Raw genomic sequence first — 52,166 nt, 5'->3', positions numbered from 1 at the left:
TTTTGCCATTTTTATGCTCTACTATAATATGTATTTTTTTGGCATTTTTATGCCTTACTATACTGTGACGTTTTGTGCCTGACTATACTATGACGTTTTTTGCAATTTTATGCCTTATTATACTATGACGTTTTTTGAAATTTTATGCCATACTATACTATGACGTTTTTTGCCATTTTTATGCTCTACTAGAATGTAACTTTTTTTGGCATTTTTATGCCTTACTATACTGTGACGTTTTGTGCCTGACTATACTATGACGTTTTATTTGTCATTTTTATGCCTTAGTATACTATGACATTTTTTGAAATTTTATGCCATACTATACTATGACATTTCTTGACATTTTATGCCTTATTATACTATGACGTTTTTTGAAATTTTATGCTATGACGTTTTTTGCCATCTTTATGCTCTACTATAATATGTATTTTTTTGGCATTTTTATGCCTTACTATACTGTGACGTTTTGTGCCTGACTATACTATGACGTTTTTTGCCATTTTTATGCCTTATTATACTATGACGTTTTTTGAAATTTTATGCCATACTATACTATGACGTTTTTTCACATTTCTACGTGCAGGTATGAGAGAGCTGGATGACTCAGAAAAAAGGTGCAATTTTGTAGAAAAAAGGTGGGTTTCTAAAGAAAATTCCAATGCATTTCTAATGCATTATTTATTCCCAGTTTTTTAGGAATTTTAACACCAAAAGTCATAGCACCCCTTTCGGGATCAAGACGCACGTTTTGATGTATATATTACCGGGGTTTTCTGCGGGACAAGTTACGCGCCGAAATTTGGCGGAAGAATAATAAACCCGAAACAGAAGGCACTCCTCTCAGCTATTCTAGCTGTAGAGGAGTGCCTCGGAGCTGAGCACCCGTGGCACTAATAATACGGGGTATGTCTGTGTGCTGAAAGCTCATAGGATCCTGGAAGTCAAATGGTCACAACAACACACACATTAGCCAGTGGAACATGAGAACCTGTGTTTACTGTAACTACACTGCATGTTATACGTGTTCACTGAGCATGGGTGCGCCTCAGCATGTGTGACTGAGTGTGTGACGGAGTGTGTGACGTCCGCCACATGTGACCCTTTTATTGTGTTAATGAATGCAGGATGCTGCTCTCGGAGGAGCCACCAGCCTCCGACCAGCAGCCTGAGCTTATGTAATGTTGAACCATGCAGACGCATTTCAAACACACAGACACACACACACAGACACACACACACACACACACACACACACACACACACACACATACACAAAATCATTTCCTCTAAACTGTAAATCTAATTCATACCATGTGATTTTGTAAAGTTGCTCGGTGGTGACATTTATGAGCATTTAGCTGATGCTCTCATTCTGAGAGAGCAGGGCAGCTTTTGACTCCACTCAGCTGTAATGGAGATTGAAGCTGTGTTACACAACAGCCACAGTGGTGAGGACTGGAATCTGCTAAAGATGTCCTTCATCACCTACAGTATGCTGTCATGACTTTCACAAGGAGACTGGTCATTTTGATGACCTCAGGATTACATCTGTGACTTCATCATTTTAGGTGGGTGTTACAAAACCCATCCATTTCTTCTGTGCGTTTTTAGATTAGGAGTGGGTGTTTCATCTGCAGGACAGACGATGCATCATCTGCGGTTTGGGTTGTGTCTGAAAGCTGATAAACCCAGAACATATATTGCAGCAGATAAGATATTGAAGGTATTGTGCATTTTATGACTAAAGCATGAAACTTTCTCCAGTGTTTCCATTAAGCATGAAGTTCATTTTCAGACATGGAGCCATTCCAGATGTGACCTCTGGGACAGGACAGAGCCCCCTGGAGTAATGAGTGTGGTCCAGACCAAACGAACATGCCAGCTTCTGATCAAAATGTCTGCAGTCCCCCTGTAAAATTGGTGCTTCAAGCAAAAAATGTATACCATACTATACTGCCATGTTTTTATGCCTTATATACGCTGTTGTTTTTATGCCTTACTATACTATGACATTTTTATAAGAGTACTAAATGGCTTCGGACCCCAGGACCTGGACCCTCCAGGAGGAGCTGGAGAATGTGGCCACCAAAATAACCACTGTGACTGCTCTGCTAAATCTGCTGCCACATGACCCATATCTGCAGCACTGTCTGAAAACTGATCAATGACGGCTGGTGCAGACTGTCTAACCATTAGACAGGGGCGTTTTTTAAAGCTGCTGTAATCAATATATTCATATTAACAACAAATCAGTTGACTATGTTAAATGTGAAAGGGGTCGCTCATGGTGACAAACCCACAGAGAATTATCACCCTCCTTCCCCTCAGCTTTTCAGTATTATTATGACTCAACGCAGGAGACATCATGTTTTTGGCTTGTTCCTCCTTCCCATTCTTGTGAACACAATATATCAGTAACTCCTTGAGGAGGCTTCTGTAAATTTGGCACAAACATTAATATAGGCTCAAGGATGAACTGATTAGATTATAGGTGTCAAGGGTCAAAGGCCAAGATCACAGTGACCTCACAATACACAGTTTTGGCCCCTTAAATGTGATTTCTCAAGACCACCTTGAGGGAATTTGTTTGATTTGGCACAAACGTTCACTTGGACTCAATGAACTTATTTCAATTTGGTGGTTAAAGGTCAAAGGTCAAGGTCACTGTGCCCTTTGGCCATAACTCACAAATTCATACACTAATTATGACACAATTTAACTTAAATGTCTATAAGGATGAGATTAAGTGATGCCATTTTTATATCCAAAATGTCAAAGGTCAACTTCACTGTGACATCATAATGTTCTACAAAAACACTCAGGGAGATTGTGACTATATCTCCTGTAACTTGGCTGGTTGGCAGAGGAATACAACCACAAGGTAGTTTTCTAGTTTCTAATTGTTTTGTTTCTATGGCTCTCAACTTTAATGTTTTGATTCACTCACAGCTCTCATGAATGAAAAGGCCCAGCAGCAAACTCCTGCCAAAATTAGCTACTAGCTAGACTCACAGATAGTTCTTTGCTGTATGGTTCTCTCATCGTCAACCCTTCTCATTCAGTAACGCAAATCAGGCTAATCCTAAAGAGTTTTTCAGCGAATACTGTCTGTGTGTCGTGTTTGACTGAAAATCTGTGTGGATTGGTGGTGCGGAGGATTTTTCCCACACAGATAGTAAGTTATTAACGGTGACCGTATTCCTGGAATTTACCACACTGTACAGAACAGTACAGTTAATCCTCATAAAAAGCAGATAGAAGGGGTGGGGGGAACACAGGGAGAGAAGGGGGCTGGGGGAAAAGAGCGGGTGGTGGTGGTGGTAGTGGTGGTGGTGGTGGTGGGGGGGGGGGTAGATGCAAAGAGGGGAAGAGGAGGGAGAAGGGAAGGAATTTAGTGAAGGGAGAAAGAAGAGAGATGAACGTCCAAGCGGAGAAGAAAATAGCAGAGAAGTGGGGAATCATGAAAAATTGAAAGAGAGGAGGAAGAAGAACAAGAGTGCAGGAGGAAAGGTGGGTTGTACAGAACAACATGTCTTCATTCAATTCAACAAAACTCACAAACAACATGTTGGTTGGTTTGGATCATTTTCATGGGAAGGTGATGAGCCTGGATTCAGTGTCTTGTGGATTTCCTAATTAATTAAATTACTAAGAACTAAGTTCTGCATCTGAATGTCTTCATGGCTTCGTATTAGACATCCAGAAACACTCATTTGGTGGCTTTACTGGCAGGTTACACTGTGTCGGAATGTCCATTATTCTTTTATTCTGATGATTGATTTCCAGCGGCAGCACTCATAATGCTTCAAACATGTGCTTTGTTTGTGTACAATGAGTCACACTTGGGTTGAACACATCCTGTATCCTGTGTTATGATTTGTTTTAGCATGTCTTTGTGGCAACACTACCTTCCTATCTGCCACTGCAAACAGGATAAATCAACGACGCATAGCAAAGGAGATCCCCGGGAAATAACAGTGAATTGTATTTCTCACTGGGGGTCTCATTTGTAAGGTTAATTAAATCATAAATTGTGTGCACAGTATTTGCAGAGTAATGGAAAATGCACACTGATAGGCAGCTGCAGGGTAACAGACAGAGGGCGAGTTGAATGGACCTGTGTTAAAGATGTCCTGACCGTGGAGGAGAGCGCTTCCAGCACGGCGAGGTGAAGGGAGGATACAGCAGGTTATCATCCAGAGGTTGAAGCTCAAGGTGTTGTGTAATCAAATTTACAACAAGACCATGTGGTGGAATGTGACCTGGATCCTGATCTGGTGATGCTGCGCTCTCTCTCTCTCTCTCTCTCTCTCGCTCTCTGCGTCTTTCTCCCTTGTGAACACACAGAAAATCAATAACACACTCACACCTGCAGCCTCAGCCATTCAAACATGTTCATCTAACCTCTGGTGCACCATGTATTTTTAATCTCTAATTTAATGAAAATCTAAAACATGTTCTGTATCGTATAAGTTAATTAACATCTTCTATTTGCTGCTGTTAAGTGGTCAGTGTCTCTGAGGATACACACTGTTTAAAATCATTCATCAAATACAACCCCACTGAGTCTTTGACGTAGACTCCCAAAACCAAAACCCTCTCTGCAGTTTCTTTATATGAAAGATGGGCAAACACAGATTTAAAGCTTTTCAACTGTTGTGATTGATTGAGTTGGATAAAAATCATATTCCAGTGAAAACTGACAGCTGCTGGTCAGTTTCTCTTGTACATGAGACCCAGAGGAAACATTCTGTCAATGGAAAACATTTGACCTTGACCTTAAAGTGTGCGCACTACTACTTTTTTACATTTATGTGCAGAAATAAAAGGTACATAAGATGTTATAGTCATGTTTTTAAATATTATTTATACATGGAGGGATTGTATGGACAGCCGGCAGTAGAGAGATGAAGGAAATTAGGGGACACACACACACATGCAACCAAGGCCACCAGGGCACACCTAAGTTTCATGTTTTTAACATAAAATCTTGTTCTGAAACTATCTAGTAACTAAGGTTATCAGATAAATGTAGTGTAGTAAAAAAAAAAAAGAATTTCTGACTAAATGACTAAATGAATTACAACCAAAAGGAGACAGTAGATATAGACCTGACCCACATAGCGAAACAAACACCTTCAAGAAAACACTACCTGCATCCTTAAATCTGGAAAACTATAAATTCTACTCACCCAATAGGACACAAAAGAATGTCAGGATGGCTGAATCTGGACCTCCTCTGGTCTTTCTGGACTTTGGATGGAGTTACTATTCATCTGTTTTTATTCAGGAAGCATTCGCCGAAGGATACATTAATATCATATTAACCCCTATTTTTGTGCAGTTACAATTACAGTTATAAATAGTTCTTTATAATATTTGCAGTGTTCTGTGTGGGAAGAGGTTGGACATTTTATTTTATAACTGAAATACTCATGCAGGTAGTATTTATAATATACAAAGCACCCAGTTCCACACAGTGAACTATCTCCCACAGGTTATCATGTCCAGCTTGATTTTTGACCCGAAGATATGTATTTGGACAGAAATGCAAAGGTTACCTAATTCTTTTCCCCCACCCCTCATCTTAACCGTCTGAGAACATGACAAGCTGGTGTTACATATCAGCAGTAGATGCTAGCTAGACAGGAACAGGAGGATCTATTTTATTTCTGGAGGCCTAATATCATCTGATCGTTAAGCCAGAAATATGGCTTTGGTCATTACATCCCGAGATGCCAGTCTGGACAAAAACATGTTATGTAAGCCCTGGCGTGACAAAAAGCCTTTTTCTTTTTTACACAGCGTTTGAATATATTAACATTTACACACATACAAAATTTGACTTATATAATAATACGCCAATACCATCAGTGTATCTCTATTTGTTAGCTTGGTTGGTCTTGAAAAGGTAGTTTGTGTTATATAATTAGGCATGGATTTCTTGTAAGTGCATCATCTTCAAAATAAAGGTAGCTGAAAAAACTTTTTTGTATTTCACATTTTTATTGGTCATCATAATGAAACAGCATCACTGATAAAAAACAAAACATAAACAAAAACAAAAAAAAACATCCCCTTTGTTTGGGTAAAATTACAAATGTGAATGTTCAGCCTGATCCACAGGAGGCAGGCGCACTGTGAACGGCAGAAACACTGAGCCAGTGCTTCTCCACGGCTGAGGGTCCATAGAAAAATAAGGCAGGTGGTTTGTACAACTCCTCTCTAAACACTGTCAACGTTATAGCTGGGGACTTGTCTGCATTTACAAATCCACAAGACGACTTCTCACCTAGGCCAGCACAATATACAACAGCATTGTACATCTTGGCTCAATCATGCAAAAGAGGTGATGAGATCTGAATTTGTCCAAAAGTAAGATGAAAAATTCATCCTGACCGAATACCTGAGATACTAAAGGGGGTAGAGGTGTTGTGTTGGGAGCTTTCTGTTAAAAACCTGCCGCCTCTTGTCTTTCTTTGTAAGAACAGCCTTTTAAAAAGATGAAATCCAACCTGAGGAAGAGATGAATCTCTTACACGGAGAATAAGCCACTGATGGCAGGAGGCTAATTAAACTGCAGCCAAGCATTCGTAAAATTGTTTTAGAAAGAGTACGCCAGATTTTCAAACTGAGAACAAGTCTTTATTGAACATTCATAGCGGGTACTGAATGGGCCGTGTGGACCCTTCGGTGCTGACGTTTATCAGACCGTGGAAAGCTTCAGTTCAAGTAACATCACGGAAATAAAACCTCAACAAAGCTGGGTTTTTTTTATGACAGCAGTGATATACATTGTAAGCCACAGTAAGGTAAGAACTACAACTGTGTACGATTGTCCTGGAACCAGCTTCAGAACTGGCAAACAGGGAAAGTTCCTGTGCATTTTGTTATGCTGTCCTAGAGGTATACAGCTACACGTTAGCATACACATGCTATTGCGTGCCGTTTGATAAAAAACAGAAAAACCATAAGCTCTTACAACAACATGTTAAAATGTTCTGTCCTGTAAGAACCTTCCTGTAGTGTGGGTACGAAATACTTCGGATAATCTCATCTTTCTGCCTTACAGCACTGTTTTCAAGAAACACATTCAACATCGATACTGCTTACTGGTGGCTTTACTTTCAACCCAGTGTTGCTCAACAGGAGTCATTCAGAAACAGAAACGTGGTTCCTTGTTTCTGAGACTTCTGGGAAAACCGTGTTATAAACTGTTATGAAGTAGGCCGTTGATTAATTCATCCTGATATGACAACATTAAAAAATGAAAATGGATATATAGAGACCCAATTTTCTACAAATATACAAGCTTCAAATAAAGAAAAAAAACTACTGTCATACAGCAAGGGAAAAAAATGTCTAATACAAGTTATATATATTTATATATATACTAAAACAAACACTGGATTGCAGAAGACTTGTAAGGCAGAATCCCCCAACAACCCACTCACAGACAATGAGTATCAGTGTACCATAAAATAAAGATTATTTACAGAGCATATACAATTGTCCAAAAAGACCATGTTTGTAATCCAAAAACATGCACATAATACACTATTTCATTTGAAATATCTATTTGTTTCATGTACATAGATCCGCAAAGGATCTATAAATGCTGTCCACTTTGGCTGGACGTGTTCGAGACACGCAACGGCATCGGAGAACAAGTGAAATGAATAAATCTGGGGTATGGAAGTTCTACCAAAGGCACCAGAACTAAAAGCCAATTATAATGAGAACAATCCAAAAGGTTTAAGTAAAAAGAATGATCCTGGTGCAATTTTTATCTGATTAAAATTTTTAGATAATAAAATGTTAGGAAATTTAAATATGTTTAATTTTTGGGTATGAGTGTACAACAACAGAGTTAATCAAAATTATATAAATACTAATCAATCCACGGAGCTTAATGACTTGTGAACAAGACAGACGACGTGACCAGTGTGCTCTGCTTCAAGTGCTCACAAACATACATCTGAAGATTAACCTTGACTATTTAAAGATACACCTTTGTACAGATAAACCGAAATTTAAAAAGAAGCGTAATTATTTTTAGCTTGGTTTACAGTCTTGCACACATGGGTCACATCCTCTGAATGTTAATGTAGGTATCAGTTCTGTAGCTAGCTCCTCTGTTACAAACAGCATGATGAAGTACTGTTTACCATCCAGCTTCTTCCAAGTCACTACTCTTTAAAGGATTCCTTTGACATTTTGGGGAAAAAAACCTTATTCAACTTGTTGCTGAGATGTAAATGAAAAAATTGGTACCACTCTTATGTCTGTATGTTAAATATGAAGCTAGCGCCTGGAGACAGTTAGCTAAAATGTGGCAAGACAGTCAGCCTGACTCAACCAAGTAGCAGCTCTAAAACTTAGTAACTTAAACTTTCAGTAACTGTAATATCTCATTAGTCTAATTGTATGAAAACCTAAATGTAAAAATGTCAGAGTTCGCTGTTAATGCTTCCAGTCTTTATGCCAAGCTAATTTCATATTTAGCATACAGACATGACAGCGCTAACAGTCTTCAAAAAGTCACTTCCCAAAATATCAAACTATCTTTTTAGCTGAATAGCTAAATGTTAAAAATGTTAAATGACTTTTTGGAGAGAGAGCATTTTTTCATTCCAAGATATAATATAGTTCAACACAAGTTGAAAATATTTTACTTAAAATCTTGGGATCTTGAATAGATTTGAAATAATTTCCAGTTTGGCTCTGTTGGTTGAATTTAATTCATTTTGGAATTGTCCAATTACATTCTCTAAACTGAATACGTTTTTATACATGTAGCCTATACTTAGATGTACAGCCTTATCAAGTGCCTTTTAAATTATTCCAGCAGGTGTATATACTGTGTGTTGAAATGGTCATTCAACTTCATACAACCTGAATGGCAAAGAGCCGTATGAGGTCAAGTAAGATATTATATACAACACTCATTTTTTTTCAGTAGATACACTTAATTATGTACATTCATACTTTGCATGTTCAGATCCCTCTGTGACAGTAATACTGAAAGCATTGCCTCGCTTCGTGTACACAGCCAGGATGAAAACAGCCAGCAAGGAAGGTCCTTGAGAGTGTGGAGCTGGGGAAGCTCTAGAACGAAACCGATCGTCTAAAACTGTACGTGCATGTAGACTTTGGCAAAGCTTCTGATTGTTAACATGAGGCACAGCAGCAAATTAAACCAAAATGTCCTGAATAAAACTTCTGCATGATTGAATTAAGTCACTGATTAACTGCTGCTTGATTAATTTCAGGTATTTTTCATGGGTAGTAGCTTAAAAGAATATATATATATATATATATATATATATATATATATATATATATATGTATGTTTGTGTGTGTGTGTGTGTGCTTGCATGTGCATGAGATGTAATGTTAGAGGTGCTCTTTGTTTCACGGAGGACGACACACTCCACCTCCAACTGTCTCCTTCAAGTGCACAGGGGACTGAGGGACTCGCATTGTCTTTCCAGCCCTGCAAATTGCAGTTCACAGATCTGCTTCAGGTGAGGGCTACACAGTATATGTTTGTTCTGTCTCTTCATAGCTGGAAAATACTCGCATTCATGATGGTCATCATAACGATGATGATGATGATTTCAGGATGTCTTGGTGGCACGTTAAACCAGAGTGGGTTTCCCCCTCTCTGGGTTTTGATTCTCTCATTTCTGTTGTGTCACATCAAGAACTTTACAGCAACAAAAAAATATGAACTGAGCTTAAAAAAAATTCCCACCAGTGATTTTCTGTGGGGGGAAAAACTGAAGATGTCTTAACCCAGTGCAGCACATCATGTCCTTAGGTTGAGGTTTTATAATTGATGTTTGATGAAGGGAAGGGAACCTCTGATGTGGGAAGAGGCAATTGGAGAACAGACTTGATGATGGTGGTGGTGGTGGTGTTGCTGCACTCTTTACTGTGAATCTGAGGAGGGAAGCTTTAGTGACCATCGTGGGAGCCTGGGGGGTTGTGAACCCAGTCGAGGACGATGAGTGACAAGCTGCCAATCATGAAGATGATTCCCACGACCAGGAAGATGGCCGCCTGAAGAGACAGAGTCGGAAGAATTGAGACAGAGGAGGGGATTAAATGTGGTTGGATGTGTGATGATGCACAGCAGGTGTCTGTTGAAATTACACAGGAATCACATTTTGAATGAGAAAAATGATACAGTGAGAAAGCTGTTGAGTGTGTGTGTGTGTGTGTGTGTGTGTGTGTGTTCCCGGACACTTACCCCGATCTTCTGCGGGGAGCGGAATGGCACTGATTTTACCAGGCGGAGGTAAAAGGCAGCAGGTAGAATAAAGATGAGCATGGTGGCCGCAGAAGAACCTGCAACAAAAACCAGAAGGAAGATGATTTGACTAATCAGAAAAAAAACAAAACATTTCAAACCTGCACTTCAAACATTTATGAAGTTTCCTACACTTTAAATCACTTCAAATATTTCAATTTCAAATATTAGACAGAGTTAAAACTATGAATACAGACAAAACCAACTTTGTTTCTGAGATTTTGATGTGTGCAGGCCAATAATTTGTGTAACAGCGTTATCTAGGTTGTATACACAAGTCATAAAAGTATGACGCCAACAAGTTATTTACATAATAGGCAAAGTAAATACCTACTAACTTGACTGCTTCACGTGGCAGTCACATCCTTTTGCAAACATAAACATATCTCACAAATATTGTATAGCGCACCATCAGCAATCCTAACACACAACGCATGAATGTATCTTAGTGGAAGTTGATGAATGGATGATCAAAGTTTGATTCATTACTATTGTATTTTACCTGTTGATCTCAGATTTTACAACCATGCTCTCTCTTTGACGTCCCAACAAATATAAATATTTATTGCCAAAATTATTTCTAACCTTATTTGGTAAAATGCTTCCACCCCCCCCGAAGTTTGGGCAAGTTAGGACTATTTTCCTGCTCAACTACAAGTGATACAGTGTAATACATTTTGATTTCTGAGGTGTGGTTTTTGCAGGAAGGCTGTTTCTGAAGGCGACTTCCCTAAATAAGAGTTCTCTCCGTGTTTGTGTGTGTTGGCATCACGATTGTGAGTGTTTATATCCAGTGGTCACAAACAGCTCACGCGACCGCACAGCTGACACAACCCGACACTTTAAGCTCCTGTACTTCCAACGTCTCTACTGAATGAAACGACCCCTGAACTTAAGGTGCTAATCAGTCCTTAACTGCCTCGCTCCCTCTTTTATTAACTTGTATTTCTCCACATGGTTTTCTCTGGGATTTTTCTCATGTTCTGCATTTTTATCCCCTTTAAACCAAAACTTCCTTTCCAAAGAGTAGCGTTTTGAGTCTTGCGTTAAAAAGCGGAAATGTTATCAACATGACGTTTGTAATGGTATTCAGTGCGTGGACTCACCAATGAAACCGAAGATGTCTCTGATGGTAGGGACGAAGATCACCAGCATGTTGTTGAAGGCCAGGATTGCGGCGGCGATCAGCATGTGGCGAGTCCAGCTGAACTCTCGCCCGCTGAACAACAACGTGGTGATGGAGGAGCGGATCTGGGAAAAACACAAAGTACTGACATTTAGATCTTTGGCTTGATCACACAGAACCAGACAAATCTGTTTATTAATATTATAACAAAGTTGTTAGCGTTTACGACTTGTGACCACAAAAGTACCAGTTTAGTTGAATTGAAATAAAAATAATGTTACGTTCAATTCCAGCACTTAATTCTACTGACTTCACACTGGATTGTAATGAAATATGTGGTCAATGCAACAACTCAACAACAAGAGTCTAGTTTGTGTGTCTGCTGGCCTGTGTCTGAGGCTGATTCCCACACTTGGCCACTGACTGATGTGTGTCAAGTGCTATGAGGCAAGTGTTTGTGTTTTTGTGAGACTGTGTGTGTGGTTGTGTGTGTGTGTGTGTGTGTGTGTGTGAGAGAGAGTGGGAAACATTGGAGATCCAAGCTAAGACGCCTGGTGCTGCTGAGCCACATACAGCCTGTTCAAGCCTCCAGTGGGTGAAAGGTTGTGGGTATCAGGTGAAACCTGAGGCACCGACTGCTCGCAGGCCACAGGGGGAAAGGTTACAAGGGGCGGTGCTTACGGCGCCCATTCAAAAAGGCAGGGGATTATCTCCTGCAGCGCAATGGCACCATGGGATTGCATCAGCCGGTAGTGAGAGGAGGGCGGACTCGCCTGCAGGGGGGGAGGTGTGTCTTTACGCGAAGCTGCTATTGTCACTTGTAGTGGACTTTCTTTTCTGCAAGCTTGTCTTCCCTCCTCTGTTGACTTACTAGTCCAACATTAAGCCAACACATTTAATTACAGCTGTGGCAGACAGTTTGTGGAGAATGAAATACAAGTTACCAGAAGAGTTTCAGAGAAGGTAACTTTTTTATTTAGTTTACCTGAGAAAGAAGAGACATGTGCAATCTTTTCCTATTTAAGAGCCGCTGCTGGCAGAACACCACATGCCTTCTTTGTATCCTTTCAAGTCTGACTTAAGTACAAGATTTATATCCAGTTTGCATGGCACAGTGGAGGAAAAAAAAAATCACATTAACTGGATTTTCTGCGCTGTCAGATTGAACCAAGTGACCTCCATCACGACTGTCAGGAGGCACCGGGATGACGCCTGACCTTTAATGTCCTCTGCCAAAAAAGTGTCACCACTTTAGCCAAAACTCATTTCATGTGGGAGATAATAATGACGATAATTTAAGCGCATCTCTCCTGAAATTCCACGAGCGAGCCCCCACCCTCCTGCCCTCTCCCTCCCACCAACTGTTGCATAATTAGGCTGAAAACTAGAGCCTGGATGAGGCATTTCTCCCCAAGGCTCCAAACTATTCAGCACCTGGCTGCTACCTGGCGCAAAGCCTTTGGAGTTCACCGTGTGATATTTGCACACTTTCTATACATACACACACACACACACACACACACACACACACACACACACACACAAGTATGCGGACAGACTAGTTGTAGGCAGTCGAATCTGGAACCAGCCAGTTAACAAAAAACAAGGGAGTAAGATCTTAGCGACAGCAGCTAGTCCGAGGTCAGATCACAACAAACCATGTGCATTTGAGCCTGTTTACTGAAAACTGAAAATTGTGTTTTACCCAAGTCAAGATGTGCACGTACAGTATGAAAGTGAAAGTGGCAGACATGTGTCAGAGCTGTTAAAAGTCAATGTTTTCCCCCTTGAACCTGTCATTTCTACATAAACCCATTTGCTTTTTTTCTCTTTTACAACCATGTTTGAATTTTCACAGATGCTGCGTGTGAACTGAGAGTGTATGCAGCAGGGTAAAAGTCCCTTTTCAAGTAAAAATATCAACAGGAAAGACGTATCGGAGTGTTTTCAACTACATGGGCACTGAACCATCACTTGAAACTAGAGAGCCAATCACGGCCTTTTTGACTGGAAAAAACAAACAGATGAACAGACTGTGCTTTACTACAACCCAAACAAATGCTCCGCAGCCTTTCAGTTCCACAGCCAACAGGCACATGGACATATCAAACCTGATCCTCCTGCAAGCTAACAGATAACAGCTAACTAGCTAATGCTAACTTATATTGCTGTGTTTGAAATTGTGTTGTAGTTTCAGTGCTTTAATGTTCTGTATACGAAAAGAATAGACAGTTTTTTTTATATGAGACAAAAAAAAATCACAGCAAACAGAAAATGTTTAGTGGCATTAGCTAACCTGCAGATATTCCTGAACAGTGATATATTCATTATCAAAGCCTTTGAAACAGTTGCATAAAAAGTCCAAAAACTACTTTTTAAGTAAAGACAAACAAACTAGTAACTTGTGAGGCTTTAGAGGCACGCAGTGAAGTTAGTGCTACACAAAGACAGGTCCCTACACTACATGTTGGTAACATGTAAAGGTGATTTTAATCAGTTCATTTGTAGCACTCTCCCATGGTTTCAATAACCAGCTGGAGCCTGAGAACTGGGGCATGTTTGACTCCACATAAAGCCCTTTCATTATGTACTGGATCCAGCCAAAGCCCTGTGTGATCTGGCCTCTGTTAGCATCTATCCTTCACGTGACTGCACCCCCCACCCCACCCCACACACACACACACACACACACACACACACACACACACACACACACACACACACACACACAGGTATATACTCTTTCACATCTAAACACGTGTCTCCAAAGGCACGGTCCCACACACATATTCTCTCCTCTCCCATATAGTACTTCCCCACTGACGTGAAGGACAGTCACAGACAAAGCTAATGTTAATCTCTAGCTGAAGGTCGGCAGCATTTTTCTGCAAAATGAAGGTCAGGAGGATTCAAGGCAAGATTCTCAAATGTCAAATGGAAACTTGGCAGAGCAATGTGTGACTAAGTAGTTCTTTTGATCCGATGCCTCACATGCATCCAAGTTAGTCAATCTTTCGACCGTGCTGCAGCAACGACGGTTTAATTTACTGCAGGAGTAGCGATGGTCGGTTAATTAAACATTCCTAGCTCTGCACAAATGCACATTTCTGATTCAGAAAATCATGCACAGGTCAACTTTTTTTTCTCCAATTCCCAAACAGCATCAGCAGAGCCATTCATACTACTGCCTCTCTGCAGCTAGTGCTTATCACCAAAACTGACACACTGTATGTAAAGCAGGCTACGGCTACGCCTTTTAACAGGAATCCAGGCGAGCCGAAACCAAAGCAAAATTAATCGGCTTCACATATTTAAAAGCTGACTGAGGAGCATGAGCACTAAGTTTGTGCTGCATTCGGCTGCCATAGGATTTGAACCCCTCACCCTGCCTTGCTCGTTTCACTAAGCTACAGTTCACCACAGCTGGTTAGCGCCGTCACATCTGGGGCTTGTCTTCTGTCCTTATCAATTTTTTATTTCCTTTGTTCTCATAGTCCTCCTCCCTCTCACTCTCATTTTACAGCCTAATCCTTCTCTGTTTCTCTGTATCAAGACCTGTTTATTGTGAGCGCCTTTCAAAGTGGTTTAGGTTTGTGCCAGACAACAAGAAGAAAACACACACACATGGATATAATGGCATGTTTGCAGTTAACCACACTAGACATGATCACGAATCATCGCAATGTCTGAGTTTGTCATTTGATTCATGTGAAGGAAAACCACCAGTGTCTGCTCACTGACTGACTGCTATAAATGTGGCTGTCAAAACACTAAATTATGGAATAAAAATTTCCCCTGTTGGAAATATTATGGCCACCATCAGCCAATAATTAGACTCTCCTCACTATCTTTGATCCAGAAGCAGATTTCTAAACATGATCCATCACTAACACAACGACTGTGCACCCCTGGCAGAGGTTTGTGTTTCTGTCTCCCTCCACCCTCCCCTGCCTCAGTGAAGCTAGTGGTCAGGGTGAGGGTTTTTCCACTGTCCTCTCTGAGCCTGTAAACTTCCACTGCAGAGAGAGGGGGATCCTCTCTCACATTCCCTGCGACAGAAAAAACAGCAGTGTCTGCTAAAGGAGGGGTGTGTGTGTGTGTGTGTGCGTGTGTGAGTGTGTGTTTTAGTCAGAGGTATGGGTTGAGAACAGGAACATCATGTGTGAGAATGCATCAGCTAAATAAAAAACATGACAGAATTTGGTTTGTGTGTCGGTGTGGAGACACACATTGTGAGACAGTGGATATGTAAGAGTACAGTATAAATGTGTGTGTGTGTGTGTGAGTGTGTGTGTGTGTGTGTGTGAGTGTGTGGTGTCTAACTGTGTTACCATGACATGCTGCATCATTCTCTGTCAGCACTTTCCTCTCACTCAATATGAACAAAGCTGCTGCCATCTGGTGGCAGCTGACTGTAACTACAGCCACTTCAGAAATGAGTCAAAAATAAGCAGCTGCTTGTCTTTGCATTAAACCAAGTGTGTGTGTGTGTGTGTGTGTGTGTGTGTGTGTGTGTGTGTGTGTGTGTGTGCGCGCACATGGAAACTAAAGTGGGGCAAGAAACTTCCTCTGGCCCGCAGCCATTTTTGTTCTCCTCATGTCAGATAAGGGCCAAACTAAAATTAGCCTGTGACCATATATGGGGAGGGAAGTGAGAACAGTGTGTGTGTGTGTGTGTGTATACGTATGTGTAAATGAATGTGACTGAGATGATAAGTTTTGGTAACTGGCCATCACACACACACTGACCTTAGGCCCCATCTTGAGAGAAAAATGGGGAACAGACACAAAAAGTAAAACAGGCTTCACTGTGAAAGCGTGTGTGTGCATGTGTGTGTTGGTGTAATTAAGAGGTGTGGCTGTTTACGACCTCAGCCTGTGCGATTTGGGATTTGAGATGACGATACAAGGAAAGTGCCAAACTGAACAGTGTGTTCCTTTTCACTTAACTGCCAGGAAAAAACAGCTGCATCCAGAAAATGACAAAAAAGAAAAAAAAAAAGACGCTGAGTTTGCAGCAACACACAGAGTGTCGACTGTGTGCAGAATGACATGGAGCGGCAGCAGCAGTGTTTGACTGAATGAATGGAAATGGTTTTACAAGTAGCTGCTTAGGGGCAGGCAGCAGCCAGATATTTCAAATTACAAGGGCGGTGAATGTTTGTGTGTTACTGAGTAACGTGTTTGTGCACTCTGACGTAAATCAAATTATATCAGCACTTAAACAAGGCTACATTTAATAAAGCTGAGAGGGATGAAAGTAAAAAAATAAGAATATTAGTGCAAAAGCAGTAAAAAAAAAAAGAAAAAAAAAAGAAGCCCTGTCGATGTTTGGCAATAATGAAACAGTTTCTGCTTTCCAAACTCAACTATAGTGCCTACTTGTCCATGGAGGACACTCGCTGACAGAGACAGAGTGTGTGTTGTACGATGTACTTACAGGGAACAGCACAATGGGGACAGTCAGAGTGACGGCAGTGAGAACAGCCAGGCGCACCAGCAGCAACATGGTGTCGAACTTATAAACCTTGGTGAAGGTGTGGAGCAACTCTGCTTCCACGTTGTCTGGGAAACACAGGGAAAAAAAGACACATCAATGGATTGAAACAATTTGTGAACAAAGGATAACAGAAGCTAACAGACCAGGTGGAAAGAAACTAAATACATAGAAACACTGTATTTGTAATTCCACTACATTTATCTGGCATTGTGTTCGGTGTTGGTGTTTCAGTGTCGGGTCACTGGATCAAAACGACTCGTCTGTGGGCGCTTTTCTACCACTGGGTAAAGTGAAGCCATTAATGCGCAGGTGCCATGTTGACCAACACAGGGTCAACCTTTTTCCACCTCTTAGAAAAAAGCCGTGTTTACTCGTGGCTCTTTGTCACATTTCAGATGTTTCTGAGTTGTTTCCACTTGTTTCCACTTCACTGTGCGTTCAGACCGAAAGCGGCCAGAGTGAAATCATTTTGCTCCAGCAAGGACGCTGTTCAAGTTTTGTGGGCGCTCTGACGTGAGATGACGTAGATGAAATAGACAGCTTAATGCTTGGTCTTGAGAACTTTATTTAAAGGGCAAAACAAACAGACATGTTTGTTCTAGTTGCATGTATCGTTTTCTTTTTTAAATTTGAGTGCCTGTAAGCAAAGTTAGTTCTCAATATCTCCTCCGTTGCGCTTGGGAACAAAAGTTTGATGGGAACAAAAGTTTACACGGCGTGTTCTCTAGTGTTCTCCCGTCCACTTCTACACTCTGATTGGTTGCCGCTGCCTTGACTTCCAACTTTTTCTGACACCCACACTGCCCAAAACGCACACGCCAGCGGACATGCTGCTGCTCGCCGCCCAGAGGTGCTGCCTCACATAGAAAATGAATGACTTCCTGTCACTTTGACGTTCTCGCTGCTTTCGCTAAGCTTTTCAGGTGGTTTCAATTAAATAACCGTTGTAGTGTCAAATAAGTACAAGTGCACATTAATCACTTCACAATGATCTTCTGCCCCTTTGAAGGAGCTGACTGAGTTTCAGCCACTGTGTTTTGTTTTTTTTTGTCTATGATTACAGCTGACCGTTTCTGCTGGTGTGTATCTTCACTCTTACCATAAAAGGTGAGGTAGCCAAACAGCGCCGACAGCATGTACATGATAAGCATGGCCAAGATGGACAGGTTGGAAACGTTCTGCATCTTTTTCCTGCTGCGACTGAAGAAACAACACACACACACACACACACACATACACACACTTTTAGAGGGTTTACACTCAAATAAGTAAATTGGATCATTTGGATTAATATGTGCAGTGAGTTGTCAGTTGGACACAAACAAAAACATTTTGCGTTCATGGTGTAACGCCTGTTCTTTTGAAATGTTCTGAACTTGGCTATTATAAAGACAAAATGTCATTACTTAATAAGCATGGTTTTATAATAAGTGAACATACACTTCAATGACTCCTTAAATCATAGAGACATTTTTAATAGTACAAAAAAAAAAAAAAAATTCAGTCCATGTGCCTTTATGTGTGTGTATATCTCTAAATGTACCTGGCTCCATAGAGAGAAAATGGTTTTCATCTGGATGAACTGACTGTCAGAGTTTGTTTTAGAAGAAGAAGAAGAAGCTCACTCACTCTTTCAGCTCACTGTAGATGGGCAGGACTTCAGGGTGGCAGACGAAGGCGAAGGCCAGGATTGGCACAGTGTACGCCGTCTGTGGAAAGAAGATAAGAATGCACAGAAACACACTCAGTTATGCAGGAAAAGACAATCACGGCGCAGTTAGTCTAAATAGAAATATACTACCTATATATGTAACCATGTGATGTCTGTCAGAAATATCTTCTTTAAATTTTAATATATATATTATTTAAGTGCTGTGCCTCAGAGGATATAGAGAAAAAAAAAACCCTTTCCTTTACATCAGTTCGGGATATGAAACATGTTGGGATATTATGATCTATCAGGTTCAGCTCCACCACTGTTGGTTTTGGTTGTAACTTGTTTGCTTGTTGGTTGGATGGACTGTCAATCATATACTGTGAGAAAGATCACAATCAAAGGACATCTGACTGACGCCACGCCACACCACGCCAAGCCACGCCACGCCAAGCCACGCCACGCCAAGCCACGCCACGCCACGCCAAACATAACAAGACGATCACTGTGGCGTGACAGTGGACGGCTGGTTAGTAACACTTAATCCTGAATATTCTATTCCTGTCACAGAGGCATGTTACTGCATGTGCATGTCAGCTACTGTCGGTTGTAATCCTCACGTACGTTCAAATGAAGTTTTGAACAAAAGAGCGAAAAGTATTTGATTAGTCAGGAATGGCTCTTCTCTGAAGTTGGCATCGGTACGTCAGTGTCATCGAGGATTAGACAAACGGTGATTGTAGATGTTACGGAGATAAACTCGGGCACCATTAATAAAACGTTTCCACTCTGACTTACAACTCCCAAATATCACAGTAGAAGCAGGTGGACAGTGAAACGGTACATAAACTCTTGGTGAATCTAGTTAACATAACTAACACTGTGTCCCTGTGTCAAGATAAAGCTGTTTGCTGCGTTCTTCCTGATTCATCATGATCATACAGGCGCAGACAAATCCCTGGACTCACAGGAGCCAGAACACACCCTAACGCGCCACGCCTTTACCAACCGCTTCTTTGCAAAGTACTTGGCATTGTGTCTCTGTCAGATTTGAAGATTGTAAAACGAATAAATGCATTTTGTACAAACATGGATGTTTCATATGAATGAATATTGTGTTTCTCCTTTTGCACTTTTTTTTGTGAAGTGTGGGGAACGTTTGTGCTGAATTTCACAAGCTGGATGAACGTTTTGGGTCAGGAGAGTTTTGTCGGCCATCTACGACCACGCCGTACCTGTGAGTTGAAGACAAAGTATTTGGGTGTGCACATCTCCTCGTCGTCGGGGTGGGGCTCAAAGTGGACACTGGTGGAGTGGTGAGCATCGTGGCTGCCCGGCACCGCCGGGGTGACGTCGGCTCGGGAGAAATCCATTTGTGCCGAGCGGTTTTGTAGATTGTACAGCCCCGGCATATCTGAGCCGTTCACGCTGAGATTGGACGAGTGGTGGTAAAAGAAAGGAAGAGGGCAGGGCAGCTGGGTTTTCTTGTAGATCATCTGGAAAATAACAGCATTAAGTCACATTATGTTCTTCTAAGTGAGTGGTTCTCTACCTGGTGGGTGGGCTGCAAAGGTGTTGCGAGCGGGCCGGAAAATAATTAGCAAAACAGTAATATTTTTGGGGAAAAAAATGTAATTGCAAAAAATAATTATAGAAAATGTAAATTATAAATAAATAATAAATAAATAAATGATCCTTAACAGCAATAACAACCTTAAAGAACTCCGTTCAGTTCAGACCACTTTGTATACTTGTATTGTTACAGAGTCCGACATGGATGACCAACATTTTTGAGATTTTCAATTGGGCCATGAGTTGGAAAAGGTTGGGAACCAGTGTTCTGAGTGCTGCACGTAAAAATAAATGAAACAAAAGGAAAACAGTGAAGCTGCAACACCAAAACAATGAGCTGGAAGATGCTAACATGTTCCACAGAGCTGACACAGGTCAGAGCTGGGTCATAATTCACTGTTGGTTCATCACTACAAGCCGCTTTCACATTACACATAGTCCACTCATTTGTTGTTATTATAAAAATATTCATTAAAGCAGCTTAAACCATATCTTTAGCATCTGTCTGGCTGTGGGACAGTGGTTCCCAACCTGGAGGCCGAGGCCCACTGGTGGGCTGCGGAGGTATTGCAAGTGGGCGACAAATCATTTTGCAAAACAGTACAATTTTGGTGAAATGGTAAAATTATAAAAAAATGAAAATAAAAACATAAATAATGTTTCTAAATGTTTTAAAATTAAATGATCTGTAAAATATTAAAAATGTTCCTTTCATTGCTATTTTTTCATATTAGCCATGAACTTATCTTAGACTTGTTTGCTATCTCAGTCTGATGTCTTGCTAAAAGATTACATCCATGGCAAAAACTGAGGATCAGGTTGGATAGCTCGTTAGCAACAGGAAGAATTAAAAAGAACAGTGTAAAGACACAGATGGTGGATCAACAAGCGATCTCTCCCGTGTCAAACAGAAAAGAGAAACGGAGCCTCCTCTGCTTTCAGTTCAATCTTTGAATGTTCAATTAACGCTCTGAGAAGGCGTAACCCCGCCTCCTTATTTTCACGGGGTTGGACGTGTGCCGCCAACAGACACACGGCGTTCCCATTCGAGGACTTGTGAGGGGCCCTTCTTTGTGCATGAATTGTGTGTATTTTGCTCACGCCATTACGAGGCTGAACTTACCACACCCAGGAAGAAGACCATGCAGGTGAGGGAGAAACCGCTGGTGTAGCCCAGGTAGCCTAAAGAGAAGAAAACATCAGTAACTGAAACACACACACACACACACACTACAGCAACGACAACAGACATAGATGCAGACGCTATAGCTTGCTGGTCTGCATTCTGCCAAATCACATGTCTATTTTAGAATATAGGTCACGTCCTGTTCCAGGCTGAGCTGCAGTGTGAGTGAACCCTTTAAGATCTGTATGTACCAGCGACCAAACCTAACACCCAGGAACACAAAGCTAACGCTCATCACTGCTGTTGTCACTTATTACATTAAAATCAGCTCAGACACACAGTTTTGACCTCATTTGCTTATTTATGTCTAATTGTCCTAATTACATAATGCGGTCAGCTGAGGAGGATCTGACTACCACGTTCATAGATCACATGTGAATGGAAGAGCTGACAGCAGGCTTAATAGAGAGTGTTACGTTACTGTAACTCCTAATTGCCGGAGCTGAGTAAGGGCTCAGCTAGTGTTACATGACTTCTGGTTTCCAGACAGCTGCAAGAGCACGGACGCACTGAGAGATCTGGCACCAGGCGGTGCCAGATCCTCAATATACAGTAGTGATATTAGAAGTGCAGTGGTGTAGAGACATCACACACACACACACACACACACATTTATGAAGTCCTTACCCAGATTTTTAAGGAGAGACAAAGGCAGAATGATCCCGATCGACACAAACACCACCAGGTAGTTTCCGTTCATGTACCATTCCCTGTAAAACACGGCACACAGGTTCAAATCATACGTACAGTACACACACACACACACGAACATAAGAGTGCGCCTTCATGTTCAAAAGCACGCACACACACACACAGACACACACACTCACCCAGAGTTTTCTTCTAAACCCAAGAAGGCCCGGATCACTTCAGGCAGCTCATACTTCACGATAAAGAGGTAGCTGGACATGGCTGCAGGAGGACAACAAGGAAGAAATCCTCATTTGAAATGCAACAGACAAGTTGAAGACGTTGTATTTTAATTTGTAAAACTGCCTTTTAAAAATCTGCACTACAGTATTTATCTGTGAACACACTGACGTGCTGTCTAACCTCCAATGTTTTGCATGATTATCGATCCAAATGCTGCCATTTTCCCAGGCCAACCAAACGCTCTCTCCCCCAGCTTTTCATAGATGAGGGATCCTGCCAGAACACACAAGACCATGGAGAGTTAGTCATGAAAAAAAAAGAAAGTTAAGGCTTCACAATAAGGAAGAACAAGAAACAATAGAGCAATCAGGTGCATTTTGTTTCTCCTTGAACAGAAATCTACCTAATCTCTTAATGCTGCCTGCCTTTCCCATAATGCCTCTAGAGAAGGGTGAGGACCTTTAGTTGTCAGTACATCAAATTAAATATCATACCTAAAATGATTAATTGTACATAACCTGTATTTCTGGTGTATGAACACTATTGTCAAAAAAAATCTAAGCCATCTCTTTTTTAAGTGATGTTCCATATTTCTCAGAACAACACCTTGTGGTTGAACCAGTACAGTAAGTTCTTTATGTAATAATAATAATAATAATGATGTAGAATTTCAAATAGGAAAGAAAATCTTTTAAAAAGTCTTTCTGTAAATTTCCACCGGGAGCATGATGGGAAATAATCTAAAAGGAATTTAGTCTTGACCCTGCAAGGTCCCCAGTCTTCCCAAAATCTTATAGTGTGACTTATGACACATTGTCTTTAGATGTGAGAGGGAGTCAGACCTCAGTCTTTTCTAGTCTTTATTCTTTTAAAGTCTTCTAGTGTGTGATCAGTATTAGGTGAAATACCAACCTCCTTCTTTTGCCGTCATGAGGAGAAGATGCACAGAGTACAAGGAGAGGATCGCCACAGCGACGAGGAGGACTCTGCAAAGAGAAGGAAAGCAGAGGTCAGAGCTGAGTGCAAGATGGTGACGCATAACAATTACAGTGAGACAAAGAAATGTTGTGTTCGGTGTCAACTGTGGGGTTTTTTTTTTACGTAGGTAATGGGGAGTGAAAAAGAGTAGTGGAAAGACGGGAGAGAAAGTTGTAGTCCATATAACTTTGATGTGTTTGCTTTGCTTAGGCTTTGACATATTGAACATCACAGTAGCTGTGACACACTGCAGCTGCTCAGACGTGTTTGTCGTTTAGTTGTTTGGGGGATTTCTCTCAGGAGAGGCTGCGAGCTGTCAACACGACTTCACCATGGCTCTAACATGACCAGTACAGTGCTACGTCAGTGCTACGTCAATGCATCTCGTCTGCTGCATTCTTCAGATGGCACATTGTATCTCAACAGGGAAATACTGGAAGTACAAAGAGCGCAGCATTACTTTTATGGCTTCCTGCAATAATCCCGCCCTGCTCATTGTGATTTTTAGCAACAGGATGGAAGAGGTTTAGGAGGATAGGAGCGGTGTGTGTTATCTAAACTGGCACAAGAGGGCAGGAGTCTATTATTCCCTTTCTGCTATCATTCTGCAGCAGCTACAGAAATATTTCCCTTCCGGTTTCAGAGAAGCGACACCCTCTATGTTTTAGCTGTCTTTTTCTCTGTGGCGCTGCAAGCTCATGGGGTTGACACGCAGCAGGGGCATGGACAGTGGACAGAGTGGGTAGGACTGAGGGGTGTAAGGTGACAGCAGGGTGTCGGATGTTGGAAGTCACCCATGAATGCTGATAATGCATATGCACGGGACAGAATGAGCCGGGAGACAGACGGCAGAGGGACTGAGGGCACAGGGTAAAGGAGTTCAAATATTCCTGCTCTTACTTTCCAGCTGGTAATGTGATAATCAAAAATGAAAGAGAGTTTTAAATATGTTTGTTGCTACCTGTCCAACCCCCATGCTGTTCGGTTTCTTTGTTGTGCAGTCGTGCTACTTACGTAAAGAGAATAATGCCGGTGTTCGCCATGGCGAAGGACAGGCCAAGGATCCCGCTGCCCATGATGGCGTTGCTCAAGTTGAAGACAGACATCCCGAAGGAGGCGTGGCCGGGATGCTGCTCAGACAGAGAAGAAAGAGAGATGAGAAACATTTAGCCTTTGAGATAAAATCATTCTCAGATAATTGGTGATATATTTAAAGTCAGTATTGCAGCTGTATTTTATACATATTTCCCCTGCATTAGAACAAGAGAGGAAACATTTGGTGCAGCAAAACCACACAAGACTTAAAATGCCATAAGAACCCACAAGTTGTAATTCAAGGAAAAATACACCCTCATGTTCTCCGGCACTGTTTGCTACCAGTAGTTAAGTGCATTTCCAGTAGTTATTAAATTTAATTGACAGCTCCGATTCTCCCTCAACTTCTACGTCAACTGCCAACATTTCCCAGAATGCCAGAATTCAGAGAGAGGCCCAAATCTGCCACACTCAACTGAGTTGTGGCTGCTTGAATTACACGGACATGACGCCACATTTTTGAGATTTTTCCATGTGAAGAAGAAACTTAGATTAAATAACTACCTGGAATAAAAAAATGGAATATGAAAAGTAATATGACCAGCATGATAAATTATTTTGAACTTTTTTTTCTGATTTTCTAGTATCTTAGTATCAAACATCCTCTAAGGAATTATATTGTGCTCAATGGTAGGGCACACACAGATGCTTTCTAGGATGTTTCTTGCAAAGTCAGTAACCTATAACATCAATGTTTGCATAATCAACACATTGGCTTGCACAACTTCCTTCACGTTAAACACTCTTTATGCATGTCTTTGGTGTTAAACCAACAAAACCAAGGCACAGTGAAGCCATTAAATAACAGCTTACAGTTGTTTTCTGTTTTTATTTTGGTAATTTACTCTTAAAATCTGCAGATAAGTGTTATCAGAATAAACCTTTTACTCTGACTGATAGACACTGGCGACATTAGCGTTGCGACTTGGGAATCCTCTTACATATTCTTCATGGTATTCTTCGTATTTCTTCTTCTTCATCATCCCATTTGACAGGAACTTCTGGCTCTCTGCGTCATCGTTATCATCCATGAACTGGCTGCACGGAACCAAGAAGAAAAAAAAGACATTAGCATTAGCATTAGCATACACAGTAGGCAGCTCTCTTTATATACAGTATGTATTTCAACTTTGCGTGCCCAGAGTGTAAAGCAACGCCTTTAGTGCCGACTCATTTGGAGAACGAACTAAAAGCCTTGACATCACGGTTGCTGCTGACCTGTTGATGGTGGCCTTCTCGGAGTCGATGGGCTCCGTGTAGCGGTCGTCCAGGCTGTCGGTGCTGTCGTCGTCAGCCTCCGTGGAGACTTTCCTTAGCTCCATACGATCCATGACTCCTGGCATGGTGGTTTACAGCAAGATGAGAGTTTTCAAGATTTCAGGGTTAGACGTTCTAAAGGTCGGCGATAGGTTTCTCCCTCAATCTCTGCTAGACCTTGTTACCTATAAGAAACAAAGAGAGGAAACGTTGAAGTGTCAGTGACTAAGACGCTGTTGAAGATTCAGATTTCAGTTTAACAGCAGACAGGTCCAGGTCTTAAAAACTCACTAACACTGGAGTTCACTACAGGATTGCCAAATTGCATCTGAGTACAGGCCTGGAGATGCATACAGTCTGTCCTCAACAGGCCTTTTTGTCTTGATGACGAATATTTAAGAGTAAGACGTGCCAAGTAAACCAGCCCGTCTCATTTCCTGGAACTGGGAGTGTGTTTGTTATGTTACCTTGAAGAGCAAAGCTGAGATATGACACAGCCATGGCAGCTCCCACATCAGGGCTGAAGTCCTGAAGTTTTATTGCTATTTCCATTTTACAGCAGCTTCATTTGTGGTCAAGGTTATAGTAGTTTTTGATTTTTCATAGTTTTTATTTTCAATAAATTCAGTTTTGACTTTTTTTTTTTTTTTTAATTCAATTTAGTTTTAATTAGTTTTTCAAGAGGGTTTACTAGTTAAGTGTTTTCAAATTTTCAAATTGCTTAGTTTTAGTTTAGTTTTTCTTAGTTTCAGTGTTAGTTTTAGTTTTTTTGTAATATGTGGTATTTGTCATGGCCAGATTAAAAAAAGGTAAGAAAAAGTATTATGTATTATTGTGTATAAAAACTCAACAAAACATCAAACCATTTCATCTAGATGAACCAAATCAAAATGAACTCATCAGTGAATTGGACTGTCCAGGCCTAGTCATAGGTGCTGCAGTTGCAGTTAATTAACAATAAAATACTTAACATCATTGATACAGTGAATGTTTTAGACACTTAGAGTGCACATGTACTGGTCGCACACTGAGAGCCAGTCAGCTGTGAGATACTGCTTCATCTGCACAGCTAAAGATCTGGAAGATAGCTTTCAAATCCACCAAAACACTCATCTTATGTATGAAATAAACTGACAAAAACTAAAGATATTCTCTCTACAATCTTAGTATATTTTAGTTAGTTTTGTTAACACACAATGCGTTTTCAGTTAGTGGTGTTTTTTTAAAAAATATATATACAAAGCCTTATTTTTATGTTTATTTCAATCAACAAAAATATTTTTTCCCATCTATTTTTTCATTATTTTGTTAGTTTTAGTTGATAATAACCTTGTTTGTGGTGTTAGCAACTTACAAAATAAACCAAATACTAAATTAAGTGAAATTATGTCTCACTTGGGTGTTTTACAGTGTTGACGTATGTAGAGTATGCTGGCTGGAGTTAAGTCAACAAACCTTGAAACCAGGTCAAGGATGTAAAGGGTTCATAAAGCCACCAGACCGCCAACATCAACAGGGTGTCTTGTTCATGTTTGAGCCAGTTTACTCAGTCCCACCCATGACCAGTCAAGAAAAAAGCCAACAGCACCGCACAGGGATCTGCAGCATTCATCATTAAGTTACGTAAGGAGGAGATGTAAGGCAGTGACCGAAGCCTGTATGATTACAAATGCTACTAAGAGTCAAATTATTTACAGGACTGTTACTGTCGCACAAAGAGTCCATTGATTGGGCCGAAGGGAAAGATCCCAAGTGCTCACTGACAAACAACCAACCATGGCAACAAGTACACAATCACAACAAAAGAGAACAGTAAAGAGCAGTAAAGAAACCAGTAGCTCTGCAATTCTCTTTTGTTTTAAAGTAATTACAAAAGTAATTAAGTTGTGGCAATCCTGTGCAATGTGGCCAAAACATAATTTAACATTATAGTGCAAAGTCAAAGTAGGATACCATTCTCCATGCCGTCCATTCAGCATGACACTGGAGCCAGTGACAGTTAGCTTAGCTTAGCTTCACATAAAGACTGGAAACAAGGGGAACAGCTGGCCTGACTATATCCAAAGGTGCTGCTCCCCTTGTTTCCAGTCTTTATGTGAAGCTAAGCTAACCGGCAGCTGGCTGTAACCTTGTGTTCATCCTACAGACTTGAAAGCGGTGTCAATCTTCTCAGTTAACTCTTGGCAATAAAGCAAACGTGTATTTCTCAAAATGTTAAGCTATTAAGACAAGTCATTTAATGTTATAATGGTTTAAATATATGTACTTGACACTCTGCATATTAGCATGTTAGTGTGCTTAGATTTGAAATGTAATAAGTTAGCACGTTAACACACGCATTAGAAGATGCCAATGTTTAGCATGTTAGCGCTGTGCACATGGTTTAGATCAGGGACTGTATATAAGATCCAAGGGCTTACAGTCTGTGACTAGATCAAACTTCCTGCCACATATATATGGACTAGCCTCTCACAGGCCTACACAAGCTTGTGCAGCACACAGGTACCATCTCTAATTGCTGGTCCTGCACTAGTCCTGGTCATAAACCTACAGGACTCCAGCAAACATCTGCTATCACCTTGGTTGGTGCGTCCTTGTCACTATGCTAGGGCAACTAGCTCTAGCTAGCTCTTAGACCATGGAATGCCTGTTTCTGCTCTGATGCTCTGATTTGTCTTTTCGGGTCAGACGTCGCAGTGCCTCTGACGGTGTTGCAAACTCTGACATGGATCTACTTCTGTAACCGACAAGTCCCGGGAAGCTTCTCACTCACTGTTCTGGATTCAGTGTCAGTCCACAGAGTCTCCTTGTGATGGCGTGCAGGTGCTTATCGTGCGTTATCAGGTCAACTGAGATGTTCTCCACACCTCCAATACCTGGGAGTGTATTTGCTATTTCTTGCTGGCATTGATCACTGGCTGACGACATGCTGAATATCTGTCTCTTGTATCTGTATATCTGTATATATTTTCTAGGAATGTAGTCCCCCCCCCCCCCCCCCCCCACACACACACACAAACACACACATTTTGGGAGCACCACCACTGGGTTTACCCAGGGGGGTGGAGCCTTCAACACTTTCTACAATATCCATGTCTATCACTTCTTTTATCTGTTTCCCTGCAGCCTCCTGGAGGTTGTAAGGGATTGACTGAGTGGCTGTGCCACAGGTTTCACTTTTAGGTGTATATACTGTATATGCTGGTCTGCTTGTTTTCCCACTCCCTTAAACATATCTGGCAATTGCTGCTGGTCGCAGCTGGTAAAGGTGGAACTAATTTATATGCATGTTGGGTAGTTGAAACTTTAACAATGCATAATTTTGTTGGTTGTATTGGTTGTATATGTAAATCTTGTAAATCTGCATATCTTGTTCTGCAAAGTAACTACTTGATACAGGTACTGTATTTGAGTAAATGTACTTTAAAAATCAGCTGGTACAAATTACCTTTGGACACTTGTTAATTAAACAACCGTCTCCAATGAAGGAAGTTGTTGGGCAGCAGGATCTTTGCATGACAATGTGTGAATTGTTTACAGCCGACAGGCAACAATGCCCCCACAGAGAGCATCCCATTTTGCAAATCAGCTGCAAATAATGTCGGAGGTGTTAAAACTCTCCATCATGACGCCACCTGGCTGAAACAGTTTGACCCACAGGACAGGGCTGTCTTTTAAATAATGTTGTTGTCACTGATGGGCTGCTGCTCCCTCTGTGATCTTCCTCTTCGGAAATAGGCCGCTTTAAAATCCTCCATATCTTGGAGCCAGCGGAGATTAAGCGTCTACATTACCGTTAACAACCACATCACACACACCGGTACACCTAATCTCTCAGTGTCGCTCTCTGCTGTGAGGCGAGAGAGAGAGGGAGGACGTTTTTCACTTCTCGTTGCCAAGAGGATTAACCTGTCTAAGTGGGTTAACTTTATATACCAGAATGCAATGCCACTGTTGTTACAACCATCATAATATTTGAGAGCACTTGTTTGGCAGTGTGCCATGCAGAACGCAGGACTGGCTCTGCAGTAGCAAACTTGTATAGCATGACAGACTGCCGTTTGTACCTACAGTTAATGTGCGTTATGTCCATTTTGATTTACAATTTATTACTGGAAGTTGCTTTTAATTTAATCTGCCCAAACAGAAGAAACACATTTGCACCTTGCGACTGCTGAGTCCTTTTACACACTGGATGAAACCCACATACATGAACGCTACATGCTAACAAAACAGCTGGAAAGTGACCAATGATACTGCAGAGACGAGAGAGAGGATGCTTGTACTGTACATTCGGATCCCATTCTGTCCTAAGGGCGCCCCGGCATGCCTTCACACTAGTGTTAAAACGAACAGCTGTTCATTTTAATGCTCAAGTGTGAGCAGGGCCACACAAACATTAGCACACAATAATAGCCAGACTTTCATAGCTTCTGCAGGATTACACAAACTAAGGTAAAACTTTTTTTTCTTCAAGGTTTTGATAGATGATTATCAGTAAAAACAAAAAAAAAGTCCTGTCAAATATTTAAAAGCAGAAGCAAGCATGCAAATGTACACATGGTGAGATTAGAAAACAGGAAAATGCAAAGAAAGGGTATCAGTAATCACACTTCCTGTTGCTACAAGTTTCACAAAATAATCTTTAAGAACAAACAGCCGACTGGTGTTCTGAGTCAACAAGTGTCCGATAAACAGTTCACATACATTCAGTTTCACTGATTTGCTGACTCTCAAAACTTATGCACAAGGTTTCAAAATAAAACAACATTTTCAAACAGAAATATAAGATCCTGTATCCAACAGATCATTTTAAAACCTCAAGTCTTCACTCTGAAAACACTCCAGCTCATACATCCTCCACACAAACAAACTCTTGCATCAGCCACCACCCAAAAATTCCTTCCAACGGGGGCAAACGTAGCAGATGAAGAAAAGGGTGAAATCCAGAAAGTTTGCAGAAAAGACCGCTTGACAACAAAATATTGTGGCGTATTCGTAAATCTGCGTCTGAATGTTGGCAGCCGTATTTTCATGCATAGTATAAACCACAACTTTCAGGAAAGGCAACATACTCACTTACTGAACAGTTTCCTTTAAGAGGTTCCCTTGTTTTTTTTTTCTTCTTTAAGAAACGTATGGGTGAGGAGCTGCAGCTCTTTTGTAACTCAGGTGAATACGCAGGCTCTTAAAAGGGAGGAGGGAGGGCCTCCATCGACCAATGAGCAGACAGACACAGTTCACTCAGGCCCCTCCTTTGAGCATGGTTGTAACCCCCAGTACACACACATGCACATGCACACGTCTGCCTCAACACAAATGAGCAATAAGGGCAAAGCAGGAACTGTAGCAGAAGTACAGTTTGTGTAGGTAGATAGATAGATAGGTAGACTGATACGTTCATCACCATCAGACTGCAGATACCACAGGGCACCAACGCTGTTAAATACCCGTGGTCGCTTCAACACCTCATCACACGACGTCACGTCACACCTCATCACATGACCACGACCATCCTCTTTTATACTGATGCTAAACCAGACACATGTGGACAGATGAGAGGCTGAGGACAGAGATCACATGCATCTCCCACGCTGAAAGCAACCCACTGTGTCGTCACTGTGCCACCTCTCCTGAGCATACAAAGAAGACACATAAGAACGTTTGCACATGCAGCTGCACACACAGACACACAGATGCCCCGACTGCATTGTGGGCAACTGTCAGTGGTTTTCGGGGTAGGCTGTGGCACCAACCGACCAATCTGAGGCCAGCGCTGTGGGTCGGGATGTCCGCGTGCCCAAGGTCATGTTTGTGTCAAGGATGAAGTTTTATCTCTGTCCACTTAGTAACTCTGTTCAAAAAAAGAAATACACACACACACACAGGCACGCACGCACGAACACACACACACACACACACGCACACGCACGGCATGTGTGGGACACACTGCACCACCATCTTTTTCCTCACATCAGCTGTTCAGTGAGTATCTATGAAACGATGAACTGATTCGGGTTTGAGCAGGTTTCAAACATGAGATGATGAACTTTCTCAACCCACAAGCATTTAGCTGAGGTTCATTCATGAAAACACAGCCAGTGTGGTTGAATTTAAAGTGTCCAGTCTTTGATTTACTTTGCTATCAGTGCGCTCATAACGGTCTGTGGAGGAGACGGCTACAAAACACAAAAGACAGTAAGACTTCCCTCACTTTCAGTCACGGCCAACAATTATTGGGCTGGTTGTATCAATTGTCAAGTATGTGACAATATTTACAGGATGAATATTGTTGATATTTACATTTGAAACCTTTTTGCAGCGATGTAATGTGATATTAAAAAGGTAGAATCAATCAATTTTGATTTTTATTAAGCTTGAATGTTTGAATAAACCCCCACTGCGTCCCCATAGACAATAATGACATAATGCTTCCAGCTAAAGCCTATTGTAACAATAGCACAGATAAGTCAGTCATCTCCTCCAGTAATATCTGTTTACTTAAGTTTAGTCACAACAGACAAGATTAGACAAAGTGTGAGAGGGAGAATGTGACATATCATCTTGTAAAAGTTACTTTAAGTCAACATCTAAACTATATGACAACAGCAAATCCTAATGTGCTAACGACCATGCTAATACAAGAACAGGTTTCAAGCAAACTAAACAAGCAGTCTGTTAAAGTTGCTGCTTCTCAACTGACTTGCAGCCCATCCCCCCCTTCCACATGAGAGATGTTGAGTTTTCTTTGGATTTAGTCAAGCAGGCGTCAGTATGTTAGGAAAAAGATAGAGAGAGAGAGAGAGAGAAAGAGAGAGAGAGGAGGGAAGCCACAAGATATTCTGTAAAACGATCACTACAGAGAGAACACAACCAGAGTGAACAGCAGTGAAAGCCACATTCCCACAAACAGAGAACTCCTCACCATGATCGTCTCTGCAGCTGCAGGGACATTCCTTAAATGGCACCTTGAAGAGTGTGTGTGCGTGTGTGTGTTTGTGTGCGTGCGTGTGTGTGGGGGCTTCACACACATACTCAGCCAATCACCTATGACTAGAAAGCTGTCCCTGAACCAATCCTGCAACATACCAAACAGGGACGGGGTTAGCTTGGGGGGTTGGGGGGGTCACAAACTTCAGAGCTGAGCAGCAGCCGGCTATAGAAGTGACCGAGCTCAACAAAATCTCACTCACACACACACACACACACACATGAACACACACACACACACGTGAACACACACATGAGCACACAAGAACAAAAAGGTTTGGTTAGCGTGTGACTTTTCTTCGATGCTCTATGTTGCATATTTGTAATAATTATTTCTTATAACTGATGTGAGCATGTTGTCCATCACTCAGTATTCTGTTGCTACAATCTGAATGAGGAAGGCTTGGAGTGTTTTTTTTTTTTTTTACACTGTAACCTTCAAATAAAACATGGACTTTTATTTACTGACACATCTGGAACAGTCTGGTCCCTCTCCTGCTCTTTCGGTTTTCTTCTGACTCTTTCCAGTAAATGTTGATCAAGTTTGCACCCACTGTCTGCCCTGTGCTCACCTCTCCCTCCCTTGTGCATGAACCCACCTATTTGTAATAAGTGTTTTTGGTAGAAATTTGTCATCTTATTGACAGTGTCCAACATACTGCAGCAGCCTGCCAAGACATTCTGACTGCTTTGTGTTCAAGTACACTTGATGCTGAGCTCCATTTTCCAGAGGTAAGTGTCAATGCGGTGAGGAAGTGTCTACTTTTTAAGCTTCGTTTTGACACAGTGGTTGGTGGGGTGCTTGCTCAAATAGGAGATGATGTAACGCTATCTGCTCGTTTTTACTCTTACACTTCAGTTCCACCTCTCCAGAACACTGGGTTTCCTGACATGGATGTGTGAATGTGATCGTTTGTGCCGAAGGAGAATAACGCACAGTGTTGACATCAGCTGGTAAACACGAGGTCACAAGGCATGTTTCCATTATGGATCAAGGGGTTATTAACCTCCCTCTTTGACCAAAACATCTCTAGCATGACACTGTGGACAATAATCTGTACCTCTGATTGTCTGAATGGGTGAATCGCTCCCACATACATGCACACAGTATCTTTGTTGTGCAGCCGACACTCCCAACAACTCTTGTCAGCGCTCATTGTGAGCTTGAATCTGAAGGCCTCTAAATTAAGCCTCAACCTCTATACCATGTGAATGGTGAGTCACTGGCCAGATGACATTCAGTACTTCTTTAAAATAATATCACAAACAAATAAGGCATCCAATATTTCTGTCCCCTGGGTGTAAAATGTATCAGCTCCACTTGTTTGCAAGTAGCCGACGGCCATATGATGTAACATACATCATGTGACACTGAAGTCATTATTATTAATAGAAATGCTTGTTTTTCCTCCATTAAAGAGAAGACTCGAGCCATTTACACTAAGCGTTCATTTTAAAAAGCACCACACATCTGATATATATGATATTTTTGAAGACATTAATTTGATTTTTAAACTTTATATAGACTATGAATGACGCTGAAAAAAATGTATTTTGTTTTGGAAGTTACTCAGGAGCTTCAAACTGCAACCCCAGTCCTCCACTGAAAGCCTCAACGCAACTCTAAAGTAGCATTTCTGAAGTATAAATGTAAGAAATGTAAGTAAGAAAATGCAGGTCAGCCTGCCTGCTTCTCAAAGTTCCTCAAAGTTTATGAGGGGTGAAATCTGTCCTTCAAATAATGGAATGGACTTGGTCTATGAAGGTCAAGTTAAGGCAAATATCTACTTTTCACATTATGTAAATGTCTTCATCTGCCATCCTCCACATAGACCATACAAACGTTATGCACCAACAAGTGTGTGAACATGCCAGTGTATACAGACTCCCAGTGTAATATAAACAGAATCATGGGTGGTCCATTTTGGATTGTGTCTGGCCCTTTAAAATTCTTGACTGACTTAAGTTCAGGGGATAGTTTGACATTTAGCGAAATAGGCTCTTTTGCTTAGATTTAGATGTTCAGATTGAAACCACTCTCATATCTCTCGATTAAAAATGAAGCTACAACAAACTTAACCTAGCTTAGCTTAGCATAAAGACTATAAATCAGGGAAACAGCTAGCTCTAGCTCTACCCAAAGGTAAGAAAATGTCACTGTGAAGTCCCCAAGTAACTTGCATAGTCTCCCATAAATGCCCTTAAGTTTCAGAGATGCTGGTTGGTTGATTTCTTTTTTGGCTTTTGGACAGAGCTATGCTGGCTAATTTTTCCTGCTTTGAGTCTTTGTGCTAAGCTAAGCTGACCATCTCGTGGCTGTAGCTTCATTTTTAACAGAATGGTATCAACCTTCTCATCCAACTCTTAGCAAGACATTAAATAACCGTATTCCCCGAAATACCCAACTATTCCTTTACGTGATAAAGCACAATAGCTCCTCAGCACAAATGGCCACTGTCTCATTATCATCTGTAATATACAGTCGGTGGTAATAAAAAATGTAACCATCACACAGCCTCTAAAGGTTATGTTGCTCCCTGTGTGTGTACTGCACACCTTCCTCCAGATGATCCAGCCTGTCAGAGCTTCCACTGGGAGGAATTTATTAATGTATATGTGGCACATTGAGAAAAGTCCCGCCCCCCCTCCTTTCTTCAGCTTCTCCTCCCTGACACACTGCAGTCATACATTTTACATGTTGGAGACAAATGTAATGAAAGCATTTTGTACTTAAGTTAAAGTTCAAACACAAAAAGATTGTGTTCTATATAAGGTTTAAAGTTAAGTCTAAAGTTTAATAAAAATAAATCTAATTAAACAGACCTTTTGACCATGGTAAATAAATACCAAGGTCTGATCGCTTTGTATCAGCTAATATTCAGCTACGTATGTCTGATCACCAGCTGAACACTTCACTCCTAAACCTGCACACGTGGTGTGTGTGGAGGTGTTTGAGACAGGGTCGTGATTTATCACCTGGCAGGTACTGTAAAAGCATGTGTCAGACCAACACCTGACACTATGCTCATTTTAAGCCCTTTCATTTGTTCAGTTTACGCCGTTATGTTGCATTCACAGATCGCAAACTGTGTTTTAAACTATAAAAATCTGTGGATGTACTGTGTGTTTTGCCAGTTTTTTAATGACTTCTGCCACACCTTTACCCACGATGAATGAATGATCTTTGCACAAGACATGACTGTCTCATGGACTCAAACGAAGGCATCTTTCCTTAGCTCCAGTCATGCTCACGGCTCTGTGAGGACACAACAGTTAACAACTCTAATCTTTGTTTCTTATCACTGACTCAACCGATGAGGAAAACTGCACCTAATTTTAATTCTGCAGAAAAAGAGCCTCTGTGTTAGTCTGAGATGCTGAAACTCTCCCTGATGATTCAAACGCAAATGTGAATTCTCTGACAGATCTAAAACTGATCTGCTGTCAGAGCCAAAGACAAGAAAACATATTGACAAAAAAGTGAGACTTGTGCCGTCATGTGAGGTTAAACAGCAGTTGGCCTTTAGTAAACGTCATATTGTCCTTTTGTACATAATCCTGGTGTGTCCTAATCTTGTTTGTGGACGCTCGCTCTGTTCATCTTATCAGTCAGTATCGATCCGCCTGTTCATTTGTGCAGATGACGACGGCTGCATCTTGCTTTGCCACGACATGCAATTCTTCACAGGATCAAGGTTTTGACCTCGACTTTAGCAGGAGGAGGAGGAAGATTTTTCTCCTCTTGTTTCAAAAGCGATGATTAAGTTTGACTGAACTGGAGCTGACAGAGTAAGAAAGTTCATATGAGCTCAGATTAGGACCAACAAGATTTTGAGCTTTTAAAATTGACATTCGGAATAATTTGTGATCATCACTTCATAAACTCAGAAAGTTTTTTGACCCTAATTTGAGCCCATAGTTCAGTCTGTGTTCTTTTCCACCATGTGTCCATTAGAAAAACACCATCTGAGAGCACACAGCCTGTGCTTTTGTCCAAATATTTTGAGCTTGTTAAGTCACCTGTACGAAGATGTCACTGGCTGCCACACGTTTGGGACAGACTGCTTACTCAGCAGGATGCCACATTTACAGAATAATCTACTAAACTTCTTGTTTCCCTAGTCTGCACCATGTTGAACTCTGTCCAACATAAACAGACCATGACAAACACTCTGTACAGAACATCCAACATTTCCAAGTTCATTAGCAGGATACAAAGCGGCAAATACACAGAACTAATGTGACTGCTTATTCAAACATCTCAGATGACTGTCGTCAGGACCTGCCTCTAACAACCGTGTATGTTGTCCAACTGTAATCAAAGCATAGAGTTTTGAATTTTAAAAAATAAATAAAATTTTGTTGATCAGAAAATTCAAACCTCGCCTCAGCATTTTATCTTCCAGGACCCTCTCTACAATCTCTGGCAGGTCAAATTAAGTTCAGAAGAAGCTGACAGATGTCATTACATAAGCATGAATTCATATTTTAGGTCAATTAAATTATGCAAAATGGGTCACTTTTTCATTCTCTTCTGTGTTTCCATTTGCGGTACTCTTCACTCATTTTCTGTTGCAGTGACCATGAACTGGCTGCACTCTGATTATTAAGAGGCCCGTTGTTGGGCATTTGGGCACTGTTAAGTTTTGCTGGAGGAGTGACAACTAGAAACCGTGACAGGTAAAAAGCAGTGCTGGGTCTATGACTCAAAAAACGCTGCTTAATGTATGACTGTTTCACTTTCTCTGAACATGTCGCTGCAAATTACAGGAGAACTGTAAAACAAAGCGTAACGCAACAGTAGAAGAAGACAAAGACAGTTAATGTAGCTTCATGTATCTAAAGTTAGCCAGTTAGCTTGGCTTAGCATAAAGACTGGATAAAGAGGGAAGCAGCTATCCTGGCTTTGTCCAAAGGTAAAAAAAAAAACAATTTACCAGCACCTCTAAGCCTCCGTCCACACTGCTACGTTTTAGTTTTAAAATGCATCTATTTTGCTACATTCACTACTGGTGTCCACACTACTCTGTAGTTTTCGAGCCCCTGAAACGGAGACTTTTGCTGGACGCGTTTTATTTTGAAAACTGTTGTGTTGTTGTCTGAACGGGCAAAAATGAGACCTATAGGAAATGATAATGTAGACACTAACGGTCGCTCCCTGATTGGGTCTCACCGGCCTCAACTACCGGTGGATGGATAACGGATTACAAGTGCCGCTGACTCTATTGTCTTTGCTAGCAGCTGCTATTCAGTTAAATTCTGCATTTTAATGCAACAACTGTCTTTGCAGTTCCTCCTTTGTAGTATTTTCTGCAACTAATCAACTGCAGAGTAGATACTCTGCTTCCTGTTTACATGCCCAGTGTACGTGAATGGTCATGTATGTATGTGTTTTGAGGTGTGATAGTATGGAGGGAGATTGTTTTGGTTTTAAAATGAAAGCGTATTAGTGTGGATGTAACCCAAAGCTAAATATGTAATACATTATATTCAGATTTGTTTCATATATACAAAAACCAAAGTGTAAAAACAACAGGTTGAGGGTAGCTGTCCGTAAGATAAGACATGAGAGCGGTACTGACCCATAGCAAGAAAGCAAAAAAGTGAATAAGTGAGTCCACTGAGGTTTCTCTGACCATCACACTGACACTTTCAGGGGATTTTAGAACAGGATTAAGGATTACCTTTAAATACTGAGTGGCTCAACAGGAAGAAATGTGTGAGCTGTAAAGACTCTAGGTGCTACCTGCCCCCCCCCGCAGAAAACATCCCTCCATATTTATAGGATCTTTAGCAAGACAATGAACCCCTGTAGCTGACCTCTGACCACCATGTGATGGCTGAGTAAAAAAGGAACTTTCCTCACATGTTTTACATGAACAAAGCTTCTAAACAATCAGACGTGTGTGTGGTTGTTACTCTGTGAACATGAAGTGTCCTCACTGCACATTCAGAGTTTCTGAATTGTGCCAACCCGCAGGTAAAAATAGGCAGATTCTTACATTATACGGTGGACCACCTTCTCAGATTTCAACTGAATGTGTTGACAGAATTTTGGAAAACTGCCAAATGCTTCTCCCCTTTGTGCCGCTGCCTCACTGTGTCTTTGTGTCAGTGATAGCCACTGCTTTGAAACTGACTCGGCATCTGGCTCGCAGCTCATTTGCTCATTCGCGTCCCATGTTACATCAGCCAGCAGCAGCAGCGCTTCAGCCTCCAGCCGCCCCAGCAGGGGCCACCCGGCGGGGTCTGACCTACATCTGTCATTCAGGACCCGTGACAGCCAATGAGGACCGAGGATCCGCAACCATGCCTGCTGACAGGTGTTCAAACCCTCACCTGCAGTCTTGTAGAGTTACAGAGGAGTCAGAGTCAAGGGTGTTTTAACAAAGTGTTTACACGTGCAACATTAAAGGGGCACGCCCCCGATTTTACACACAGAGAACAGCAAACCGGTCATGAGGAGTGCTACTCAGCTCCTGAAGACAGTTGTGTAATGTCCTGTCAGGCTTTTTCACGTTTGAAAAAATAACCCTGCTATCACAGATGCACAAGCTTTCTCACATTTGTCATCTTTTCCTGTTTTCCTGTTTTTTTATTCCAATTTAAGCTCATCTCTTTAAAGAAAACTCTTTACAAAAACACTACCCTTATAAAGGATTTATAAATGCTTTATAATTATGTTACTTAATTAGTTGTTAACACTTTATAATTTGATCTGTCATAAGAAACTTTTTGATCATGAAGATGCTGACGGTGGTTAATTGCTAGTAGCTTAACAATATGTGATGAAGCAGCAGGTACAAATGCTGGATGATGGAGAAAACAAAGAAAGCTCAGCAACTAATGAGATATGAGGCTGAACAGTAAAGTGCATGTGGGCTCACTATTTGGCAAGCTACAGGTCACTGTTGCCCTAATTAATTAACTAGTTATAAACCATTCATAAAACCTTTATAAGGGCGGTCTGATTGTAAAGTGGCACTTAAAACTCTTCTGTGAGTGTGCACGTCAAAGCTTTAACATCAACAGTCACACACACCCACTTGGGTATTATTCCAACTGTAGACATTTAAAAAGCCATCTAACAAAAACATAGGTGGAGCTTCATTACAGGAAGACATTACTACAGCCGTTCTGACTCTTGTGTAAGTAAGGTGCATGGAGAGACAGACAGGGCACATGCACGGCCACTGTGTAACTGGCAACCAAGTATTTTTAGCATTCAGAAGGGCAACGATAGAAAGTGAAGTCACTGCTGAAATATGCCTCTGCTCAGACATTCTCCTGTCTGGGTCTAGTCTTTGTTTTCAGTGTTCGGTTCAGCGCCGGGTGTCACTGGGATTTAGGGTGTTCTGCTTCAGATGCTTCGCTAAAACTGACTTATGAAAAGGATGAAGATGAAGTGTTGCAGCAAAACAAAGTGACAAAGAGCGAGCGCATGTCTGAAAAGCATCCAAGAAAAGGAACATTATGGAAAAACCCCATAAGACCTGAATGATAGCATCATCAAATCCATCCGATTTTCTTTCTCAGCGTGATTACTAGGCACTTAGTCAATCAAAGAGAGGAGGGCAGGAAAAAGGGGAAACATTAGAGATGAAATAAGGACAAACTTGTGTCTGTGGTGATCCTTTCACAGAGGAGAGAGACTGAACTCATGCCAAGTTTTTGGGAAATCAAGTTAAAATTAACTCAACAATTTTGGACAATATTTTCCACAGGAGCATGACAGCAGTTTGAGCCTGTGATTGCAGTCATAACATATTTATTATTCCTCAGGGAGCCCTGCAGGCCACACTCAGCGTGTCACTGTCTGCTGTTATATAAACCCATCCACATTGTTCTTATTGTTTGTTCCACTATGCAAAAAAAAAATAATGCTGCTTATTCATTCCTATAATTTACGAGCTGCACACGCGCACTGGGATCTGACACGATGAAGGTTTAAAGATGCGAAGTGGAAACAATAACAGTCGCCTTTGTGTTTTCTTCAAGTCAACGCGGAAAAAAAGAAAGCAGCGGTGCAAGTGTGCAGGAGACAACAGCTCTGAGCAAAACTGAAGCTTCAGTGCATATGATCAACTTCAGAGGAAACATTTAATTCAGACTTTTTAATCAGCAACTGAAGCTTAATTCTCCTGGAGAAATAAAAGCCTTGGCGCTTGTGGACACTTAAAGACAACACCCCGCAGGAAGCGCTCCACGGACAGCTACTGTTGCTCTTTAACTTCCACTCAGGGGTAGTTCCTACATTTATCTCTATGGAGGGTAAACGAGAAAAGAAACGTGGCGGTAATATCTGCCAAACTCACACAAATAAGCTCCTTTTTTTTTTTCTTTTCTTTAAAAAAAAAAAAAATGTTCTAACATTCTCTAATGAGAAGCTCGCAGCCGCTTCTTCCTAGTCAAATAAATTATGAGAATTAAACTACCCGCTCCCTCGCCATCAAACATGGTGGTCAACATTAACCAGCAAATCACACGCGGGAGTGGTAAAAAAAATAAAAAATAAAAGTAAAGAAGGGGTAAGTGAAGGCTGGGGTCTTACCTAATGTTTCGGCGTTGCAGACAGCTGCAGCGTGCGGAGGAGGAGGAGGAGGCACACTAGTGGAAACAAGAGTTGGAGACCCTTCCCATTTAACAAGCAAGGAGACTGAGTGGAATTTTCCATCTGCCATGTGATGATGGCAACTCTTGAAGCGTCGTGTTACACGGCCAAGCGCTGCTGGGGGCTCCTTGTTCTCCCGATCACCCCCTTTTCCAGGTACTCGTTTGTAAAGATAGTCAAACTGCCACGAGCCTGTGCCCCTAAATTGACTGATTTGACTGGATTTATTTTGTCTAATTGTTCACACTTGTCCATCTCAAAAATATTAACTTGAGATACGAGTATTAGTATGCATATCTACACGGGTTAAAACGCGGCAGCGCAATGTTTAAGATGAAAAGAAAGGTTTATTTTAATGATTGTGTCTGTTTACTGGCCGAGATCCTTTGTTTACATACGGGCTGGTCACGTTGTAGAGAAAGAACTACAATTATGTTTTAAAGGGAAGATAGTAAGACATGAGGATGATTAGAGTTGGTTTCCCTCATGAACGTTAGGATTTGGGTCAGGAAGAACTTCAGTGCATTTTATTATTTCCAGTTGATGCTACTTTATACTTAAAATCTATTACGTTTCTTCAACTCCACTGAATGTGTTTACACAGCTATATTCAGATTAAAGACCACCTCAACTTTTTAACCTTGTTAACATCCATACAGTGTTTTTTTATACAACACAAGACAATGTGATGAAAAATCAGTCAACACCATGACTGATTTCCACCTTGACCTGCAGTGAACCAATGACAATCTCATAAAAACAGATTCAGACAGCCAGGGTTTCATACATCACAAACCTAAGGAACCAATCCTGTCAACTTGTGGGGACGGGGGCGGGGCTAAATAAACCTGAAACCTTGTCAGTACAGAGAGAGAGAGTTAGCATTAGCACAACCAATAACATTGTGCTAGTTACAAGCTAACAAACAACATAAACAAATAAAAGATGCTAACTACGCTAACCGTTCTGATCCGTCTGCTAGTCTCTGGTTCTGGTCTCAACAGACTCGTCATCTGAATCTGGGTCTGACTGAGGCTCAAACATGTTTCCTCCTCTGACCATCTTGATACTCTCTGCTCTTTCACCTGTCCACCTGGAGCCAGCAGGCGGTGGGCGGGGCACAAGGCCAGATCCAGATTTCTCAATGAGGGAGTAAGAGCAGATGAACTTCAGACCCAGATTTTCATTTTTGTTTTTCCACTTTTTATGTGGGAAAACCATGTTAAACTAAATATTAAATAGCAGAGTATTCTTATACTGTTTAAATGATTCATTCTTGGCTGGGCCTCCACAGTGGGACGGGCTCTATAGACGCGAATGTCACTGACTGACTGAGTGAGGGAGTTACACCACTGGTCAGCTGAATGCTGCATGACGGACTGATAAGGTTACACCATTGGTCAGCAGGTCAAGTGTTGGAGTGTGTTTTAGCTACTTTCTTTAAAAAAAAAAGCACCCAGCAGCACTCTAGCAACTTTTTGGACAAACTTTAGCTACTTTGCATAGAAAGGATTCGTCAGCACTGCTCTGCATGCAAGCTGTAAGTCGGGCTCTTCCTCCACAGCAACACCTCTCAATAGCTGCGTTTCCACCGCAGGAACTTTCCCCAGGAACCTTTTGAGGAACTATGCGCATTTCCACTGCAGGAACCAGGGTCTAAATTTAGTTCCGGGGTAACGATTGACCCCTGAAAAGGTACCTGGTCAGGGCGTAGTACTTTTCAAAGGTTCAGGAACTTTGGGAGGCGTGGTCTGCAGTGCTGAACATTTCTGACTGGTCGAGTCCACCGCGAAGTTTAAAAGTCCGTAGTGAGCGAGCGAATACATTTTCCACACAGCGAAACAGGTCCAGGAGAAGGTAAAAAAAATAAATACCAAAACAATTAATTAATTAAATAAGAAACTAACAAATTGATAATGAAAATAAACATTAATTAAAGTAAAAATAATATGCAAATATAATAAATTACATGGGAATATAACAATGATAAGGGAATTTAATTTGTTTTTCTACAGTGTGGTGCCAGTATATGCAAAATATATGGGTACTTCATACCTAGATGATGATAGCTCTAGAAGCAATTACCACCACTGTAACTAACAGTCTGCCTCTACCTTGCTCTTTTGTGCCCTTTTGTCCTGCACCGCCCCTCCCACAGTTTAGCCACCAGTCAAACAGAGTGGGAGGTTCTGTGGTTCTTTGATTTTGTTCTGTCACCGGATATTTGTTTACTCTACACATACAAAAGTTGGAAAAAAAAAACACATCCCTTTCTCAGTGCCGGAGCTTCGTCCTAAGAAGACTATCAGACTCCATTTGCAAAACAGGCAATTATATACCGTAGTTAGTTAGTCTTTATATTGAGCCATGCCAAACAAAACACCACGGTACATCAAACATCAAAAACAATATAACTTCCCTTAACACACATACAAAACACAAAGGAAAAAAAAGTTTTATATCTGTGTACTTTCAAATAATATATGTTTAAGATAAGATAATCCTTTATTAATCCCACAGCAGGGACATTTGCAGTGTTACAGCAGAGAGGATAGCACGAAAATAATCGCACATCAAAGTATTGATATTGCATGAGTGAATTTGTCAGTCTGGTGCGAATGGTCTATTGGGAGCATCGTTATTGTAAAGTCTGATAGTAACAGGAAGAAAGTACCTGCGGTGGCTCTCCCTCACGCCACAGGCAAAGCCCTGAAAGACGTGCCGCGTGCTGTCAGACTGAAAACGTGAAACAACTTGTACAATGAATAAATGCTAGTTTATCTTCATAAAGGAGCGCTCTCTGCCTTTCACCAAGTAACTACCTAACTGAAATGTTTTCATATGTGAGGAATAAACGTAGTCTTCATGTTTAAAAATAATTAGTTTCTGTTTTTTACAATAGAAAACAAAATAAACTCTTATCAGTAAAACAGCTCAGCTTCTTACAGGTTTTAACAGACGACATCAGATCAACACAATCCTCCCTCTTCTTCATTAGCTTCCTGTGAGGTTTAGAATTGATGTTAAGATTTAACTGATCACTGTTAAAGCACGCTGCGGCCTCGCCCTGAGATACATAACTGAAATGTTAACCCCACATGAGCCAGCCTTGGATTCTCGGGCGGGGCCTTTCTGTTCTGTTCCAAAGTCGAGGCTTAAATCTTAATGTGACCATGCTTTTGCCAACAGGACCCCTCGGCTTTGGAATCGCCCTGCCGGATTAAAACCCATTTTATAGACTTGCTTTTATGTAATGTCATCTTTTTTTATCATCTTTATTGCTTTTTTTACTGTGTCTAGTCTCTCTAAAAGTATATTCAAAGTATTTGCTCTGTAACTTCACCTTCTGTCCTGCTTTTCTCAGGCCTCACTGTCTGACTTGTCATGTTGCCCCCTGAGCCTAAGGCCTGTTATCGCTTTTGCTTTGTTGTCATTGCACTTTGTAAACTTTGTTTTTAAAGGTGCTATATAAATAAAGTTATTATTATTATTATAAAGTAGCACATTCAACAAACCCATTTTTCTTCTACCAGACTGACATACCGTCCAGTTTAACATGTGACATATTTAAAAGCAATGGTTCTCTGCTTCTTCCTCCCACTGTATTCAGGGTGGAGAGAGGAAGCTGACAATATCCGCCAAACGTTCTCTCCTCTCTCGGTGCCAGCAGGCATTTCACTGTGACAGACATCATTTCCTTTAGGATGTACAATTAAATGTTTGACAGGTCCCCCCCCCCTTCCTACCTACACAGCTCACTGAGCTCTCACTGTGCTTTAACAGCCTAATCTCCATCTATTCATGCATTCAGTTATTTAAACAGGGTCTTGGGGGGCTGGATCCCATCCCAGCATGCACTGAGTGAGAGGTAAGATACACCCTGTAAAAGTCACCTCATCTATCACAAGACAATACTGTGCAGACATCACATTACATTCTCACCTTCGGACACCTTGTCGCCACTTCACTAAACCTGTTTTTACAGTGGGACTATTTTTTGGTGTGTGTGGTCCCATGAAAACCATTTCCATCCCTTCAGTTTCCTAATCGTCCTCACAAGACCCCACTTAGGAATCGCCAGTGTCTAAAAATAACCGTGCTCTGTCTTCATGTGAGTTGTCGTCTGCATCATTAAATAGAAAATGCATTTGTACAGTACAAAATGGGTGAGTTAACTGTTTGTGAAGTTCATGACTGCTGCTATGCCTTTTCCTTCTCGCATGGCTCATATTCAGTTTCTGATGATAACGGTATATTACGACTCAGAATTTGCAAGCACTTTGGAAACAGGTCTTTGATTTCACACAGGAGTAAACAAAAGCAGGGTTCTTCTTTCTATAGCGCTATAAGCTACTAGAAGATTTTATCAGCTGTGCCTAGTTAGCCTAAGCTAGTGCTGACACTAAAACCTGTGAGTCGGTTGAAAAAGGAACAAAATCGATGCAGCAGAACCACAGATAGTGCTAGAAAAGTGTGATGTTAAAGGTAATTGACAACTGAATATTAAACTGCTCGGCAGCAGCTTAAACCAAATAACCTACCGTGAGCTGCGGGCCAGGTGCTCCAGCAGTTATAATAATCCAAATGTGGCCTTGCGCTCAGGTGTCCATCAGGACATGAATGTCCAATGAGTTCAAAATGTCGGTGTGGACATGCGTCAGGGAGAGGTGAGTTTATCTTTTCTGGGTGATGGTGTCGCTGTAGCCGTGTTTGTTCACGATGCAAGGTGGAGAAGGTCTGCTTGGATGAGGTCACAGAGATGAGCAGGCACAGACATAACTATGCGTTTTTCAGCTTCTGTAAACAGACTTCCACTTCCATTTAGCAATACAAGTTTGTGTAAATGCATGACTGAAAATTGAAGTTCGGAACTTCAGTCCTAGCCTGACACCTTTTAGCCACGGGCTCGTCAGTGGTAACACTGATACTCCAGCAGGTGTCTGTGGTGGCAACCTCTGTCTCCGGGGAAAAACTACAATCAAACGAAAACGGTGCTGGTGGAGCTGCTCTCATGGGAGGGCTGGACTTAATTTGTGCTCTCTTTACCTGGTGGTTTGCCAAAAAAAACTGCAATACGCTTTTTTCTCCATTGTGATTTTAACCTCCAATTAGCAATCAATGTTACAGCAGCTGGATATAAACTTACGAACCCTACCATAGAGTTGACATGACCCACCCTACACTGCCTCTGATTGGCTAATGATAGTTGTCTTCGCTGGTTGGTTAGGTTTAGGCATAAGGAGTGAGAATGGTTAGGGTCAAGGTAAGAAGTCATTGTGAGGCAGAGTACAACTGGTCATGTCAACACTATAAGAACATTATGCTCTTGCCACTAGTTCCTGCTGCCACGATCACATTTAGTCTGCGAGGCCACTGGACCGGGAGGGGATGGAATCTGCTATGAAACAGGACTTTAAGATCTCATGTGCTCTCAGTGAGATGAAGTGAAAGTTCTGATTCTATAACTACGGAGGCCCCGAGAGCTCAAAGCAACACAAGCAAATAGAGAAACGCACTGCAATTAGTAGCGACTGACTGCTGATTTTGAGAAATAGTTACCATAGTTTCACTGCACTTAAAGCATTGTGGGACGTGGTGACAGTCATCATCCATGTGTTTCTGTTGATGGACAGACAAAAGAAGAACACACTAACGCAGCCGCTGAGTTACAATGTCAGGATGCCCCATTATCACCTGTGGATGAGTCTCCACGGTTGAGAAATGCTGTCGTGTGCTGCAGGGATGCTGTCAGTGCAGTTTTGATGCTACGTGACATAAGTTGTCTCATGTTCTGAATCACAGAAACTCAGTAAAGCGTCTCACATGAGAGGTCTCCTTCAGCTGACAATGATTAAATACTCCAACATTGAGAGTAATCAGGTTTAGTATCAGGCCACAGGTACAGGAAGTATGTCTTGAGACCATTTAAGGTCACCAGAAGGTGTATCAATAGTCAATAATGCTGAATGTTCATCTACCCATAGTGTTTAGTCTCCGTGCAAAGACATAATCTGTGCATGTGACATCTTTTTTTGTCATTAGAGGTTCAATGTACAACAGCAAATAAATATTGTGGACTATTATTAAATGACAGCTGCTGAGCCAGGAGCTACATATCTGAGTCCGAACTGTGCGAAACCTGGCCCACAAAGCCGGGTGACCTAGTTAGCTGAAATAGAAAGTGCCTTTCACTTGTGAAGTCGGAGGGAGGTGAGAGGCTTGAAGCTGGGATTGACATGGTGGCACCGTACAATGAGTTGCTGAGCGTCACTGTTTTATTCTCAGATACACTAGACCTCAGGGGAGAAATGCTGATGTTCTGCAAATAAAGGAAGCAGAAAAGCTGAATAACTTGAATTTTAAAACTAAGTTTGAGTGTATATTATATGATAATAAAGAGATGGGATACATTTAATCATGGGAGAAATTTGGACGCCTATGGCATGGAATCTCAAAAGCTTCACTAATCAATATTTTCAATATTAAGGCATCTTTCAGAGGCTGTATTTGAAGACCGATAGTCACAGAAGCACACCGGGCTGTCCCATTTTGAGCAGCGCAATCACAGGTGTAACTAATAACATTTAAGTCATGTTATTCTGCTCCATTCCGTCCTTACGGTACCTGGAGCTAACATTGTAGCCGGTTCTTTTCAGTTCTTTTTTAAAGACAGAATAAGCTTTTAACAGAACTATATCTAAATTTTGCTATTGCTACATAGCTAATGTTAACATTAACAGCTGTTTACTTAGCAGTCTGGAAGAAACATTGTGAGTTCAGCATCAAAGTTGATTCCTTTACTCGCCAAAAGTGGAAGGCAATGCTAGTGTTAACTCTTATTTTTCTATTTCTATCACTTCTTCTCTTCTACTGAAGTTACCATGCTAACCAGCTAGGCCCTGTCTGGCTGGTTGTCACTTTCCGATAAGGAGTCACTGCAGCATCCAATCTGCCCTGAAGAAGTAGCTGCTCGGAGGGCGTGTCATAACCTTTTGAATCATAAAAGCAACAATGGCTGAAGCTCTTTGTAAGTCTGGCAGTAAACAGCTATTAATTAATGCTAAAACGTACAAATAGCTCCTTTAATACTCCTATACGATGTTTAAACTATGACTGAGGCTCAGGTTGTAAAATGCCAGAATTTTCCTTGAGCACACAGTGTAACCATTACTACACAGCCACTTACTAATAACATTAACTAGTCAAAACACAATTTGACTGTACATTTCCTTTACTCCCATTTGCAATGATTTATACGTGTTTGAAAAATGGTCTCTGGCTGGACTCTCTGCAGTAACCAAGTATTATGTTTGATTAGTTAATTTAATTTAATTTAATCAAAAATGTAATGAAACTGATCAGATTTACTTGCTGAGGAGTGATATAATTATAATGTGAAAGTTCTGTCTGCTATGAAATGAAACACAAGAATGCATGAAATGACAGTCAAAAAAATGTTGGTTTATACTTACAATATATTTGCACTTATATTTATTGCGAGGATACGTTTACAGTTTCAGACACTTTTTGGTCATTTTAATAAAAATAATAGTGTTTGTCTTTACACTGAAATGACCTGAAGGCAGTAAAGGAGTAACCTGAAAAGCCCTCACGTGCATGAATGTGAGCTTCTGCAAGAGTCGTGCACGCTTTAGCCCTTTAACCTCTTGCAATAAAGATAATGGAATCAATGAACTCACATTAGCTCTTTACATAAATTACGTTGGACCTACATGATGAAAGATACAATGAAGGTGCCTCCAGTCATGTGATAGTGGATTTTGTTGCTCCTTTTTCTCTTTTGTTAGTGTTTAATGTGATATATGTTGAGGCCTTTATATTATCACAGTCATTGAATTGATCCTTGGTTTCATGTCTGACTGTAAGGGAGGAAATATCTTTCTGCTCCACACAACAGGCATGTGAAGGTTCATCATCTTGGGCCTAATTTCATTTTTGCTTGAAAAATTGGATTAAAATGACCAAGAGTGAGACAAACAGTCTTTAACAAGAGATCAGCATGTTTAAAAATTTAGCAATAAAACCTAAATTTGTGAAGAACTCTAGTGGATGAGTGTGACTCCGTTCCAGCAATGGCGTTTCTCCAAGTATCTGAGAGTTAAATCCGAAGAGCGACGTGCAACTAAACCAGCGGCAGCCATCCTGTCCACTCTGTTCAAACACTGTTGAACTCGATAGCTTGAACTTAAGCATAATAGTGACAAATAGAGCTTACATAATGTTCAGACTGGAACATACCTGTTACTGCGGGATAACTCCCATTGAGCAAACCAGTCAAACAAAAGCCCTCGTTATGTAACTGGCACAGAAATGACACTCTTGTGTTGGAAGTGATCACTGGGAAAACTTCACTTTAAAAAGGCGAAGAGTAAAATATGAAATTTGCACAGGGAATTGAACCTCTAACTGTGGCAGTGCCTGGCTCATGGTCAGAGAGGAGTCATCACCCACTGTTTCCTGGATAATAACCACATCTGTGTTTTTCCTGCAGTTGACAGTCTGATAGACAAACAACACAGAGGGGCAAATGCTAAGACCCAGTGTATGTGTTTTTGTTGAGTTCAACATCTGTCTGCTTGATTTAGTAAAAAAGAAGCCCTCATCTGTTAGAGGCCAAGACCACAGACCCCGACAAAGACCCTTCACCTCTTACAAATGGATGTTTATCCAGATGGATGTTTCGACCACGAGGGCAAAAACAGTCTAAGAATAGCCATGAGTCTTGAACACTAATAAATCCTGGAATTTACCTCAAAACCAAATTAACTTGTAAGTATAAAAAAGTTCCAACACACCACAACACGGCTAAACATCAGTTATTAACAACAGACAGGGGGCTTGTTTTGTCAGAAGCCTGGATCATGGAGGTCCAGAGGAGACTTTCTGCGAATAAATAATGTACTTAGTTATCAACAGTCTACAGTGCACACGTTGGCCTTTGTATTCATTTTAAATGAACAGTGACAGGGTGGATTCATTTCCAAATGTAGGGTTCCCAAACCACTAAATAACCTATGTAGTCATGCTAGCAGTGTCTGAGGAGGAATGTTTTCGTTGGTCCACCAGTTTGGTTCAGACTGATATAACTCAACAACTTTTGGGTGAATTGACACTAAATCTTTTTTTTTTTTTGGCAGTTCTGCTTTATTTGAAAGCAATAGTAGAAAGAGATGGAAAAGTCAGTGGAGAGAGGGAGAATGAGAATTGATACTTAATTGTATGCAGATGTTAATATCCCCCTGAGGATGAATATTAATGATTTTGATATTCCTTAACTTTTCTTATAGCACCAACATCAGGTCACATTTCTAACCTGTCCGGTACTTTGGTTTATGACCAAATACCTGCAAAACTACTGACATTTACTCATCTGTACAGTGTGTTCAGATCTAATCCGAAAATCTTTGTTTCCTGATAAATGGACTGAACTAGCGGTTTTCCAGTTTTAGGTTCTCACAACGGAACCGACATTCACACACACACACACATATCCATCCATCATCCATCATACTTTGGGTCAGTTTGGTGGTCAGTATCTTGTCTAAGGACATTTTGAAAAATGGACCGGAGGAGCCGGGAATCGAACCACCGACCTTCCGATTAGTGGACACCCCACTCTACCTCCTGAACATAACACACACAAAACTAAGATGGTGAACATGCTAAACTTTACCTGCTAAACATCCACACGTTACATTGGGACTCACACGATACAACCACAGTCTAAGGTCCTAAAGCTCTGATGGGTGAGTCCTGCCACCCACAGTGGACCTCACTGAAATATACCAACGGATATATTTGAATGTGTCGTACGAATGTGCTCGCAAGTCTTTCATAAACATGACTGACACATCTGCACTTGCTAGAAATAATTAAAAGTCAGCTTTATGTCTTAGCATGAGAAACAGTCACTAGGGTTGTGCACAAAGCATTGTTCACCACTGGAGAAGCACGACTATCATAAAGAATAAATAAAAGCCCACTTAGAATCCTGATCATCGGATGTGTCGGCGTGCTCCTACAAGTGGGTCAGCAGGTCAGCTCTGACCCTCCTTATTTCAATCTTATTAAACAGGTGCTTCTTGTGTCAGTAAATTTACTTTGAAATACTTGAGTTGTCATTTTTTTCTCTTTTGATCTTGTTGATCTATTTAACTAAAGAAAAAAAGTCATACACTGTGGCAGCAGGTCCTCCTCCTCCATGAGTATTATGTTATTTGTGTTATATGGTGTTATGTATTTGTGTTGCACGTGAGCATGCATGTGCTGCACCACATGGACGTGAACCTGTAGCTTCATTATCAGTAATAATCATTCACGTCCCTCTGTGAAAACCAAGGTCAGTAAACTGTCTTCTTATCTAAAAAAAAAAAAAGTGGGTTGAAGTGTGTTTGCAAACATTAAACACAGATCTTGTATCTAACAGGCTTTTTTATGACATATTTCACCCCAGCTAAACACAAGAGCAACTTAGATAAAAGTTTTCTTAAAAAGAAAAAGTGCTGAAAATAAATGTTTAGATACATCTTTGGTGATCTTCACCATTTATTGTAAAAAAAAAAAGTGAAAGGATGTTAAAAAAAATCGTGGTTTAAATCATTTCGGAAATCCATGCACCTTTGTACAATGTTCAAAGTGTCTGGCCACAACTTTGGCGCTCATGCTCGTGAATCCTCTGAGCCCCCCTGTGTGCCCCTCATGCCAGGGCGACAACACAATACTAGAAGGCCTCAACATAATTTCCCGATTCTTCCGCTTCTCTGCTTCAGCTATTAATTTCTGAGGCTAGTTACATAAGATATTATGCAATGTGTTTTTCCGACGTCTATTTTTCTGGCCCCTGCTCGCTAATGGGTCTGGGGGTAGGTGTTTCGCGGCCGGGGCTTCTGTTGACATTCACATGGTCATGAAAGGAGCCCCCTGCTCCTCTCCCGCTGTCAGGGTCCGGCCGCGACAAACCCAAACAGGCCAACGGTCGGCTGGGT

General features: G+C 41.2%; 1 protein-coding gene across 3 annotated transcripts; it reads right to left on the bottom strand.

Moving 5' to 3' along the window:
* Positions 1–6,626: 6,626 nt before the first annotated feature.
* On the bottom strand, positions 6,627–41,248 carry slc38a4 (solute carrier family 38 member 4). 3 transcript variants are annotated; one of them, XM_023405894.2, is made up of 16 exons: positions 41,101–41,248; positions 25,521–25,744; positions 25,244–25,340; positions 24,222–24,337; positions 23,142–23,215; positions 22,410–22,502; positions 22,187–22,268; positions 21,984–22,066; positions 21,294–21,352; positions 19,834–20,094; positions 18,574–18,653; positions 18,044–18,144; positions 16,885–17,009; positions 11,425–11,569; positions 10,259–10,356; positions 6,627–10,068 (listed from the first exon to the last, which is right to left on the bottom strand). In XM_023405894.2, exons 2-16 carry the CDS (start codon positions 25,643–25,645, stop codon positions 9,964–9,966), a joined length of 1,644 nt encoding a protein of 547 aa, XP_023261662.1. In that variant the 5' UTR covers positions 25,646–25,744; positions 41,101–41,248; the 3' UTR covers positions 6,627–9,963. The 3 variants fall into 3 exon arrangements, with proteins under 3 accessions (XP_023261662.1, XP_023261664.1, XP_023261663.1); XM_023405896.2 differs by lacking the exon at positions 41,101–41,248 and adding an exon at positions 30,639–30,972; XM_023405895.2 differs by lacking the exon at positions 41,101–41,248 and adding an exon at positions 30,643–30,972.
* Between the last annotated feature and the right edge of the window lie 10,918 nt (positions 41,249–52,166).

The sequence above is a fragment of the Seriola lalandi genome, unplaced genomic scaffold (assembly GCF_002814215.2).
Source record: "Seriola lalandi dorsalis isolate HSWRI2012SDOR001 ecotype SW California unplaced genomic scaffold, Sedor1 jcf7180002054289, whole genome shotgun sequence".
NCBI lineage: Eukaryota > Metazoa > Chordata > Actinopteri > Carangiformes > Carangidae > Seriola > Seriola lalandi.
The sequence above is the reverse complement of the archived record's forward strand: the minus strand, read 5'-3'. Positions and strand labels throughout refer to the sequence as shown.

Excerpts from the sequence above, each read along its gene's own strand:
- slc38a4 (XM_023405894.2), bottom strand. The coding sequence starts at position 25,645 with ATGCCAGGAGTCATGGATCGTATGGAGCTAAGGAAAGTCTCCACGGAG. Across the intron at positions 24,338-25,243 it reads AAGAATACCATGAAGAATAT|CATCCCGGCCACGCCTCCTT; the intron begins GTAAGAGGATTC and ends CTGTCTGAGCAG. Across the intron at positions 22,067-22,186 it reads GGTTTAGAAGAAAACTCTGG|GGAATGGTACATGAACGGAA; the intron begins GTGAGTGTGTGT and ends CGTGTTTTACAG.